This window comes from Bidens hawaiensis, unplaced genomic scaffold (assembly GCF_021521415.1).
Source record: "Bidens hawaiensis isolate Kalapana, Puna unplaced genomic scaffold, B.hawaiensis_p1.1 tig00025180_1, whole genome shotgun sequence".
NCBI classification, from domain to species: Eukaryota; Viridiplantae; Streptophyta; class Magnoliopsida; order Asterales; family Asteraceae; genus Bidens; species Bidens hawaiensis.
Window position 1 is genome coordinate 70,622 of NW_027494005.1, and position 67,552 is coordinate 138,173.

General features: G+C 37.5%; 4 protein-coding genes and 1 pseudogene across 5 annotated transcripts; 2 read left to right on the forward strand and 3 right to left on the reverse strand.

Moving 5' to 3' along the window:
- Nucleotides 1–24,927: 24,927 nt before the first annotated feature.
- Nucleotides 24,928–28,120, reverse strand: LOC143570993 (26S proteasome non-ATPase regulatory subunit 14 homolog). The gene is made up of 6 exons (XM_077056510.1): nt 27,951–28,120; nt 27,672–27,849; nt 26,642–26,723; nt 25,506–25,682; nt 25,248–25,415; nt 24,928–25,157 (listed from the first exon to the last, which is right to left on the reverse strand). The coding sequence occupies exons 1-6, from the start codon at nt 28,090–28,092 to the stop codon at nt 24,966–24,968; spliced, it is 939 nt and encodes a 312-aa protein (XP_076912625.1). The 5' UTR covers nt 28,093–28,120; the 3' UTR covers nt 24,928–24,965.
- A 2,417-nt stretch (nt 28,121–30,537) lies between these two features.
- Nucleotides 30,538–31,747, reverse strand: LOC143570999 (uncharacterized). Its single transcript, XM_077056514.1, has 2 exons — nt 31,580–31,747; nt 30,538–31,005 (listed from the first exon to the last, which is right to left on the reverse strand). Exons 1-2 carry the CDS (start codon nt 31,745–31,747, stop codon nt 30,538–30,540), a joined length of 636 nt encoding a protein of 211 aa, XP_076912629.1.
- Nucleotides 31,748–33,928: 2,181 nt separating this feature from the next.
- On the reverse strand, nt 33,929–39,145 carry LOC143570994 (uncharacterized). Its single transcript, XM_077056511.1, has 14 exons — nt 38,892–39,145; nt 38,565–38,790; nt 38,091–38,333; nt 37,929–38,017; nt 37,760–37,858; nt 37,405–37,492; nt 36,772–37,001; nt 36,516–36,700; nt 35,906–36,438; nt 35,589–35,690; nt 35,205–35,502; nt 34,632–34,780; nt 34,268–34,552; nt 33,929–34,176 (listed from the first exon to the last, which is right to left on the reverse strand). Exons 1-14 carry the CDS (start codon nt 39,143–39,145, stop codon nt 33,967–33,969), a joined length of 2,991 nt encoding a protein of 996 aa, XP_076912626.1. The 3' UTR covers nt 33,929–33,966.
- Nucleotides 39,146–41,436: 2,291 nt separating this feature from the next.
- LOC143571001 (uncharacterized) lies at nt 41,437–43,242 on the forward strand. Its single transcript, XM_077056515.1, has 2 exons — nt 41,437–41,682; nt 41,734–43,242. Exons 1-2 carry the CDS (start codon nt 41,437–41,439, stop codon nt 43,240–43,242), a joined length of 1,755 nt encoding a protein of 584 aa, XP_076912630.1.
- Nucleotides 43,243–50,556: 7,314 nt separating this feature from the next.
- On the forward strand, nt 50,557–55,791 carry LOC143570995 (polyadenylate-binding protein RBP47C'-like; annotated as a pseudogene). The gene is made up of 5 exons (XR_013142033.1): nt 50,557–50,808; nt 54,534–55,026; nt 55,113–55,243; nt 55,344–55,440; nt 55,546–55,791. The product of XR_013142033.1 is annotated as a polyadenylate-binding protein RBP47C'-like (transcript).
- The last annotated feature ends 11,761 nt before the right edge of the window (nt 55,792–67,552 follow it).

Here is a 67,552-nt window from a genome sequence, read left to right on the forward strand (position 1 = left end):
GCGAAGTGGGTGAAGTTCAAATCACAGGACCCGAACTAGTTCAAGAGACAACCGATAAAATCGCCAAGATCCTTGATCATCTGCTGACTGCCAGAAGCCGACAGAAGAGTTACGCAGATCGCAGGCGAAAGCCTCTCGAATTTCTAGCTGGTGATCTTGTTCTCCTCAAAGTATCGCCCTGGAAGGGTGTTGTCCGCTTTGGGAAGAAAGGTAAGCTTGCACCTCGTTATGTTGGTCCGTTCAAGATTCTCGCGCGCGTAGGAAAAGTTGCCTACAAACTTGACCTGCCGCCCGCGCTCAGCAATGTGCATCCAACGTTCCATGTATCCAATCTCAAGAAATGTCTAGCTGACGAGAACCTTCACATACCACTTGATGAAGTTCAAGTTGATGAATCTATGCATTTCGTTGAGAAGCCTGTTGAGATTATGGATCGCGAGGTAAAGCAAACCAAGCGCAGTCGCATCCCCATTGTTAAAGTTCGTTGGCAGTCCAAGCGCGGAGCCGAGTTCACTTGGGAAAGGGAAGATCAGATGAATATCAAGTACCCGCACCTTTTCTCTGCGCAACCTACTTCGAGATAAATTTCGGGACGAAATTTCTTAAAGTAGGGGAGACTGTGACAACTGCCCTATCCGACCCGACCCAGGTACCCGTTTTCGAATCCGATTCTTTTTATGATTTAAAATTTGATTATTAACCTTTGTAATTTAACATTTAATAAATCATATATATTTGTATATTACTTACTAATAATAATTTCCTTCCTGCCTTCTTCTCTCTTTCTTTCCGCCGTTCCGCCTCTTTCTTTCTTGTCGCCGTCCCGCCTCTTTCTCTTTCTTGTCGCCATCTCGCCCTTTCTATCTCTTGTCGCCGTCCCGCCCCTCTGCTTAACCCTTACGCCTTGAACCCCCTTTTTCTCTTAACTCCTTGCTTGTCCTTTGGTTCTTTCCGCCTAAGGATGTCTGCGCAGCTCCACGCGCCAGACTCCTTACAAGGAAGCCTGCGTGAAGACCAGCTGTTTCTAGGCGAACTGTTCCCGCAGCGCGCTAAGGACTGGAGTTCTCCCCGCGGCGCGCTAAGAATTGTAATTCTTCCCGCGGCGCGCTAAGAATTGTAATTCTTCCCGCGGCGCGCTGAGGATTGTAGTTCTTCCCGCGACGCGCTGAGGATTGTAGTTCTTCCCGCGGCGCGCTAGGAATTATTCGGTCTGCCTTCGCCCTCGCGCGTGCGCTCGAGTCTTCTCGCGCTAGACCTCAAGTCTTTTCTTCTGTTTTATCCAGCCTGTTTGCTTTGTGATATCTTATCTTCTGTGCTGTTGACCTAACCTGCCTTATGTCTGAAAAGCCACTTTCGGCGCAGCATGCGCACCAACCCTATTGGTTGGCAGAAAAAGTGACTGACATTATCTTTTGAGATCTGCTTTTCCAGAACCTTTACCTGACACCTCCTTTGCTTTATTCTGTTCCTGTCAGCCTTTTTCCCTTGTCCCCTGTAGCTACCATATCTTTTGATATCTTTTACTTTTCTGATCTTTTGCTTTTTGATATCTTTTGCTTGATTCTGTAGAAGATCTTTTCCCCTTTTCTAGGGATTGTGTTCCCTAGGGTTTTCCTATATATAATGCTACTTTCTTTATACTTAAACACTACACACACAAACACTTAATTTCCTTCTCCTTGCTCTCTGCCGTTGTTCCTCAGCCGCCTCCCCTCTCTTTGCCTCCGTTTTCTCCTCTGTCCTCCCTGCATTTCCGGTAATATATATATATAATAATTTGTTTAAGATACATATTACTAATGGTTACATATATTCAAGACTTAAAACCAATCGATAAACCAATAAACTCTTATTTATAGGTTAACTTGTGCTTGTTTAAAAGTTGGTTCTTGCTTTAGCTTTCAACGCACCGTTTACATGTGAGTAATCTCGTACCTAATCCCTTTTTATTTTTAACGTTTTGGGATGTTCATGTGTTCGTACAAACTTGAGTCTTAAACTTGTTTATGAACTTTCGTCGCGCAGTATCCTATGTGTAGGGACGTTTACTTGGCTGTTTATTTGTATGTGTGAATCATTAACCGCTTTGTTCGGCCTATTCCGAAGTTTTCATGGATCCATTAGATGAACACGGGAGACCTATCGTTTACGGTTTTCTTTTGTTTACACGTGCACAGATGATTTCTTGTTTTTGTGCTCAATTGGGAGCACGGATTGAACTATGAGCTATGATCTATTTAGGTTTGATCACAATCTGATTACACCCTTGTTAAACACCAGATTTACACATGTTGCGCGCAGATTTATTATTATCTATTTATATCTATTAAACTTGATCTCTCACCGACACGCAAGTGTTGACGTTTTATTTTAACACATGTTCAGGTTCGCAGTAGCTGCATACGGAGCTTGAGGACACATAGGATGTTTGCTTTTATTTTGGACCTAGATTAAAATGTAACAAGACAAGTTTATGTTATTTGAATATTTTGAATTATAATATATTGATTTATGTTATCTTGTGATTGCGTTGCGCGTGCGCGATAAATGTGTATTAATAAATATTGACACCAAATAGTGTCACGAGTAATGAAACAATATGTGGCGCCCCGATGTATAATCCGCCATCGGTCGGGGTGTTACAAGCGAAGTCTGTCCTTGTAATTCATACAACACCTTCATCATGGATAACTCCATTAATGGAATTCTTGAAGGAGGGAAAGGTACCGGACGATTGCGCACAGGCGAGGAAGATAAGACACAAGTCGCAGAACTACGAACTGCTTGATGGTACGTTATATCGACGCTCTTATCTTGGACCGCTCATGAAATGCCTGGATGCCGAGGAAGCGAGCTATGTGATCAGAGAGATACACGAAGGAATCTGTGGAATACATGCTGGCCCGCGCATGGTGGTTGCCAAGGCAATGAACGCAGGTTACTATTGGCCAGGCATGTACTTGGACGCGTTAAAAGAGATCCAAAAATGCAAAGCGTGCCAGAGCTATGCGCCAAACACCATGCGGCCAAAGAACAACTTGATTCCGGTGACCTCCGCATGGCCGTTCCATAAATGGGCAATCGATATTGTGGGTCCCTTACCACAAGCGCAAGGGCGAGTAAAATTTTTGGTAGTGGCAGTAGACTATTTCACAAAATGGGTTGAAGCCAAGCCACTAGCAAAAATCACAGCCGAGGCAATGAAGCAATTTATTTGGAGCCACATCATATGCCGTTTTGGCCTGCCAATGGAAATTGTGAGCGACAATGGCAAACAATTCACTGACAGGAAGATATCCAGTTGGTTCAAGGAATTGCGCATCAACCAAGTCTTCACTTCAGTATACCACCCTCAAGGGAATGGCCAAGTGGAGCGCGCGAACCAAAGCTTGCTGAATGGGCTGAAGAAAAGGTTGGAGGGAGAATCCCATTCATGGGTTGAGGAGCTACCTAATGTCCTGTGGGCGCACAGGACATTAAGCAAAACCAGCAATGGCGAATCCCCGTTCAGCCTAACCTATGGAACGGAGGCTATGACTCCAACAGAAATTGGATGCCCATCCCATAGAGTGCTCATGATGAGTAAGATGGATAACGAGTGCGAAAGGAGGTTGGATCTCAACTTACTTGAAGGGCGCAGAGAGGCGGCTATCATCAATGAAGCCAAATACAAGAAGAAACTAAAAAAATAATACAATCAGCGCGTGAAAGAATGCCACTTCAAGAAGAATGATTTTGTCCTTCGGAACAATAAAGCTAGTCGCGCGATACCCCCGGGAAAGATGTCCCCCAACTGGGAGGGACCTTATCAAGTCTCGGTGGAATTGGGAAAAGGCGCATACGCTTTAAAAGATTTGAATGGAAAGAAGATCCCGCGCACATGGAACGCAGCACAGCTTAGAAAATGTTTCATGTAAAAATTGTCAAGATTGTAATCAAGGCTTTTTAAGCCATTATGAATAATGATACGCGCTATTTTCTTTTAATGTGTGTTCTATTACCTTTTGCATACATGTTTCACACTTCCCTTTATTAATTTTGAGCAATATGACAACATTGTATTGACATCAAAACTAAAAATAAAACGAAGTAAAACATACATGCGCGAGCTTCAAGCTCAACTCTAAAACGTCAGGGCCTTAGCCCAATAATATGAGCCTTAGCTCAGGGCCTTAGCCCAATAATACGAGCCTTAGCTCAAATCACTCACAACATCCATCCTACATGCTGCGCAGCTAGACCATAAAAGTACCTAAGCACAACTAAGGCAAAGCACATGCCAAAACATAGTGGTTAAGGTCTCAGGTCGAGGTCGCGCATGGGATTATAATGGATATCAGAGTAACACATACTGACACATAAAGGCTAAAAAACTCATTCATAATTCCCTATAATAAATGCGCGATAACGTCTCGCAAAAGAGGAATAATGAAGTGCCAAGGCACATGTCAGCATATTCAGAATATTGCAAAAATAACTTGAAATATGACAAGGATTAAGTAAAATAATTTCCTTACAACCTTGTTCAAGTTTCAATGTTCAAGCATATCTTATATTCAACAAGCAAACACATGCAATATAAAGAGATGAATTGGGAATGCGCAAGATGCGAATAAGGGAAAAACAAAATTTCATTCAAAAACATAGAAGTTTACAAATTTACAAAATGATGAGATAAAAACTACAAACAAAAAAAAACATGAAGGGCTTTTCAAGTCTCTATATCAACATCGGCCTCTTCATCGTCCTCATCATTAGCTCCTCCCTCAGCATCTGGCGCAGCCCGCTCCTCGTCATCTCCAAACTTACCATAATCAAGCTGTTCGTCTTGAATGGAGTCGTCTTCTATCACGATAGTGTCAGGAGTAGGTCCTTTGGCCACGCCAGAGCCGCTAGCAGAGGCAGCATTGCCCGCGCCATCATCGCTGCCACCAGTCCCTTCACACTCGTCAAGTAATTTCTTTAGCGCGCTGAGATCGGGCTGGTCAGCAAGCGCGGCTATCTGCAAGTCACAAGGAAAAGTATGAGTACAAAAGACTAGGAAAATAAGTCAAGGTAAACTCATTAAGGTTAAAATACCTGCTCAAGGATGGGAATGGGAGTATTCAAATACTTCTCCCCCACCTCGGCCATGTCAGCGCAGACAACGTCGAGCTGATAAGGGTAGTCGGATGGATTCTTCTTCAGCATGCCATATTCATAGCCATCCTTAAACCCTTCAGCTCGACCCACCAAGCGCGACGCAGCATTGCAATCCATCACAAGGGTCTGAAACTCGTCTGAGTATTTCATCGCATAAGCGCAACGAGTCATACCCTGTGAAACTAGCCATTGGCGATCCTGCGCGAGGAAAGAAACAGACGTCTCAAGAGCAGGAATCTAAGAGTTTAACAACTCAACAGTTTCCTTGGTCTGTTTTAGCTCTTCTTTGTCGGACGCTGCTGCCGCCAAGGCCTCATTCCTTTCCGCTCGCGCAGCATCGAGCTCTTCGCTGTTAGACGCTGCTGCCGCCAGGGCTTCATCCTTTTCTGCCCGCGCAGCTTCGAGCTCTTTCTTCAGGCGCGCAACCTCACTCTCTAATAAAGATTTGTCAGTGATAGCCTGCACAAGAGTTTGATCACGCGCCTCTGCCTCTAACTCCAAATCACGCGCTCGCCGCGCGTACCTGGCCACATCCGCCTCTGCCGCCTGCAGCTTCTCCCGCGCAGCCTGCAGCTCATGCCCGCGCTTCACAAAGGCAGCGTTGGCACTTGTTCGGTTCTCGCTAAGTTCTGCTTGGAGTTTCTCAGCTCTCTCTCGAGCGTCAGAAAGATTCCAAGCAGAAACCTTAGCCTCTTGCTTGGCCTCCGCAAGGGCATCACGCACCTTTATATAATCATTACGAAGCTCTTGGGAGGCAGCAAAGAACGCAGACCCAGCAAAAAGGTGGTCGTTGAGCAAGTCCATGCGAGAGCGGTCCTCCTGAAACATCCTTTCAGCCGGAGGCACAGAGTGAGCCCAGAAGTCTTCACACACGCCCATGGATTGAAATGAGCTATCCTCAGTAATATTCCATCTCGGGCGGTATATGTGATCGGCTTCCTACAAACACAAAGCAACGCAAAAGCAACGTTTTAGTCATCTAAACACTAATATGGAAGTCCGCAGAGCGGAGCAAAACAAACTTATACATGCGGAGAGCCAGCAGAAAAGTCAGCGCCAGCCCCACGAGAAGGCTGCGCCACGAAATCTCGTGGCGCTACAGGGCTTGCGCGGCCGCCATCGGAATCTTCAAAATTGACCTCCTCATCATCCTCTGTAACAGGTCTTTTCTCCTGCGACTTGGAAAAATCAAAAACAGTCTCGCGAGGAGGGCTGCGCGCAGGAGGAGGTGAGGGAGGTCTCGACGCCGCTAGATCAGCGCGTAAAATAGTCTCCTGCTCCTTAGTAATCCCAATGAGAGGAGATTCAGTGCTTGTTGGAGCAGGAGCAGAACTAACGGCGCCGGCGCCAGCAGTGCCGCCAGCAGCTTGTGTGCCAGCTATAATTCCAATGAAAAAACCAAAGAGAAATGATTCATGACTTGATCTAAAAAAAAAAAAAGAAGTCAGAAAATCAAAGCGCAATAAATACCTTGGCGCACCGCCGTCCGCGAATTGAGCATCGCCATGAAGTCCATTTTCCCCCTTTTCGAGGGTAAAACAGGGGACTTCAAAGCAACCTTCGGTGCAGCCTCGGTACCTTGCTGCGCCTGAGGTTGAGCCACCAAGGTCGCCGGCTCTACAAACATTTGAGTGAGCAAAGATTCATTAATAACTCTATCGGAATCACGCTCATAAAACCACAAAATATAAACAAAGTATACCTGTTGGAGAAGATGAAACAGCAGGCGCAGCGCCGCTTCCCTTGTCCGCCGCGCGAAGAGATGAGGTGGCGGCACCATACCTCGTGTGGACAGGAGGATTGCCCACACCTCGAGGCAAAGAAGACGAGGAAAACTTGGAGGTAAACCCCTTGGTTTTCTCAAGTCCCTTCGCTTGGGTAGGAGGATCCTGGGCAACAGGGGCATCATTTTTCTTCTGTTTTTTACTGGCCCCTGCGCCAGTTTTGCCTTTAGCTTTGCGCTTGAGTTGTGGCGCCTCAGCTTCTTCCTCCACCTCTTCTTCCGCAAGCTCCAGCTCGTAGTTCTCGAGCGCATCTACAATACGTGCAACAGAAATGTTAACCAAATTTGGTATTCTAAAGGCATAAGCATAAGTACAAAGGCTTACCAGACGCATCGCTGTCAAAGCAAAATCCCAAATCAACAGGGATGAACATATCATCGAAGCGATCGGGGAAAGCAACTTCCCCAGCGCCCAGCGCGACAGAGCCACCCTCCATATGCTCATCATAGGCGGCGTGGACGTATTCCTTGCTTACTGCATAATACAAGACAAATGATATCAGCAAAACGAATTATATTCGCGCAGAAATAATGCAATGAGCTAATAACTCACCTAAGCCATCAACTTGAATGACAGGCTCAGTTGCGCTGTCGGCCCACCTCTTGCTTATACCAACCCCCACCAGCGCCTCCTCGCAAATATTCTTGGCGGGGGATGGTTCAGCAGTCAACTTGTTAACCCATGCACCAGTTGGGTTTTTAAGAACATTTTCATCCGCGGGCGCATAAGTGATCGCGCGCATGGTCATGCGGATGGGAATCACACCAGCCTTAATATAAAAAAATTTCTCAGACCAGTCATGAAGGCTTTTGAAGGAAACAGTGCAGCACTTAACCTTCTGACTGCGAGGTATGAAGGAAAACCAAGAATCTTGGATTTTTGGCTTGTAAAAATATTGAAAGCGCCGAGGGGTGGGCTCCTCGCGCTGAGCTTTGCACATGAACTCAAAATGAGTCATGCGCACTAGTCCACAAGGATGGACTTGGGATATGTGAATCCCATAAAACTGAAGCAGCGCACCCATAAACCTTGTCATCGGGAGACGAAGGTTACAGTGAGTGAAAAAGTGACAGTATAAGGAGATATAGCCGGTGGGCGGATCTGCCGCCGTTTGCCCGGTCGCCGGGAGCAGACAGCCGTACTCAGGGAGAAAACCCTGAGAGGCGATGAGATTGTCGAAATCAGGCTGTTTAAGTTTGCAGGGAATCTCATCCCATCTCTTCACTGTTTTGCTCTTCCCCACCTCCTACGACTAGGCCTCGGCAGCCCGTTTACCCTTGCCGGTCTTCTTCAAAGTAGACATAACTAATGATTTTACACGGCGTTTGCTGGGGGAAATTGTGGTGTCTGGGTTATCAGACATACAATGGTGAATCAAAGAGCAGTTACTTTAAGCACAGAAATCTGGAAGCAAAAGACAGGCTCTTAATCGGAATAAAAATTGAAGGATAGAGCTCTGAAATAACAATGAAGATGAAGAAAACCACTCAAAAGGCTTGCTTTTATAGGCCCAGGAGAGAGAAAGAAACAAGTACTGATCAGAGTTCACGCGCCCCCACTCGCAGGTGCAGGCCAACATGAGCGCGACACGTGTTCCTGACACTGTGTGAGGAGACATGAAAGGCAACTGTAGCACCTCGAGCACACGAAAAGTCTGACACGTAACGTCTCCATCTCTGACGCATGTCAGCACCAACCAACCACGTACATGGACGATTCATTTCAACCAAAAGGATAGAATTTCGCGCAACGCACATATGAGAAATGAAAAAGAAAAGACAAACCCTATTAAAAGAGCAAACTATTAAGTCTAATATCTATCTTACCTCGCTCGCGCGACACAAGACACACATTAGACTGGGGGGCTTGAAGAGGTATGCACCCGCCTTAACATCGAGCGGGGCGGGTCAACCCACAAGATATAGACAAGAGGCTTGAAATCAAGATGTCATGAAGGCACAAAGCCAAAACATATGCGCATGGCGCATATCACATATGCTCACGCGTATCACATATGCTCACGCGTATCACATATGCTCACGCGCCATATATGCTCACGCATATCACATCTGCGCGTGGCGCATATCACATATGCTCACGCATCATATATGCTCACGCATATCACCTCTGCGCGTGGCGCATATCACATATGCTCACGCATATTACATATGCTTGCGCATATCACATCTGCGCATGAAACATCTGCGCGTGAGAATAAAGAGAAGACTTCGCGCATCCCCAGGATAGGCGCATATCACACATGCACATAATCAACCTCGTCCTTATCTAAATCAGGATAAGGACAACCCTGATTGTGCTCACCAGACAACCTTCCAGAAGGTATCCTTTAAGGAATAAAGAATATGCTGATGTTGACAGCTGCCAATGAAAGGTGGACAACTCAGCAAAACCCATGTGCTACCACGTGATGGCACATGGGTCAGGTGAAATACCTTGGTCAGAGAATAATCAATGAAAAAGCACCGGGTGTCCTAAGGACACGTGGCGCGAAGCAATAGGAGGAGGCCAGAAAGGCCCTAATGGGATCTGAGCCCAATCATTGGAAACCCTAACACTATAAATACCACACCACCTCCACAAGAGGAGGTAAGCAAGAAAATACACTCTAAATCCTTACTCACTTTCAGATTATTATTATCTTCTCCTACAATATCTTATTCTCACACCGGAGGGTTACCCCAAAGAGGACCCCTCTGTCCCTTTCTGAGGGGTAAGTTCACGGTGCTGCTCGTTTTGTAGGTGGAAGAATTCATACTCCGGAAAACCATCGGTGATATAGCATACTCATACCCGAGGAAAGTTGATCGTTTACTAGTAAGTCGATCCACGTTTCTTCACTAATGAAAAAAAAAGCCCTTTGAAAATCAAGCATCAAAACAATATCATGAAAATTAACAGAGTTTTTATTTAAAAAAAAAAGAAAAAAACCTAAAAGAAACATGAAAATGAAGCTTAAAATGATCCATTCTAGAGATCCGAACTAGAAATAGCCTGAATTAACTCGCAATGCGGATGATCCACAAGCAAACTAACGAATTCGCCGATCAAATTGAAATCCAAAAGCTAAAGAAAAAGACAGTAAAGTGGTGATGAAAGAGAAAGAGCATACTTATACTTACAGAGGAGATTCGTTAAAAACAAGGGCAAAAGGCTACTATCGAATTCGTTAAATCAAGCAAGCAAAATTGATTTGGTAGAGAAGAGAAGGTTCAGTTATATTATTTGTATTTGTATAGCCCTGCTGCCTGCCTGCCTGCCTGCATAATATCATTCCATAATATCATGTGCGAGCGTACAAAACGCGCACCGCTTTCTTTCTGCTTCTAAAAGCCGACTTCAGTGTCTATGAGCTGTAACTTGTCTAAACATGTTCTTATTCTATTTTTATTTTTTCTTTTCTTTTCTTTTCCTTTCTCGATAGTTAATTTTATTTTATGCCAATGCCACCATTATTATTATTATTATTATTATTATTATTATTATTCACTAATTCATCATCATAGGTTCATAGCTTATATAATGTTTCAAATAAAAAAAAAGTTGCATAACAGATTTTCAAGATCAAGAATCATCATTTTTCTGTGCAACAAAAAGATACAAAAACAATTACTTTTTAGTAATAAATAATCATTTAAGAATAAAGTATATGTGTGAAGTCATGAAATGTATAAGCTTAAGTCGTGCATCTACATTACGTCCATATTCATGTATTAGCTTTATATATATATATATATATGGTAAGGATCCTAAGAGAACCATTGATAAATTGAAACTTTGAGAATCATTTTAGACCACTAAAAAAACCCTCTAAAAAAATATTAAAAAAATTATAAAACAAACAAAACCGAAAATTTTAAAAAAGTAAAAAAACCAAAATTCTTATATTTCATTCCGGTTTCATTAAAAAAAACAGAATTTTTTTTTCTTTTTAATTCGTATTATACTTATACACATATGTATACTTTCATTTAATCTCTAGTTACGTAATATACACATATGTACATTATCATTTACCTTAAATTATACATATATGTATAGGAAAAAACATGTGTGTACATATTATACATATATGTATAATAAAAAAACCGATTTTTTTTCCTTTTTAATTCGTATTATACCTATACACGTATGTATACTTTCATTTAATCTCTAGTTATGTAATGTACACATATGTACATTATCATTTACCTTAAATTATACATGTGTATAGGAAAAAATATGTGTGTACATATATGTACATATTGTACATATATGTATATGTATAATTTAGCTAAACCGAGATTATTTTTTTTTTTTTTTAGAAACTGGGATGATAAAAGAACTTTGGTTTTTTTACTTTTTTTATTTTTGTGTTTTTTTTTGTTTTATGATTTTTTTTATTTTTGGGTTTTTTTGTGGTCTAAAATGGTTCTCATAGTTCTCAATTCCCAAAAAGTTCTCACATGATATATATATAGGGGAGATTTCAATTAAGAACTCCTTTGAGTTTTAAGAACTCGAAAGAACTCAGTGTAACGATTTTATTTTCGAATTTTTTTTACACATACGTAATATATGTAAGTTACATAAATGTAAAAAAATTACATAATTTTTTACGCACCGAGTCGACTTTTTACACATGTGTAACGGACGTAAAAGTTAGTGTAACCACTTACATATTTATTCTCTCTCCTACTTTGACTTTTTTGTCAGATTTAATCTCAACCACATATTCCAATTCATTTAATTAAATGTGTGGCCTAGAATTGAGTTCTTAAGTTCTTAAAACTCAACATGGTTATCAAAATATCGCTTCCCTATATATATATATATATATATATATATATTTGTATATTTCTTTCATGTGTAGAACTTATGTTGAATGATTTAAAGAACTAGTTTGTTTTGTTATTGAAATTAATGTTTTTAAATAGGAAAAAAGGGTTAGGTTATAATAGGAAGTATAGTTTTTGTAGGAAGGATAAGAAGTAATCTTATCCATTTATTTTGAATATGTAGGGTTGAGATTAGTTTATGGGGAAATCAAGTGTGAACACAAGGTAAAGGGCATAAAAGGAATAACACATTTGCTGACTTTCTCTCTCCACATGCAAGGCATATGCCAAATTCCCCCATCATTTTAAAACGTCCATAACTTTTTTTTACGATGTTTTTATTGAAAAACAAATTCACCATAATAACGAGTGTCTTTTTATCTTTTACATGAGTACCATATTGTAATATAAAAATTAAAAAAAAATTAGTGGGTTTTTTACAAATTGTGTTTTACCAAATTGTGTTTTACAAAATTGTGTTATACAATAATATTTTTCATTGTGTTTTTCCATTATATTTTTTACATTGTGTCATACAATTGTGTTTTTTATTGTGTTTTTTTTTTTCATAGTGTTTTTTTCCATTGTGTTTTTTACATTGTGTTTTTCATAGTGTTTTCCATTGTGTTTTTTCGGACTTTTCCGGCGAGGTGGTGGCGGTGGGTGACGGTTGTGGTGGCGGTGGGCGGTGGGGTGGTGGTGGTTATAGGATATAAGTGAAGATGTAAGTGGGTTTTGAGATTAATGTAAGTGGGTTTTGAGATTAAAGTAAATGGTTTTTGATATTTAAGTGTTGACTAAAATACCCTCCTTCCTAACCTTCTTAGGAAAATCAAACTTCTTATTTGAACCTAACCCTAGGAAAAGATATGCCTGATTACTTATGTGATCATAACACGGGAATAAAAAGTCGATACACAAAATATGCTTTGTGTATCTAATGTTGTGAGGCTTTCTACACAAAATATGCTTTGTGTATCTAATGTTGTGAGGCTTTCGACATGATTTTGTGTCACACGACTGTAGTAGTTAAAACTTAAATCGTTTTCACATTTTTATTTTCTTCAACTACGTAAATTTCTACAACTACGTACTCTTAACATACAATATATATTCAACTAGACATGTCTATGCATCTTGGATTACCTAGAAGTTTGATCTTGAAATATTCAATATCTATCTTCGAATTCTTTATTTATTTATGTATTCATGAGTTGTTGTTTCTTTAGTTATAGTGACATAAAGCAAGAAAGAACTCATATAAAGTAATGAAGAGGTATGTACCCGCCTCAACACCAAGCAAGGCGGGTCAACCCACAAGATAAAGACATTATGAAGGCACAAAGCCAAAACCCAGGCGCATCGCGCATACAAAACATGCTCAGGCATCATATGCTCGCGCATCACATATGCGCGCGGCGCATATCGCATGCTCTTGCACATCACATATGCGCGTGGCGCACCAGCGCGCGGCGCATATCACACGCTCGTGCATATCACACCTGCGCATGAAATATCTGCGCGTGAGAATAAAAAGAAGACTTCGCGCATCCTCAGGATGGGCGCATATCACACGTGCACATAATCAACCTCGTCCTTATCCAAATCAGGATCAGGGCAACCTTGATTGTGCACGTCAGACACTCTTCTAGAAGACATCTTTTTAAGGAGTAAGAATATCTTGATGTTGACAGCTGCCAAATGAAAGGTCGACAACTCAGCATGACACATGTGCTACCACATGATTTCAACCAACGAGAAAGCGCCAGGTGTCCCAGAGGACACGTGGCGCAGTGCGATTGGAGGAGGCCAACGAGGCTGAGCCCAGCCAGTGGAAACCCTAGCACTATAAATACAGCATCAACTCCACTTTGATGACACATTCATTCATACTCAATCATTGACAGTTACAAGCAGTGATATCACATTCAATCATATTGAATTATATTCACTCACAGTCAGTTACAGAAAAACACACAGTCACACAATCAAGAGTATTCAGCGATTCAGCAATACTCTTGAGATTTCACTGACTCACACTTTATTATCTTCTCCACAAAGATACTGATTCTCACGCCATCCAGCAAGTTTTGCGACGCCCCGCGCTCTCCGGAAGGCTGACAAAGTGGGCGCTGGAATTAGGTGAACACACGATCACTTATAAGCCCCGTCCAGCGATAAAGGGTCAAGTTTTGGCGGATTTCATCACGGAAATCCCAGACGGAAAGATTGAAGAAGCTCAGCGCGAGGTAGATCCTCCGCGAGCAAATGATGAAGAAGATGTTTGGAGGCTATTCACTGATGGAGCCTCCAACAGCGAAGGGTCCGGCGCAGGCCTCAAACTGATGGACCCTGATAATCGTGAATATACTTATGCTATCAAGTTGGACTTCAAGAGTACCAACAATGAGGCTGAGTATGAAGCCCTGCTGGCTGGTCTGCGCATCGCGCGCAAGTTTGGGGTTAAAAGACTAGAGGCGCATGTTGATTCTTACTTGGTAGCTGCTCAGGTCAACGGCCTATATGACGCCAAGGAGAACACAATGCCTCTGTATCTAGAGCAGGCAAAAAAGCTCGTTGAGCAGTTTGACTTCTTCAGAATAATACACATCTCGCGCAGCGAAAACAAGTCCGCTGACGCGTTGAGTAAAATGGCATCAACTAATTTTGATCACTTTGGCAAAGATGTCAGGGTGGAGGTAATGAGCAGCCCGTCAGTGCAAACGCAATCGGTCCTTGTAATTCATACAACCCCTTCATCCTGGATAACTCCAATAACAGAATTCCTGATGAAGGGGAAGTTACCAGACGATCGCGCACAGGCGAGAAAGATAAGACACAAGGCACAGAACTATGAATTACTTGATGGTACATTATATCGGCGCTCTTATCTTGGACCGCTCATGAAGTGCCTGGATGCTGAAGAAGCAACCTATGTGATTAGGGAGATTCATGAAGGAATCTGTGGAATTCACGCTGGCCCGCGCATGGTGGTTGCCAAGGCGATGAGCTCAGGCTACTATTGGCCAGGCATGTACTTGGATGCGCTAAAAGAAATCCAAAAATGCAAGGCATGTCAGAGCTACGCGCCAAACACCATGCGTCCAAAGAACAACTTGATTCCAGTCACCTCCGCATGGCCTTTCCACAAATGGGCCATTGATATTGTAGGGCCCCTGCCGCAAGCGCAAGGGCGAGTGAAATTTTTGGTAGTGGCGATAGACTATTTCACAAAATGGGTTGAGGCCAAGCCACTAGCAAAAATCACAGCTGAGGCGATGAAGCAATTTATCTGGAGCCACATCATTTGCCGTTTTGGCCTTCCCATGGAAATTGTGAGCGACAATGGCAAACAATTCACTGACAAGAAGATATCAAGCTGGCTCAGAGAATTGCACATCAACCAAATCTTCACATCCGTCTACCACCCTCAGGGGAATGGTCAAGTGGAGCGCGCGAATCAAAGTTTGCTAAATGGGCTGAAGAAAAGGTTGGAGGGAGAATCCCATTCTTGGGTCGAAGAGTTACCTAATGTCCTGTGGGCGCACAGGACATTAAGCAAAACTAGCAATGGCGAATCCCCGTTCAGCCTAACCTATGGGACAGAGGCTATGATCCCAGCAGAAATTGGATGCCCATCCCATAGGGTACTCATGATGAGCAAAACTGATAACGAGCGCGAAAGAAGATTGGACCTTAACTTGCTTGAAGGGCGCAGAGAAGCGGCTATCATTAATGAAGCCAGATACAAGAAAAAGCTGGAAAAATATTATAATCAGCGCGTTAAAGAATGCCACTTCAAGAAAAATGATTTTGTCCTTCGAAACAATGAAGCTAGTCGCGCAATACCCCCAGGAAAAATGTCCCCCAATTAGGAGGGACCTTATCAAATTTCAGAAGATTTGGGGAAAGGCGCGTACGCTTTAAAAGATTTGAATGGAAAAAAGATACCGCGCTCGTGGAACGCGGCACAACTTAGAAAATGCTTCATGTAAAAGTTCAAATTTGTAATGAAGGCTTTTAAGCCATCATGAATGATGATTCGCGCTATCTTTCAATATTTGTTCTATTACCTTTGCATACATGTTTCACACTTCCTTTATTAAATTGGAACAATATGACAACACTATATTGACTTCAAAACAAAATAAAGTGAAGTAAAACATACATGCGCGAGCCTTAGCTCAAACGCGTTAACGAGTCTTAACTCTAAAACGTCAGGGCCTTAGCCCAAACTTACGAGCCTTAGCTCAAACACGTTAATGAGTCTTAACTCTAAAAACGTCAGGGCCTTAGCCCAAAACAAAGAGCCTTAGCTCAAAACACTCACAAACATCCATCTTACATCCCGCGCAGCCTGATCATAAAAATCCTTAAACATAACTAAGGCAAAGTACATGCCATATCATGTTAAGGTCTCAGGTCGAGGCCGCGCGCGGAATCATAGTGGATATCTGAGTAACACAAGCTGACATGTAATGGCTAAACTCATACTTCCAGCCCGCGCGACAACGACGCGCGAAAAGGAAAATAACGACAAGTTAGCGCGCATGTCAGCATGAGCAAGATACTGCGAGAACCACAAACAAAATAGAACAGAGGTTAAGTGAATAATTTCCATACAACCTTGTTCTTATTTTAACGTGCAAGCATATCTTATATCTATAAAACCAAACATGAAGAGATGAATGGAAATGCGCAAGATATGAGAACGAGAGAACAAGTTTCATTCCATTGGATCGAAATTTACAAGTATGATGAGTTACAAATTACAAGTATAAAAAATAAATATACAAAATTTGATGAAGGGCTTCTCAAGTCTCCACGTCGACGTCAGCCGCTTCATCACCCTCATCATCTCCCGCAGCATCTGGCGCGGTCTGCTCCTCATCCCCGAACTGACCATAGTCAAGTTCTTCCTCCTCATTGGAGTCTTCGATCACAACGGTGTCACGAGCAGATTCTTTCGCCCCACCAGAGCCGCTGGCAGGGGCAACATCCCCCGCGCCACCATCATCGCCACCAGCCCTCTCGCAATCATCAAGCAACTTCTTTAGCGCGCCGAGGTCGGGCTGGTCAGCAAGCGCAGCTATCTGTAAATCATTAGAAAAGTAATGAGTACAAAACACTTAGAAAAGTTAGTCAAGAAAAACTCATTATGATCAAGGTACCTGCATAAGGATGGGGATGGGAGTATTCATATACTTTTCCCCCACCGCGGCCATGTCCGCGCAGGCCGCATCGCTCTTGTAAGGGTACTCGGATGGGTTCTTCCTCAACATGCCATATTCATAACCATCCGTAAACCCTTCAGCTCGGCCCACCAAACGCGCGGCGGCATTGCAGTCCATCACAAGGGCTTGAAACTCGGCGGAATATTTCATCGCCAAAGCGCAGCGAGCCATGCCCTGTGACACCAGCCATTGGCGATCCTGCGCGAGGCCAGCAACAGACGTCTCGAGGGCAGGAACCTGAGAGTTTAATAACTCAACAGTTTCCTTAGTCTTTTTTAGTTCCTCCTTATCAGACGCTGTTGCCGCCAAAATTTTTTCTTTCTCCGCCTGCGCAGCACCAAGTGCTTCCTGGCTAGACGCCGCCGTCGCTAAGGCCTCATCTCTATCGGCCTGCGCGGCCGCCAAATCCCTTTTCAGGCGCGCAACCTCGCTCTCCAGTGATGATTTCTCAGTGATACTCTGGACGATAGCTTGGTCACGCGCCTCGGCCTGCTGTTCCAAGACACGCACTCTGCGCGCGTACTTGGCAACTTCGGCCTCCGCCAACTGCTGCTTCTCCCGCGCAGCTTGGAGCTCATGCCCGCGCTTGATGTATGCGGTGTTGGCACTTGCTCTGTTTTCACTGAGCTCCGCCTGGAGTTTCTCAGCTCGCGCGCGAGCATCAGACAGGTTCCAGGCGGCCACCTTAGCCTCTCGCTGGGCTTCCACAAGAGCGTCGCGTACTTTAACATAATCACGACGAAGCTCTTGGGAAGCAGCGAAGAAAGCCGACCCAGCGAAAACATGGTCGTTCAGCAAGTCCGCGCGGGTGCGCTCCTCCTGATACCTCCTTTCAGTAGGAGGCACGGCATGAGCCCAGAAGTCCTCGCATACGCCCATGGATTGAAAGGAACTCTCTTCATTAATATTCCATCTCGGGCGGTAAACGGGGACACCTTCCTGCAAAACACAAGAAAAGTTCTAAGTCATAAAACATACTTATATGGAGATACGCGCAGCGGACCAACAAATCAATACATACCTGCGGGGATGAAGCAGGAAAGTCAGCGCCAGCCCCACCAGAGGTCTGCGCTGCGAACACTTGCGGCATCGCAGGGCTGGCGCGGTCTCCCAAGGAGTCTTCAACTTGAACCCCCTCGTCCTCCTCGTCTTCTTCAACAGGCCTCTTCTCCTGCGACCTGGAAGGCTCCAAACCAGCCTCGCGGGGAGGGCTGCGTGCAGGAGGAGGCGAGGGAGGTCTCGACGCCGCCAGTTCGGCGCGCAATACGGTTTCCTGCTCCTTGGTAATCCCAATAAGGGGAGATTCAGCACTAGCAGGAGCAGGACCAGAACCAGCGGCGCCGGAAGTGCCGCCGGGAGTATCACCAGCAACTGTTGCGCCAGCTACAACTCCTATGAACAAATAAACAAGGAAAAATTGTTTATGACTGACTCCAAAGGGAAAAATTTAGAAGACATATGTGCAAAACTTACCTTGGCGCAATTCTGTTCGCGCATCGAACATCGCCATAAAATCCATTCTACCCTTTTCAGAGGGTAGAACAGGGGACTTCGATGGAGTCCCCGGCGCAGCCGTGGCACCTTGTGGCGCCTGCGGCTGATCTGTTACCGTCGCTGCCTCTGCAAACATTTAAAGGAGCAAAGGTTTAATAACAATTCAGCCAGATGAAGATAAATAAAGTATACCTGTTGCAGGCGCGGCACTGTTTCTCTCTTCAGCCGCGCGAAAGGAGGAGGCGACGCCACCATACCTCAAGTGGACAGGAGGTCTGCCCACTCTCACAGGCAGAGAAGCTAAAGAAACCTTTGTGGTAAACACCTGGGTTTCCTTAGGTCCCTTCGTTTGAGCATGGGGATGAGCGACAGGGGTGTCCTCTTTCTTCTGTTTCTTACTGGCCCCTGCGCCAGATTTCCCCTTAGCTTTGCGCTTTAGTAAAGGCGCCTCCTCTTCCTCCTCCTCCTCTTCCGCGAGCTCTAGCTCGTAGTTTTCAAGCGCATCTACAAAAACAAGCGACAGAAATGTTAATAAACTTGGGTATTCTAAAGGAATGAGCAGCAGTGCGAAGACTTACCAGGCGCGTCACCGTCAAAGTCAAAATCCAGATCTACTGGGATGAACAGGTCATCGAAGCGATCCGGGAAACCAACCTCCCCAGCGCCAAGTTCGACGGAGCCGCCCTCCACATGTTCATCATAAGCGGCAAGGATGTAATCCTTGGTGACTGCGCAAAGCCAAGTTAAATGATATCAGCAAAAGAACGATGCTCGCGCAAATATAAAAACAAAAAAAAAAAAAAAAAAAAAAAAAACTTACACAACCCGTCGACTTGGATAACGGGCTCAAGCGCGCTGTCGGCCCAGAGCCTGCTCATGCCGACCCCAACCAGCGCCTCCTCGCAAATTTTCTTCGCGGGGGATGGTTCGGCGGTCAGTTTCTTAACCCATGCGCCAGTTGGGTTCTTGAGGACACCCTCATCCGCAGGCGCAGAAGTAATAGAGCGCATGGTCATACGGATGGGGATCACACCGGCCTTAATGTAAAAAAACCTCTCAGACCAGTCATGAAGGCTCTTGAATGAAACAGTGGAGCACTTCACTTTCTGACTGCGAGGAATAAAAGAGATCCAATTGTCTTGGATCTTGGCCTTATAAAAATATTGAAAGCGCCGAGGAGTGGGTTCCTCGCGCTGGGATTTGCACATGAACTCAAAGTGAGTCACGCGCACGAGTCCAAACGGATGGACTTGGGATATGTGAATCCCATAGAACTTCAACAGTGCACCCACAAACCTTGTCATCGGGAGACGAAGGTTGCAGTGGGAGAAAAAGTGGCTATATAGGGATATATAGCCGGCAGGCGGGTCCGCCGCCGTTTGCCCGGACCTAGGCAACATGCAGCCAAACAGGGTGGGAAAGCCCTGAGAGGTGATCAGGTTGTCGAGATCTGCCTGCTTCAATTTGCAGGGGATTTCATTCCACTTTTTGGTGGCCTTGGTCCTCCCTACTTCCTCCGATGTGGTCTCAACAACCTTCTTCCCCTTCCCCTTTTGCTTCAATGTCGACATCACCACAGATTTCACACGGCGTCTTCGAGAGGCAACGGAGGTGATTGAAGGGCTAGACGAGTATGAACTATCAGACATACAACTGTAATAGCCGATAATCGAGGATTCGAATCGATGTAAACACTCAAATCAGAATGTGAAAGCAGAAATTTGAATTTTAGCAACAATGAAGATGAAGATAAAAATTTCCTAAGGGCCTGCTTTTATAGGCCCAGGAGAGAGAAATGTGGCAGCTGATCGGGTTTCACGCGCCCCCACTCGCAGGGGCAACCCAACGACGGCGCGACACGTGTCCCTAACAGCTGTGTGAGGGGACAAAAAGATGTAACCGACCTGCCACGGAACAGAGACGCGCCCCCACTCGCAGGTACTAACCAATGCGAGTGCGACACGTGTTCAAGACAGCTGTGTGAGGGGACGTGAAAGGCAACTGTAGCACCTCGAGCACACGAAACGTCTGACACGTTTACGGCACACGTCATCACCAACCAACCACGTGTTTGGACCTTTCGTTTTCAACCAAATGGATAGAACTTCGCGCGACGATGGAAACAACAAAGAAAACGACAAAACCCCCTATAAAAGGACAATTCAGTGAGTCTAATATCTATCTTACCACGCTCGCGCAAGATAAGACACACATTAGACTGGGGGGGCTTGAAGAGGTATGTACCCGCCTCAACACCAAGCAAGGCGGGTCAACCCACAAGATAAAGACATTATGAAGGCACAAAGCCAAAACCCAGGCGCATCGCGCATACAAAACATGCTCAGGCATCATATGCTCGCGCATCACATATGCGCGCGGCGCATATCGCATGCTCTTGCACATCACATATGCGCGTGGCGCACCAGCGCGCGGCGCATATCACACGCTCGTGCATATCACACCTGCGCATGAAATATCTGCGCGTGAGAATAAAAAGAAGACTTCGCGCATCCTCAGGATGGGCGCATATCACACGTGCACATAATCAACCTCGTCCTTATCCAAATCAGGATCAGGGCAACCTTGATTGTGCACGTCAGACACTCTTCTAGAAGGCATCTTTTTAAGGAGTAAGAATATGCTGATGTTGACAGCTGCCAAATGAAAGGTCGACAACTCAGCATGACACATGTGCTACCACATGATTTCAACCAACGAGAAAGCGTCAGGTGTCCCAGAGGACACGTGGCGCAGTGCGATTGGAGGATGCCAACGAGGCTGAGCCCAGCCAGTGGAAACCCTAGCACTATAAATACAGCATCAACTCCACTTTGATGACACATTCATTCATACTCAATCATTGACAGTTACAAGCAGTGATATCACATTCAATCATATTGAATTATATTCACTCACAGTCAGTTACAGAAAAACACACAGTCACACAATCAAGAGTATTCAGCGATTCAGCAATACTCTTGAGATTTCACTGACTCACACTTTATTATCTTCTCCACAAAGATACTGATTCTCACGCCGGAGGGTTACCCCAAAGAGGACCCCTCTGTCCCTTTCTGAGGGGTAAGTAACGGCGCTGTTCATTTTGTAGGTGGAAGAACACGGATTCAAAGGAACCATCGGTGAAATAGTTTAATCATACCCGAGGAAAGTAGATCTGCTACCAGTGAGTAGATCCACGTTTCTTCAAGTAAACTAATCATTATATTTATTATGACCTAAATACTCGTGGTTCTACCTTTATTAACTAGCAGTTAATATTATTACAAAATGACCTCATATCATAGTATTTTATGAAATTGTTTTGGCATGTGAAGTTTTCAAATAGTATTTAAGGTATGACTCATGCATGAAGCTCCTTCTTATGAAATCACTTTTAACTTAAAAGTAGTCCATTTGAACAATTTATATTATCTTTTATATATTAGGTATATGTGACGGTCGAAAATCCTACCCATGTCTCTTTTTTTACTACTAACACGCGTACTCTTAAGTGTTTCCACACTGCAAGATCAAACCCCTCGCCTCTAGATTAACGAATACACCATTTACCACTGTGACGCGGAACAAATATAGTTGTCTTGTAAGAATATGAAAGATACTGTTCAAATCAAGATAGATTTATAAGAATTTATATCTGGTTATATAAATAATTGTTAGACCAAGACAAATGCTGGTGCATGTGGTAATTAAGTAGGGATTGTGTGGGGTCAATCGAGTGATTATCTTAAATTGAAGATGAAGCCGACTTGAGTCGGGCCCATCAAGTTTTAAAGGTTTGGAAGGTTGCAGCTTAACTTTTCATAGAATTAATTAATAATTAATTAGGCAGCCAACTCATTAACACGCTTTCCGGAGAGACATATGTTGGTTTCTTTATACTAATTCCCAATCTCTAATTATAAGATTTAGAGCATGATTATGGATGGACCTACATAACATCAGATAAGGAAAAATTCTAAGTATTATCGAGTATCTTAGGTCATTCACATTTCATCAATCATTTTTTACCCTATAATTTAACTAAAATTTAATACTTATCTCTAACAATCTCTCACAACCCATCCATCATTTTTACCTTTATCTTACTCACAAATATTTTATTATATTACTCGTTTTTATACGCTCACAATAATTTAAAAAATGATGAATAGTAACTTTTTTGTATATAAAAAGTTAGTATAGCGTTTTTTTTTATAATTTATGGTTGGGGTACACATATAGTGGATGGAATAGAGTTAGTTTTTAATAGATTTTTTTAAAATTTAAAAATAAAGGAGAAGATGATTGATAGGATGAGTCTTATTCTTGTTTCATAGTTATGTATTTGGCATATGAATGACACTGATTTACTGACATACGTCAAAAATAGTATATTTTTAAAAATATTGATCCTTTGCTGATTTGAATTATTCATCAAACTTGAAGATAAATAGTGAAAACTAGAATATGAAAGTGTGGGCAATTATAATATTTGCGTTTTCACTAACCTTTCACATGAATAGTTTATATGTAATGTGATTAGTGTACTTATTATGGGTTCACGTTTTATAATATGAGAGTTATGTCATACACATGAGTAACTTTGCAAAAGAATATTTTACATTTTGAAGTACAAATTATTTTATAAAGAGACGAAATTTATACAATAAACAAATATTTGATCCTTTCAACCATTTCTAACTTAATCGTTAAATATTTAGAAAAAGAATGTATTATTAAGAGAGATTATAAATTAAATTGTTTTTATATAATTCTTAGATTTAATTATGCTCTATTTAAAACAATTAAAAAGAAATAGTTTCGCTATTAAAATGTAAAGAAAGAAAAGCTAGAAAGTGAAAGGTATAAATAAAAAAAAAAACTAGTTCACCCAATGATCATGAACGATGAAGCGAGAACCTTGCATAGTTGTATATCGAAGCTTACTTTTTTTATGTGGTGCCTAGTTAAAGCCATGAAAACAACTTATATATTCCTAACTTTTATTGCTTTTGTTTATGTCGTGTTAGAAGACACATTCAAAAACTAAGGCTGAGTTAAACTAAAGCATATTTGAAGACAGCAAGTTCAGACTGAGACTAATATGGAGTATCAAAATGTTTGATCATCGCATTTGCTTGCTTTTCGTTTGAACGTGCGATTTTATTGGCTAGTCTTGACTTTTATTAGAGACAACCTTAGTTATTTGTAAAGTGTACGGCCAACTGGTGGTCGAGAGCTGATGGTCTCTCTCCTGAAGTATCTATGGCGAGATAAAACCAATGATCCCTGTCAATTTGTCATAAGTGAGACAGAATGGCTGGCCCTTTGACGCCACACGGAGCCTCAAAAGACAACCAAGTGACAGTTGTATCAGAGCGGTTTGATACTCGAACAATTTAAAACATTTACTTGTCCCAGAATGTTTTCAAATATTGATGATGATATTCTAATTTCAAGTTGTTATGAAGAATATTTCTAATACTTTATGGGCCATTTAGTTCGTAAAGTTATTTTAGAAGGAATTGGAATCTTGAAAAGAATATTGAAATTTGATGGAATTGAATTTAATTCAAATAGAAAATAGAATTGTGTTTGGTTCGTAAATTTATAAATGAAATTAGATAAATTAGAGGATGAAGATGTTGATATAGGATATTTTTAGTACTTGGCTAGCATTCCATTGAAAAGTTGAAATTCGACTAGGGCAATGAACGATTCTTACATTCCAATGAATGGTGGAATATATTTAAATTACAATTCTATTATGTGCCAACCAAATATTAAATTTCAAGGGACCAAACCAAATGAAGTCAAAGATTAGATTGAAGGATAACGTGGGCATGTTAACTATTAACTGTTCTTTTGAACAATTTATGTCAAGTGTTTTGGAGTGTAAGCATCTTCTAGTTGTCAAACTGAGTAACGATTGATGATGGTAGAGGTTGCATACTGTCGTTTACAGTTTTGTATTGTGTAAGTTTAGCGATCCAATAGTTGATATGCTAAAAGACTGTCGATCAGTGTACATCGAGTGAAAAGTCTTACGTAAATGTCGATCATGTGTTTGTTGGTTAAGAGTTAAGACCGTCTTTGTTGAGTTTGTACTTGGCTTATATAAGCATTGATAATCTAATCTAACCTACCACTTTCAAGTTGATATGAATAATCCTTCCAACACTTACATCAAGTCAAAATTTTGATATGAAGAATATTTCTAATTTCTAACACTTTATCAAGTAAAAAATGAGATTGAAGATTGTCACCCCACTGATATAGAGCAACTGAGATTACAATTCATCGTTGGAGTGTAAAAAAATTGAAATTTTACAAAAACGATTCACAGATACTAAACCATTTGTCACGTTGAAAGAAGACATTAATGTTGAACAAGATCATGACACGAGTCTTATAAAAAGTTAAATCGCATCCAAAGTATGGCCACCCAATGTACCAAAACACAAACGATCCAAACTCTAGAAAGAAACTGTGTCGAGCATTGTACCTAGTGTCTGAATGATATTGGATGACATGAGATTGGAAACATGCTCTTCTAGATGCTTCTTGGCATCCTGCCTTCCGACATTTGCAATCGCTAGCTTCTCTGGAGACAATTTGTCTTCTTCCTGAACCGCTTTGTTATACTTGATTGCTAGACTCAGCATCTCCTGCAAACATTAACAACTATTTTTTCACCAACACAATATTTATCTAAGAAACTATCATGGCCACTTGAATTATGTAGAAAGAACGCTTACCTGGACAGTCTGCTCATTGGTTTTTGAATGTGTATCGAATCGTTCTAGTTTTAATCCATCAGTCCACTTCTTCTTGTGGAGGTTCAATAGCATCTTCTCTTCAAGTTCATTCTTCCTGTAATTAATGGCTATTGAATAGTAGTGCCTGTTCAGCCCGTGAATCAGCGCCTACAAAAACAAGATTAAAGAAAAGATCAATAAACAAGCGTCCTAATAATAATAATTATCCCAAAGATTTGAGATATGTCAATGACTCACTTGAATTGATGGTTTATTAAGATGGCCAAGATTTGATGTTGTTTGGCGTGGCTCTTGACCCAGCATCATGGTTTGCGGGTTAATAAGGCGGAACGCATCAATCACAACCTTCCCTTTAACACTCTGAATAGGATCAACCACCACTGCAACAGCCCTTTGATTCAGAGCTTCAAAACTCTGAAATTTGGTTCAACAATAAAGTCACTTTTTTTAACCTCCAACAAGAGTTTAATAAAGGGATATTGGATTTTAATAATCCAAACTTTGGCCTATTGGCCAATATTAACCCCAACTTAAGAAATTCCCTAGGTTAATCCAAACTTTCTTCCTAAAGGAGACTAACCCGGTTAGTTTTAGGGCATAAAATGGTCATTTCTCCAATTTGGGAGGGACAAATGAAAAAGGTAAATAAACTTCAAACCCCACCACCACCGTCAACGCCGCCTCCGCCACCACCGTCCCCGTCGCCACCACCGCCGCCATCGCTACCGTCACCTCTGTCGCCACCGCCGCCATCGCTACCGTCACCTCTGTCGCCACCGCCACCATCGCCGGATCCCGCCGCTGCCACCGCCACCGCCACCTCCGCCGCCACCACCGTCGCCGCCGTGATGATTATAGGCTTATGGGAGAGTTTGAAAATTTATATTATTGTTCATTAATATATATAGTAATGGAAAAATAATAAATAATACATGTTATATAATATTATTTATATATATATATATATATATTAATTATAAATATATAAAAATTCATTAATAAATGGTAAACGAGCTGAACTCGAGCCTGAAAAACCACTCATGAGCCGAGCTCGAGCTTTAGAAATAAAGATAGAAGCGAGTCGAGCTCAAGCTCGTCTGGCTCGTTTGTAACCCTAGTTGGAGAGAAAAATAAATTTGGTTTATAACAAACAAAAGTTTTTTACCCCCATCAACTCGAAGAAATGACATATTTTGCCAAAAACTAACTGGGTTAGTCTCCGTTAGGAAAAGGCTCGGTGGAGACCGATATGGTGAAAGTTGGATTAACATAGGGAAGTTCTTAAGTTGGGATTAATGATGGCCAAAAGGCCAAAGTTTTGATTATTAAAATCTAATATTCCTTTAATAAATGACAGGAAGTTTATGCCGTACCTGTTGTGTGTTGATGTCGACTCCGGATAGCCAACAACCAAATCCAGGATGTGAATGGTACCAGCCAACCACCATCTCTGGTCTGTGGCGACAAACAAAGGTAACAGTCAGCCAGTGGAAATAATTAACACTGTGGAATAAAGCAGAAACTAGTAGAAACAAAACTACAATATGCAACTAATGCTTTCTAGTAGAGTGTTTACAGCTTGTGCAGGCTGACAAAATGTTTACAATGGGAAGGTTTAACCATATGTTAAAACTGTCTGCTAAGAAACATTCATAAAGTGCAGACACGTGGTTAGTACATAGATGCCTACACGTTGATGATTATAAAAGTTACGAACATGCAGGGCGAGTGCTACAAAAATTAATCATGCCAACATGTAATAACTCTTACCCTTTCTCCGCTTTTGTTGAAATAAACTATGCACACTCATATGCACTCAAGAAAGTTTCAGAATGATGGTATATGAAATGTGTCAATATAACAAAATGATCACTCTAAAGCTAATTAATATAATCACACATCTGTTGCAAATCCATCCGAATCTTTCATAAAACAACTCAAAATTCATAAATGCAAACACCCTATTCAAAAGACATAGGGGCACCGACAAAGATCCATATTCCTCCACAGTTGCAAAATTTCAAATCTTCGTAAAAGACTAAAAATAACTCTTAGCAATAAACCAAAATGTCAAAGAAACAAGACAACACCCGATATGTAGAAAACATAGGCATCTTTATAGTTCATAGCATTTACACAAGTTTCCTTTTACTTTAAGACATAATCAAGAGCAGTCTATGTAAGGATCCTCCCATCATATATCTGGAAAAAAAAAACTTTTTTGTAGATGTGCATAAAGTCACATTAACACCTTCATTAAACCAGTAGCTATATCTTGCATTATCCCTAAAACTGTTCCAACTTTCAAATATAAAACAAAATCAATAATTTAATCTAGTGATTTTATTCGATTAAAAGCCTACTAGACAAACAATCAGATGCACAAAGAGTTAATAAAACTACCTCCCAGTCTGTTTAAGCATATCAAGCATATTAGTCTGGAAAACATGATCAACAGCCTCAACACTAACACCAGTCCCACTCTGCGGCATAGCGAAAACATCTACCACGCGGACCGTATACTCATCCACAAACTCCCCAAGCATCAATCCCATAACTTCCATAGGCACTCCCGCTCTCCCTACACAATAATCAATCAATCAATTATCAAGCCCTAACTAATTCGTTTCAATAACATCACAAACAATTAGGTAAATAAAGAAACAATTAAGTAATTATTACCGTGTTTAAGCATCTTGAGAAGGGCTAGAGAAGAGATGTAGACTTGTTCGGATGTGTCGAGTGTGGGTGAGTCCACCGGCGGGTGACCTAACGCGCCACCGGCTCCGCCGAACATCCGCTGTAGCCGTTCCATCCCTGACATTAGCTTCCGATCAATCAACAATTGAATTTCTTTTCTTTAGTAACAAGAAAGAAACAAGATCTCCCCCAAACTGAACAAGGGGGTGTTTAATATAAAATGTTAAGGGTGTGAACACGATTTTCGGCTAGTTAAAAGCTTGAACTAAACTACTGAGTTTAACTAGAGTCTTAAAATAAATAAAGTTATTTAATAAGCTAGATCGAGCTTTATTTATCAAGCTCAAGCTACCTCACGTGCCTAAACGAGCTTATTATTTATATACATGTAATTTAACTCATGAAGTATATTTATAAAATTATATTTATTAGATATAAAATTATGACAAAAATACTAAATAATATATACATTATAAATATATAAGCCGAGCTCAAGCTTTAAAATATGACTCATGAAGTTAGAAGCTGAGCTTGAGTGCTCATGAGTCAAAACAAGCTGTGCTCGGGTTTAGTCAAGCTTGGGCTCAACTCAATTCATTTGTACCCCTAATAATACATACCGAAACTATAACCAATAGCACTTCAAACTTTCATATTTATTGCCAAGGATATATTCGCATAATTGTTAGATTTATACTTGATTTTTACTCGACTTTTTTGGTGATTTTAATGTATCAATATCAATTTTAGTATTGAGATTTGCTTAAGACCAAATGAGAAGCTTACATATGTGGTGGCTTAAGTTAGAAGGCATGGAGTGCACACTTAACAAAGACTATTCTAACTTTAGTATTATAGAACATCTAACTTTGTTAGGAGCAAAGCCTCTAACCAAACAAGGGTTGAGAGGGGTGGGGGAGCACCTCTAGTTGTGTGGGGTTTAATGAGCAAAGCCAATGACTGGGTTAAGCTCTCAAGTTAGCTTGAAAAATGGTTTAATGTTGATTTAATTTGATCTTCATTATTAACTATGTTTTAAGAACCAAAAGTGGTATTCGGAACTGGATTTGGTCTTTCGAAAAAAAAAGAAGTCAAGATTGAAGTAATTATCCAGGAAATCAAAGCGTTTGGATTTCTTAGATATTATCATAGATCTAAAAGGCTATCTATTGATTGGCCAAATTTGTGAAATTTTTCTTTCATGTAATCGGGAGGCGTTGGTGGGTTGGTGGCGCCCCTCCAGGTTGTGGAGGGTGTCGTGTTTTTGGTGCTTTGTCATTGTATGTTTATTAAAGTCTACAATTTAAAAAAAAAAACTTATATAGTTTGGTCATGTTTTTGTTGGCTTTTTTTTTTTCCCATTTATAAATTTACTTTTCATGTCCTTTGTCAAAAAAAAAAAAAAAAAAAAAAAAAAAAACCTTTCCATGTGAAAAACTTGAAGTAACTTCTGGTTAAGTAATATTAGCCGTAGTTTAAATTTAAGAAAAGACCCAGCACGATTAGGTTATCTTCTCTGTGTTTCTTTCACAAATGACATTCTAGAGTGGAGCTGCTTCAACAATTTAAAGGAAGGAAAACTATCTTAGTTTTAGTCAACTTTTTCATCTTATGTGCTTTCTATCTTTTTATCTCTATAACAATTGCCTCGTCGGACGCTCGTGTGGGTGTGCTTGCCCATGCCTTGAATAAAAACATGAATTAATGTTATTGTTTAATCTATTACTTCAGGTTTAACATAGACTAACTTGTAATAGATAAAAAGAATCTATAAACACTAAAAAGTATTAAGTTTATAGGCATTCTAAATGTTCTATTTGTATGCTTAGTTTTACCCAAAAATTACATAAAACTAGGATGATACTCAATTTTAGTTTTTTTTTAAGTAAAGACTAAAAATACTTAATTATTTTAATAAATAATATGTTGAAATATGTGTTTACTTTCAATTCAATGTCAAACATTTGTTTGCATAAATACTTAATAACAATTATTCTGGTATTGTATGTTTAATATGTTGTCGAGACACTATGGATTTTTGAAGTGCTATTGGACTGATTGGTTGGATGGCTACTTATGGGCTTGGATGCTAGCTTGGACCTAAAGATGGAAATGAGAAGGTCCAGCCCATATGGGTTTATTAAAATAAAGAATATTTCCTATTTCCTGTTGGTTGTGTTTTTCATCTTCTTGATTCCAATTAGGGTTTCTATTGTTGAGTGTAGGTTATGTAATTTGTTCGGTGTTTAGAACATGAAAATGATGGTCTAAGTTCTTTTATTTTCTTATCTATCTTCCGTTCATCTTTTGGTTGATTTATTCCAGAGTTTCTCATCAATTGATAAAGAAGTATGATTTATGACATAATATTATACTTTTAAAACTATTATTACTTTAATTCTTTCTTTATGTATAACATTCAGTGATGTGGTTGCATTAAAGTACAAAAATCTCTTAAATTTTAAACCGCATATAACATGCAACTTTATGATCTATGCTACCATTCAATAACATTTCACCGCCGTTGCATTTATTCTCAATTCAAAAACAAACCCGAAACATTACACAATCAATAAATCTTAACAAGTCTAGTGGATTTACGCCACTTCCAAGATTCAGATGGTGATTTGGGAAGAGGTGGAACAAGAAGAGCCTTCCTGCACAAACCAAAAGGCCACCCCTCACAATGACAAAACTCGAGGAACACAGACCGCCGTCTTCTCCTAAACATTGGGAACTCGAAACTAATGATCATCATATCGCTTGAACACCGAGAAAGATTTGTTTTTACAGACATGAATGCCTCTGCAGTTGTTGCACTTGAGCTCCGAGAAAGGTGAGTGCAAGGAGAGTAGAATATTGCATCCTTGTGATCTTCAACATCAGTTGCATATGGATGCTGTATTTCCTTTCTAGGTGAATTGGTTGGAGAGAAACCGAAGAACTCGAACTCCCATATGAAGCTATCAACCGTAAGTCCAACTTTCCTTTTCGACTTTGACTCCTTGTATTTGCTTAGCACTGCTGAAACATAAATCTGAAGAAAAGAAGCATAACCATAGAAACATAATTATACCTTATAGTTGCGGATGTTCATAAATCGTTGTAACAAAACCAAACTGTCTAAAACGAAGAAGGTTTTGTCAGAGACTGATCGATTGTTGACCTCTAATATTACTTATGAACCATCTTTTATCATTTTAAAACTTATACCAGCAACTACGATTTAATATTTTATAACCATTCAAACCGAAACATTTTGACCACTCCAACCAACCCAACCCGTCTGGTTTGTGGTTTTTGGAAATTGTAGTTACTGATTCGATAAGAAATTTCATCAAAACCAGCTAAGCCAGACCTTGAACACCCACTATAGGTGCGAAACAAGTGTCTTGAATATGTCTTTTGCAAACAATTTTTGTTCATTTTAAACACAATATATATACATTGTTAATATGCAAATTATGATTGCCAAATAATATAATACTAATAATAGTCTATATCAGTGATTTAATTATATCAAAACTGTGACCTCCCATAATAAAACATATAAACTTAGCAAAGAGGAACTGAAATAGAAAACATCATTCAAAAATGGAGAGGTAGGCTACTTCTTGTTCATCATCGTAATCGCTAACATCGTCATCATCGTGGCCTTGTTTCTCTAAGCTTTGAGAAGAAATCTTTCTGCAAAAAGTATGGCAGGTTGCAAGAGCATCCTTAAGGAACTTGCATCTCTTGGAGGGATTTGATGGTTCTTGATTATGAAACAAACTCATGATCATGACCGAAAGAAAGAGAGAAATTAAAACACGGGGTTGAACTGAGGTATGATTTACATAACATGTATTTATACTGCATTTAGTATACAAATTTGAAGAGTTTGTTTCTTCATCCTTTGGGTTGAAGACAAAGTAAAGAGATTTTATTAAAAGTTAAAAAAGATTATCCCATAATTCATGATCATATGATGTATCCTTTGAAAACAATACGATGCCAAATTGATAGCAACATGTTGTGTCTGAAATGTGATTTATGGCTTCTACTATGCCTAGTGCTTTGTAGTAGTTTTAGTTTTATCTTCACCCTTAAGTGATGGTAAAGGAGACCACATACCAAACGCTGATCACTACTAACAGTAATAACATAAACAAATAAATAAATAACAAAAGCATTTTGTTTTATACGTTTTGGTTTAATTATTTAACCTTGACTTTATATGCTCTTTGTGTGTGCCCGCGCAGGCGAGGGGTAAAATCTTTTAATTTTTAAACATGTTATTGTACTTGTTATAAAACGTTTACAAGCATAGGTAGTCGAAAGAGCGAGATGATATATAAAAATAACAGTTTTTCTTCATGTCTTGTTATAATTTATAAAACAAAATAATTATATGATACTATGATAGATTTATAAAAGGTATAATGTTAAATAAGATAAGGGATGTCCTTTTAATATCTTTAGTGGAATGGGAATAAGCTGAAAAGCTAAAGTGAAAGATGATATCATCTATCCCACATAGCTTGCACACCAAACATTTCCATTTTTCTTTTCCTTTAATAAAACAAGATTCTTTTAACCTCTTTACGGGTGAAGTTTGCTATCTCGGCCTTCTTTTATTTAGTATGTTATGCATATCTAATATTTATATCAAACATCGAGTTAACAAATGACAAGCCAGCTTAATTGAACGAAAACCGTTTTTGATCACCTGAACAAATGCTAATCATATGCATGTGGTTTTTTTATTTGTTCTTGTGTGATCGATTCATGTGTCGATTCTACACATGGTTTATACTTTATAGTACACCACACAGTTCATGATCATGCCCAGTATACCCTAGTTAGTCAAGGATCGAACATCTTAGGCAGCGGTCTGGATTAACCTTGTCCCTTCATGATAAGAGAGACTATACATTACAAAATAAGCTAAATTTGGCTTTTGCTGGAAATGAGCTCCATGCTTGTTGATAACATTATGATCAAGTACAAAAGTATTAGTTAACAGAATCTAGTAATACTGTAATAGATATACACATTTAATTTTTTTTCCCATTGTCTAGGGATTCAATAAAAAAAATGCGTAAATATTAAGATTAATTAGTGAATCTTTTTATGATATTATTTCTTATCTACATAATGTCCTCAGTTTCCATGAGGTAATACCATATGTTCAATCTCTTTCTTTAGATTTAACTTTTTTATGGCCTGTGTACATGCAAATGTTGACTTTTAACTTTGACTCTTGTGGGACTTTTCTATGTGACTATCTGCATTTGCAGCAATTGAATTTTGACATTTATTTCATATATTATGACATTAGGAATCTTATCTTGAGTTTCCTAAGTCCTTAACATGTGATCTAATCTTGTTTATATCTAATTCTTCACTTCCAAAACAATCATTCTGGAACATAGTTTATTACATGTAAAATGACTAAATTGCCCCTTCCTCATATGCACCAAACTATATGACTACTTTTTTTGTCTGTGAATGTTAGAATCCCATAACTGTTACATTCATCGACACGGTGATAGAACCCCGAATAGAATGATTAAAATCAACAAGAACAAGGATAGTTGACCCGATTCGAGATAGGTTAGTCTCCGGTTAGCCGATTCGAGATGACAATTCTCCAAATACAAGGTTAATGAACCCAAATATTTTTAATATATAAACATGGATATTCTATAAGCTAGAACAGTACAACATATAAATAGACCTAATTGTGATAGTTAATGCTGCTATTATTTCTAAAACCTTAGCTCTTCTTTTTCCCACTACCCTTTTTCCTCATTAACTGCCTTGACCCATCCATAATTGATTTGGGTATGTATCACACGGTCTATACGGGTATTGATTATATTCAAAGGTTGGGAAGAATGTAACACTTTTGTATATATGAATGAATGACATACACAAATATTTACTCTTTTAATATGAACAATGAACAAGTTCTACAAACTTTTTTGAACTAGATTGATAAGCATATACAAATCTAGTGATGAATCTCTTCTATATCTTCATTTTCTACTGCTTCATCCCTTTGAATAACAAAACAATCAACAACTCGAACTGTATTAATCGGGTCCTGATAAGAAGAACTAGCACTCCATTTACTTGGATATTGTCTCTGGTGACTCAACTGGTGCTCCTGTTGTTCTGACTCTTTCTTCCAATTAGAATCTAGCTCCCACTCCTTCGGAACCTACATATCGATTATTGAATTCCCGAAACATTATTCCAAAAACCAAAAAAAAAAAAAAGAAAAAAAAAAATTGTACTAAAAAAATCCTCACTTTATCAACTGCAAGAGTGAAAACTTCAAGATTTCCATCCTCCGTGATGTGGAATCGTGTGAATGATTTGTAATTAGCGATTCTTAGCGACGAAAAAGCTTCATCAAAATGCAAATGAAGCCAGTTTATGCAAATATACAAGTAGCTTCCAAAAACTAGTGACACCACAGGAGTTGACAACACCCAAAAGTAAAGAAAAACTGAGGCATAATATATAACTGCAAGCCCTCTAGAAAGTGAAACCATTCCATTTTTGCATATATTAGTCCTTGTTACTGCCATCACCTGATAAATCAAAATAGTTAAAAAAAATGTAACACGATTTTGAATAAATAAGGTATGGAAATTTTAAAATAGTTCACACCTCTGGAACGTCGAAAGCTGACATAAGATACTTAATACATGCGGGATAAAGACCGAAAGTCCATTGCTCTATACGCGCCTTAAGCCCATTGGGGTCTGGGAACTGTTCGCTTTCCACTGATCTATACCACTCGTATAATGAGTGATAACCTGAAACAAAATGTACATGAACGAAATTATTATTATCTTTTGCAGCCGTGAGAACTAAGAACCCGTTAGGGTAAACTCAGAATTGTTCATTTCTAACATGATACGTAGACACAACTCAAACATAATACGGAATTCGCAGGTTTGATTTATTATAAATGAGTTCGTGTCAGTTTTAGGTAGAACGCGCAAGCACTGTAGTTCAGGTCGTGTTTGGGTCACGGGCTTGCAAGTTGGCCTGTTTACCTTTGAAATGCTTTATGTACTCCTTTAACTAATTGGGCATTTTATATCAAAATTTAAAGGATAAAAAAATGATTTTATAGTTTAATCACAGTCACTTTATATACCTTTAAAATTCAGGTATCATGTATATTTGTAAAACATTAAATTATAAACTAACAATTAAAATTAAAGAAAAACTTGCCTGATGTTGCCAAAAGATTATGCCTGATGCAAATTTCAACAACAAGTTCCATTAACAACATGAGAACTAAAGCTAAAACTAGGTGGGCTGAAACATGCACAACTCCAATTATTACTTTCTTTTTCTTGGAAACTTTGGAAGGCACAAATAATATTGCAGCCACCAAGAGTATCAAAGCACCAACAAAAGATACATATGATTGATCAACCAAGTATAAAAAAGCATCCCAAACCGCGCTAAACGAGTTCTTTATCTGACCAGAAAACGTATCGTCTTGTAGGATATGATCTAGTTTGCACTGTGAGAAAAAAAAATAATTATCAGAATATTCTTTTGAAAGAAAATAGGAAAATTAAGAAGGTAACATAGTAAGTAGTAACATACCCGCGGAAACATTGAAAAGGTTAAGATGAAGTATATGATCCCGCCAATGAAATCGAACTGCCAATTTTTCTTTCGAAACTTCAATATATTACCCAAAGCAATCTGCATGTCAGAATTTAAAACGATATTTGTAAGGGGTCAATGAGTAAATTTAAAATATTAATAAAAAGAAGCAGGTTGAAAGTCATAAATCCTCCTAAATCATCATATTCATTATATAGATCAAATAGATTTGAACTTATGGGTCACCCAATCTGACCCGACCTGTTTTGGCCCAGACAAAAATGCACCCGTTTTGCATGCTACGTACATAGTACCTTCCTTGAATCTTGAACGGATGGATAAACGGATATGGTCTCATAAGTTGAACCGTATGCTTCAATGAGGTTACCAAAAACATGTGTCGGATGCAAAAACGCCCCACCACACCAGTTAACAAGTAAATGTTGCACCATTGCAGGCTTTTCTGACTGAACATATGAATGTCGCATATAATGATGTAAATCTCCAGCTATTCTAAGTTTGCATCTTCCTTTTAAATGATCACATATAAGGTGTGACACATTCTTTCCAGTGTCAATATTCCAATAGTAATCAAGAATCCAATTCGGTGCATGTGTCATAACGATCACGGAATCATTTCCTTTAACCTTATCATGTATGAGCTCTGAGAAAAACTTGAATTGATAACTATCGATATCGCTATGAAGAGCTAAATCAAGACCAAACACCCACCATCCTTTTGGTAGTTGCAAAGCAAAGTAGCTTTTCTTTTGAGGCATTAACCATCCACCTAACCAACTCTTGTGACAAATGTACCTCATAAAAGTTTGAAGTCCATCAAACCAATCTGCAAAAAAAAAAAAAAAAAAAAAAAAATTACTAAATTTGAATTTAAGAGGAATAAATTTTAGACAAAGTACTCACCATGATTTCCAGGGATAACAAAACATTGTGGCCCGTCATATTGTTTGATATGAGAAACGCCATCGGGTAATTCGGGCTTGTTTACAGCCACATGCTCTTTCTTATACCATGAAGGTGGCCTAAGAGCCTCCTCAAAAGGATAAAAGAAACGGTTTTCGTAAGTGTATGCTGATGGATTAGGGTACCTGAATATGATAAACCATTGCTTACATTAATGAAAAAGTGACTAAAAGAACCTTACAAAGGTGAAGCTTACGCGAGATCGCCTCCAATAAGAAGAAGGTCCCCGCGAGGCAATGTGTTCAACAAGCCTTTATTCCAAACATGAAGTGAAGGTTGAGCAAGAAGGCGCGCAACAGAGTAAGAAGAGTTACCACCATCGCCCGTATCAGCCATAAAGTCAAACCAAAAGTCATCCTTTTCGGTAAAATGATCATACAGAAAATCTTCTGGTTTAGCCCCTTCATTACTACCACTCATTGCAGCCTACAAAATGAACCATTATTAATAATAGAGATGTTGAGCGCGTTGTGTTCATCGGTTGGCTGGTCGAATTTCATACAGACCTGTAAATCGTGTCAGACACGTGAACACAACACAAATATTTGTGGGTTGGCACGAACACAACCACGATTTTTTAAAATTTTTACTTTTTTACATATTATATAAGATAATACAATTACACTAAAAAAATACAGTCCGCTGACTAAACTTGTCAGCGGAGTTTGACCCAAAAGTGACCCGAATGCGTTTAGACTAAATTGTAATACAAACATGTTAGTTCATGTCAAGTCATAAACACACACCCCTGATTAATAACATCTAAAAAAAGAAAAAAGAAGTTATACTTAAAAAACAAAAAATTAAAAAGGATAGAAATATTTAAAACCTGCATCATGCGCATATCAAATCGCCCCATAAAAACAGTAACAGATACAAGGAGGTCGAAAACTGTCTTGACTAGATCAGCTGATGTCCTGCAACATAATTTTTATGCATCCATTTAGAAGTATAAATACCACATACACACATATGCATGCAGGGTGCCTCAACTTTCTTGAAGGTCTAAAGCGAAACAAGAATTCGGGACCTTTTTTTCAAATTTCAATGTTACAAAACAGAACAAGTAACCGCGGGTATGTTTGTTCAGTCAAATAATTTAAGGGTCATATTCATCATTTAGTATGTTTTCGGTCTAAGCCCGTTGGGTCGCCCCTAAATGTGTGTAAAGAGAGTGGATATACCCTGAGTACCAAGGAACCATTTCCAAGAAAGTAGGCTTTGTTTGCCCATCCTTCAACTTCTTGATTTCTTCGGCTGACATAGGGTGGGTAAGAGCCCATCTGATGATAATAAAAACTAACATTATATGACTGTTTAACAGCACAGCATATAAGCCTGCTAACTGCTTACCCTGTTGATCTTTCTACAACAAAATTAGCAATATATAGACCGATAAACGTTGCCCATAACGAAAATATTGGCGAAATTTCATCTGCAGACTAAAACAAAAACAGAAACCAAATAACCTGAATCATAACCAGATCATGGAAATCAAGTAGAGCAAAAAAGAACTTGTACCTCGGAATATATAAGCCACTTGGAATGAATTGGATAATCACGGGCCGGCACTGGAGCAAACCAACCGCATTCTTCACCTTTCAATTCAAACATTTTGAGAAATTTAGCCAGCAACTCACTTCGTTCTCCTGTTTGCCAAAGTGCAAACAAGCCCATATCGTTTTGTCCAAATTGGCTTTCGTTCGGGGCATGATTTCCACAGTGGCTATAGAACACACAACATGCTACACTTAACACCTGCAAGGATAGCAAACCTATAAAAACAATAACAATTGCAGAGTCTTTCCTTTTTTTTTTTTAAGTTTGAAAAGTGAAGTCGCCCGTCTGAGACAGCGACTTCAGTTTTTCAAAATTCACATAACTGAATACCTGAAGTTGCCATCTCAAACAGCAACGACTTCACTTTTCAAACTTATCCAGATAGGCAACTCCATAAAATATTCTAAAAGACGAGTTAGTTAAACTTACAGTACAATTTTGAAGAACCGTCAAGATCTCGGGCCTCCTTCCAGCGGCATGAGAAACAAGCCGAATATACCAAAGGCCAAGGAACAGCAAATGGAATACAGTGAGAACAAAAATGGAAGAAATGAATATTGTCAAAAATAATGATAAATTCATCCTCAAATCAACTCCCATTGACTGAAAACTTGGAAGATGGATTAAAGCTGCCACTAATAACCATAATATATTCCTACACATAACACACCAAAAAAAAAAAAACTTCATTAACTACCTTAAAATAAAATTTTAAAATTGTATACTGAACTAGTAATTTTAACATATTAAACTTACCATTTACTGAAATTTGAGTAACTTGGTCTAATTTTTCTACCCAAAAAAGGGGATGAAAAAAAATAAAAAAATCCAAATAAACATATGTAGATTGACCACCACTTAATGTTCTTGTCTAGCTTCTGGATGAGTGTATGCATGTTGTCCCATGAGATAAAAAACAAGGAACTCTTGGCAACTGCAATACATGCATGGCGGGAATGCTCATGCGGGTACGCGTATCTACCGGTCAGATTATTCGGTACTGTCTCCATGTTGATCCTAAATCAAAGCAGACAAAATTTAGGTGTAACATTACAGCATTGACACGCGACAAGTAACATATTAAGGAACATATTAATAACAAAATATGAGAATTAAGTTGAGTTGAGTACCTTGTGTTGGGTTAAAGGTGATCAAATTATAAACTGAAAAGGGGATTTAATTTAAAAGAATTAATATTGTGAGAATGAATTTGTTAATTATGGTTTTCTTAACATGGTTAATTAACTGTGTGCCTTGCTCTGCAAGATTTGATTCTTAGTGAAGGAAAGTCAAAGTTTGACTAAAAGGATGGCTTGTGGCGATGGACTAACGAGTAACGACCAAATGTTTGGCGGTTGGAGACCATTCACATTCCAGTTTTTGTTCAACAGTTTACTTTAGTTGGAACTTGGAAGTTATGATTTTATTTTTTTTTTCTGACCATTTTCTTTTAACCAAAACAAGCAATTGTTTTTTGTTTTTTATTTTATTTTTAAAAGGTATGAAACTAGTCAAATATGTTATTATAATTATAATTATAACTATAAAGTAAAATTAAATTTTGGTGTCGCAGAGGCCCCCATTGGGTCAAGTGACGGACAATCACCGGTACGCGTCAAGGTTTTTTTCTGTTCTTTTTATTGTTTTACTTACAGTATCGTAACGAACGTAACTAAATCGACTGAGTTTGCGTTGACTCACCTCCACAACGCTCGGGTTTTACGAACGCCCGAATTACCAATAACACTCGGGTTTTACCAACGCCTGGGTTTTACCGACCTTTTTGTTTTAGATTTGGTATCGTAACGAACGCAATCGAACTGACGGTATTTGCTTCGACTCGCCACCTCAAAGCCTGAGACCGGCACTGCTCTAGTTTTACCAGCGTCTGGGTTTACCGACTCGTCGCCTCCTCGCCATGTTAGCTCATAACTCGTCATCTCACCGTCATGTTAGCTCAAAACTCGTTACCTCTCCGTCATGTTAGCTCAAAACTTGTTGCCTCCCTGCCATGCATGTTGGCTTAAAAATTAAATTTAATAAATCTTGTTATTTAAACAACTTTATCTAAACATAAAAATGATTGTGATGGTATGCGTGAGTTTTCTTAATTGTATTATTATCCAAAATCCAATATACAATAATTTAAAAACCAAATATTTTTTAAATCAATTTAGGATCCATGTTTGTAGTAAAGATAAAGTAGAATTTTTTTTAGCTAACATGGTGGGTAGTCGACGAGTTTTGAGCTAGCATGGCGGGGAGACAACAAGTTTTGAGCTAACATGACAGTGAGACGACGAGTTTTGAGCTAACATGGTGGGAGGCGACGAGCTAAGAAATATGTAGTCTCGAACTCGTAACGTAGAGGCGACGGCATGTTAGTAAAGAGACAAATATTGAATTTAAATTTTTAAAAGACATATTTAAAATCTATCTCTAAAAAAGGGACATTTTGAGAATTTTCCCTTTTATTTTTTTATACATTAAATTTTTTATTAATTTGGCGAATTTATTTTTTTGGGGTTTTAACGCTCGGGCTTTACCAACGTTGTTTATAATGTAACGAACATAATCGATATTAACCGAATTTGCATCGACACGTCGTCGTAACGTCCGGGTTTCAACACTTAGGTTTTACCAACCGTCTGGGTTTTGCTGACTAAATAACGTCATTTTAAATATTTTAATTTCTTTATATATTAATCTTTTTATATGTTAATTCGATAAATTTAATTTTTGGGTTTAATTATGGTATCGGTACGAACTTAACCTATACCGATCAAATGCGCGTCAAATCGCCACTACAACGCTCGGCAAGGACGGACGATGTATAGGGCAGGAAGGTATTTAGAACTAGGTATTTAGCCCATGGAATTGTAAATTATATCTAGGTATATAGCCCATTTGCTGCAGCCCAAATCAATAACAATAATACGTAACAGTAGGCAGCCAGCCAGGAGACACTTGATTAATCGATTTCTCAGATTTTGAAACTGGAAATTCGATTTGACGATTAGAATAGCTATTAGCCGACGATTGGCAAAATAGAGAATAATCAATTCATCATCACTGGTCGCTTATCTTTTCTCTACTAAAAGGTTTGTACCAAACCATTCATCTATCATTAGTTTATGTTAGATGTTGTGAAATTTTTAGTTTAGATCATCAGATGATTTATCATTTATATAATTATATATTTTTATGTTTGATTACTGAACTAATTGACAAATTAAATTATGGTTTATTGATTTGAATGTTTAATTTTGTATTCTTGTAGGTATAAAAAAACAAAGGAAAGATGAAAACAATTCATTCTTTTTTCAAAAGAAAGGTTGAAAACGATATTGATAATGCTAATGAAGAGAGCAAACGTCACAAAGCTTCAACGAGTAAGCCTGAAAAGAATGAAAATCAGCAAGAAAGTGATAAGTTTGAAGCTCCACAACCACAAGCAAATATCAATGAAGTGGATCTTAACCTACTAGAAAGAGATCCCGCTAAACGAATAACAATGTGGAATTATCCGGTTAATTTAAGGGAGCAAGTAAGATGAGCTTATTTGTCTTTAGGACCTTTCCAAATACATCTCAAAGAGCATCGTGCCAATGGTTCAAAGAAGTATCCTCGTAGATTCCAATATTCTTGGTTCGCTGTTTTCCCTAATTGGTTAGAGTATTCTCCAAGAGCACATTTTGCTTATTGCTTTCTTTGTTATATATTTAATGATACACCAAATGTGGGCAACGGTCATGATGCATTTACTATTAAAGGATTTGACAATTGGAAAAAAGTTAATGATGGGAAAAATTGTGCATTCTTGAAGCATATTGATTGTTCACAACATAGAAGGGCTGTGGAATTCAGTGAAAACTTGTTGAACCAAGTAACACACATCGGTAATATCATAGAAAAACAAAGTGAAGAGGAATTATTGAAGAACCGTATACGATTAAAAGCTTCAGTTGATACAGTTCGTTGGTTGACATTCCAAGCTTGTGGTTTTCGAGGACATGATGAAACTCTTAATTCCAAAAATAAAGGTAATTTTCTTGAACTCTTAAAACTTCTAGCCTCTTATAATGATGAAGTTGCAAAAGTTATTTTAGAGAATGCTCCTTACAATTCAAAGTATACGTCTGGAAAAATTCAAAAAGAAATACTTAGTATTATTGCTAATAAAGTTCGGAAGCACATTCGTAGTGAAGTTGGGGATTCATACTTTTGTGTTATGGTTGATGAGTCACGGGATGAGTCTAAAGAAGAGCAAATGGCCGTAGTTTTGAGATTTGTTGATGTAGAAGGGATTATACGAGAAAGGTTCTTGGATTTGGTTCATGTTACGGATACTTTTTCATTAACTCTGAGAAGTAATTTGTGGAGACAACTTTTGCGATATGAGTTTGATGTTAGCAAAATTCGTGGCCAAGGATATGATGGTGCTAGCAATATGAGAGGGGAATGGAATGGATTAAAGGCACTTGTTATTAAGGATTGTCCTTATGCATATTATGTTCATTGCTTTGCTTACAGATTACAACTTGCCTTGGTTGCTGCTTCAAGGGAAATTATTCCTATAAATCAGTTTTTTAATAATTTAATGTCTATAATCAATGTAGTTTGTTCTTCTAGTAAGCGTCATGATGAGTTACAAAAGGCAAAGGGAGTGGAGATTAAAGAACTATTGGAACTTGGTGAAATCAAATCGGGTAAAGGGGAAAATCAAGCAACCACATCAAGAAGAGCCGGTGATACACGTTGGGGTTCCCATTATCGTTCCGTTTGCAGTTTGCTTAACATGTTTCATAGTACCCGTGTTGTTCTCAAGGGAATAATTAACGACACGTCTACTAGTTCTTCTCATCGCAACGATGTTGATGCAGTTTATTCTCACACTAAATCATTTGAGTTCGTGTTTATTCTTCACTTGGTAAAGGAAGTAATGGGTAAAACTGATATTCTTTCTCAAGCTCTACAAAAGAAATCCCAAGATATTCTTAATGCCATGGAGTTAGTTTCAGCAACTAAAGGGAATCTAAATGATTATAGAAACAATGGATGGGATTCTTTAATTACACAAGTAAAGTGCTTTTGTGAAAAAACATAAAATTGATATGCCGAAGATGGATGCTTTGTTTACTTCTCGGTATCTGCCTCGTAAAAAAGATAATCAGGTAACTTTTGAACATTTTTGCCGAGTAGATCTGTTTACATCCACCCTGGGCAAACAATTACATGAGTTGAATAGTAGATTCAATGATCAAGTTGTTGAGTTGTTAAGTCTTAGTTCTACTTTAGTTTCAAAAAAACAACCTAAAGCGATTAATATTGATGACATTTGTCTTCTTGTTGAGAATTATTATCCCGTTGATTTTTACGGAGCAAGAGAGAATTCAACTACGGTATCAATTGGAGCTTTTTAATATTGTAATGATAAAGAATCCCTAACTAAGTGACGTGTCAACTCCTGCTGATCTATGCCAAAGTCTTGTGAAAACTCATAAACGTGAGACATATTATTTGCTTGATTGAGTGGTTCGACTAATCTCTTGACTCTTCCGGCTTCTACCGCAACAACAGAGAGAGGATTTTCAGCAATGAAAATAGTCAAGAATCGTCTTCGTAATAGGATGTCTGTTGAATTTCTTGAGAATAACTTGGTGGTTTACATAGAAAGAGAAATTGCTGTAAAGTTTGATTCGAAATTAGTAATCGATGAATTTAAAGACCTTAAAGGCCGTCGGGCTCAATTGTAATTTTTTTGTTGTCGTTTATGTGTAAGAAAATGTTATTTTTTGGATTTATGGTCTTTTTTTGTTGAAAAAAATTTTGGTTGGATTATATATATGAACTTATGGTTAATCTAAAATTTTTGACCCCCCCCCCCCCCCCAATGTAACTATTCAAGTTCCGCCACTAACACTTGGGTTTTATCGACCGGATGCATTGTTTTTAATATGGTTTTTTTTTAAATACGTTATACATGTGCTGCAACTTTTTTGGGGTTTTTTAGTTTAAGTATTTTATTTTGTGAACTTATTTTTTAGGTTTAATTTGGATATTGTAAAGAAAACTTAGCTAATACTACCTGAATTCACAGTGACTCGTCATTCAACGCCCAAGTTTTTCCAACCGAATTCACCACACAACGTGTGCGGGAAAATCAGGGTTGTATCCGTTATGACCTTCTTAATATGTTAATTTTTTTTATTTCAGGTTATACGAGCGGCGCTACTGTTTCCTGCGTTGACAAGTTAATATTCTAAATTTAGTGTCGGTATCCTAACGAACTTAACTCATACCAACCAAATCCCCATTAGTGCACCGTTGCAATGTGACAAATACATAAATCACAGCTGTCCTAATGCAACATGCCAGGTAAAACAGTAGTTCATATTGTTTTCACAACTACGGACTATGGTTATGATCTTCTAAATTTAGTGTCGGTATCCTAACGAACTTAACTGATACCAACCAAATCCCCATTAGTGCACCGCTGCAATGTGACGAATACATAAATCACAGCTGTCCTAATGCAACATGCCAGGTAAAACAGTAGTTCATATTGTTTTCACAACTACGGACCATGGTTATGATCACTTGTGGACATACGTACACTCAAAAGAGCTCACGGAAATAAATGGAAATTTGAACTTTTAATAAAGTGTATTCAAAATAAAACTTGAGTGAAATCATATATAGGAATGTTTGGCAAAACTAGCTGTTATCTGTAGATGAAAGCTGGTGGCTGGTAGCTGTAACTTTTTAGATATATTAAGATGTTTGGCAGTGTAGCTAGAGTTTTTAATAAAATCCTCAAAATGACTAAAATGGACATGACTAAAAAATATAATACTAAATGTATCTATTTTGAAAGATAATTTAGGAAATTTAAAATGCTAAAAGCTTGTAGTTTTTTCTAAACGCTACTAGTAAGAGCTTTAAGCTTTAAGTTTTTTCTCATGACAAAAAAGCTTCAAGCTCCTTCAACCAAACAAGACTTTTAATTAAGTATGAGTTTTTTCTTAAAAGTTTTAAGCTAGAAGCTCCTAAAAACTCCTAAAAGGTCTCTGCTAAACATGCCCATAAACTCGATGTGACACCATATACTATAATGAATAATGATGTAGTGATAATTCCCCATTTCATCTTCGAAACAGAATTATTTTAGGCATTCTTTGATTGTCGATTGCTTGTTTGTGATTTGTTTACGGATTATTAGTCTAGAAATTAGAATGATTAGTTACTTATTTGTTGATTTGTTGAACCAACCGGTTAACAAACATAAAATGGCTAGGTACTGTGCACGGAGTGACTCAATTGCTAAAGTAAAGGCCACCATCAACTGGCCCAACCCAGCCGTACGGAGCCCTTAAGCGTCTCCAAGTTATCTCTAGTTCCGGGGAAAACCCGTCCGCCCCAAGGCCCACTTGTAGTAAAACCCGGATGCCCTCATGATCAAACTGGAGCTTACAAAGATCCCAATATTCCTTCGGTTTGAACCACCATGTCCCTTCAAAATGTTAGTAGGTGAAAATTAAATTTAGGTATTCATTGAAAAACCCAAACTTCATGTCCCTACATCACATTAGAAAGGACAACTTTTTCGTTTAGTTATGCATCAATTTGATTACAAAAGATGCAGCTTTAATTGATTTCTATTATTCAAAGTTTATTGAAAAAAAAAGAGCTAAAATAATACAATTAAGCTAATATTAGACCAAATCAAACCTCACACCGGATCTATACATCAGTTTTGTCAATTAAGGATTGCTTGTTTCTCATTTTCGTAGTTGATTGTGTTCTCGCGTGTCTTAGTTTATTTTATAGCATATTAATTTATTTATTTTTATTATTATTCTTTTGTTGTTTTTTTTTTGGTTTAAATCATTGAGCAACCAATTATGAACTTACTTATATAATCAGCAACACGTTTCCTATTAAGAGCATGGTGAGTGAGTGGGATGACAATGGGTCGGGTTTAGATATTTCCAAACCCATACCCGGTTATAAAAGTTCGTCTCAAACCCGTCGGGTTTTAATCAGGTAATTACCCGTCGGGTTTCGGGTTTTCCCATCGGATTTTGGATTTCCTATCGGGTTTTGATAAAATACCCGTCGGGTATACCCGGCTCACCGGGTTTTGACGAAATATAACTAATCAATTACAAAGATAGTTACCATAAAGGTAAAATATCTCAAATAATTGACATAAACAAGTTTCGACAAATAATAATATATTTGGAATATAGTGTGTGTGTGGGTGTGTGTATAATATAATAAGCTATATCGGTCATCGGGTAAATGGGTCTATGCTATCGGGTAATCGGGTATATTAGAAATCCCAGACCCGTCCCAAACCCACGAAAATTTTCAAAACTAAACCCAAACCCGTCCCAAACCCCAATGGGTCGGGTATTATCTGTCCCATTTATGACAGGTTTCGGGTTTTCCCGTCGGGTTCGGGTTTTCCCATCGGGTTCGGGTTTCATTGCCATCCTACTCTTTCTTGATATGATACCCCGCTCGCCTTAATTATCTAGGTTAATCAGGTTTGCCTTGAAGGCGGTCATGAATATGATTTTACCAACAAAAAAAATGGCAAAGGGGTAATTACCTAGCTCTTACCAAATGCACACACTAATTGCATAACAATTACTTGCGGATTCAAAAATTTTGCGAATTTGATCGGTTTCCGTCAAGTTCGTTGTGATACAAGAACTAAAACAAAATAAAGCCCGGGCGTTGCGACACTCGGTTGACACGAATTCAGTCGGTTTCGGTTACATTCGTTACGGTACCAAATCTAAAACAAAAAGGTCAGTAAAACCCAGTCGTTGGTAAAACTTGAGTGTTGTTGATGCCGGACATTACGACGACTAGTAGAAGTGAATAACCGTTTAAAAATAATATTTAAAACAAAAAAGAAACAAAAAAATAAATAAATAAATTAGTTGGCCCAATAAAACTCCACCAAATGAACCAATGACCAATGTGACACCAAACTTTTCAATTACTATATATAATAATAATAGTCGGGCATAAGTATACGTATTTGTTTACATAAATACATATATACATAAACTCTATTAGTCTATTGTGTTATTACATAAACACTTAATTAATCAAGCATAAAGTGTGTCTTTTCATTATGAGGAAATTGCTACAATACCCAAAGAATGTAAACCAGAGTTGCAAGTTCATGCTAAGAAAAGCAACTTTTTTGTATAGAAATGATTTAAAAAAAGAAGGAAAAGAAAGAAAGAAAGAAGATTTGTTGTAATTTTAAATTAAATATAGTTACATCTACTTGGGCCAAATTAGTGCGGGGCTTCCCACTTATACCAGTTACAGATCCGTCTCTAATGTCAAGTCGTATGGGATGACAAAACAAACTAGTTCACTGCCGGTTTTTTGCTTCATATGGTAAATATTCACGATTTTGTTAGAAAATTTTTATGTGTATTGAGCACGGTCACCTCCGCGGTATTGGGTCCGTGATTTCGGTGACCGTTGTCACTAAGCCTAAGCTTTGTCACTGAAAACAAGTTGTCGGGCCACGTTTTGTATTTTATTAGTCTTTTGTATTGTATATGTTTTGTTGAACTTGTCTTTATACATTATCATGTATTAGGTCTGAGGCCTATGTAAGCAAGAGCTCATTGGGCCATTTCTAATATAATAGTGGCATACCATGTTTTCCTATAAATAAAAAGCATGTGCATAAGACACACAAGCTTTTGAAGAACCCTCATCCATCTAACTCTCATTTTCTTTCTCAAAAGCCGAAATAACCAAACACACAAACAAGATCCGAGATCTAGGTTCCTTAGTGTGATTTTCCGCTAAGCACTAAGTAGATTGATCCAAAAATAGTTGTTAGATCCGCTTCTCGGGACCTACACTAATGTCAAACACTGTTGGAACTAGGCGCCCAAGACACAACGTATATTATGGGTGCTTTCTCTTGTTTACTTTAGGGTATTCCCATGTTGATGAAAGATCAAATAAGCTTTTGCTTTATCTTACATAGTTACATGATGTGACAAATACTGGTTTTAGGATACATAACAATAACAAGTAAAGGAAGAAAGGGAATGAGACTTTTTTGCTTTCTTTCTTTGACTTTATGGTGTTTTTGTTTGCATGTAGTCTCGTCATACACTAGATCCTTGTGCATAGAATACAAAAGTCATTATAAAAGGCACTAGGGGTTTCTGTTTTGGGTTCTCCAAAACTATGAGCAAGGTTATAGGGTTGTTCAGAAAACTCGTGGCTCGAAGTTTGGCTCGTGACTCGTTCGATATAAGCTCGAATAAAACTAACTAAAAAAAAAACTTGATTTGAAACAACCTGAGTTGAGCTGGCTCATTATTGTAACCAAGCCAAACCTGTCCAAAGCTCGGCTCGAGTCATGGCTCGGCTCGTTGGCTTGATCTTAGGCTCGTTTAACTTCAAAACCGAGCTAGAGCCTAGCTGAGCTGCATGCCTCATTTAATTTCGAGCTCGAGCTCGAATCCACCTTGGCTCGACTCATGCTCAACTCGTGAACAACCCTTGAGAAGAAAGGGAAAAGAAACACTGTGCTTTTCTTTGCTTGACCTCTTATGTTTCTATACATGTCCAAGCCATTGTGTTGTCTTATCACTAGGGAATCCTCTTGCATAAAGCAAAAAAACTTGGCTATATAAAAGGATTAATTATAATCGGTTTTGTGCAAGGAAGAATAAGAGAATTCGGTTTTGATGTGTAACATAAAACGTAACTAGAGAGAGAGAAAGGGTGAGGTGAAGAACATAGAAGAACACTTTCTAAATCACTAAGTTTTGGTGTTTTGATCTTGTTCTTCATGATGTTCTAATCCTAAAATTAATAATACATACATACACACACAAAAGGAAGTGTTAGGGAGTGAGTTTGAGACTAGCATCTTGGATCTAGCTTGCTTGATGAGCAACATTGTTGGGGAAACTTCAAGATAGAAGTTTTGTTCATCCTTATTTATCCTTGCTTGTTAAGGTTAGATCTAAACTTATCTATGGTTGTATTTAATTTCAATATTTCATACATATGGATCCTTAGCTCTTGGATTTTATACATGTAAAATAGCATGCAAATTGCTTCCGTTGCTTAAAATTATTGTTTAGGCACGTCGATAACCCAAGAAAACACATGTACAACGGATCTGAGAATTCAAAAGTACCTTATAAAATAATAATTCACCCTAGAAACTCTTCAAGCTTGGTAAAACCGACACATCTCCTAAAGTAAAATGGTCAATTGTATCAAAGAACACAAGGACGCTCACACATTCACATTACTAACTTGATGTCACATCACCAATGCGACAATGCCCCCAGTTCTACCAGTAGTAAAATCCAAATGTGGTTTAAAACAAGTGTTGCCATTGACAAACCCCAAACTCTATTAAAGATGATCGAATCCTTGACCTTGACAATAAATTCTTTCAATCCCTAGCCGAAAAGCCACACCTTATAGCATTAAAGAACTGCTACACTTTTTTCTTTTCAAACACAACATATTTTATGAAAAAGAATTAACAAGATGCTGCAACCTAGACATCATACAACACAAAGAAAACACACTAGAAGCTTTTCTTTTTTCTCATTATTTTTCCATCCCAACCTTTTTTTTTTTTAACCAAAAAGACTAACAAACATAGAATGCTTAGCTCTCCGTAAGGGTGACTTAATGGTAAAAGGCCACCGCCATTTGACCCAATCCAGTCATACAGAGCTTTTAAGCGCATTCAAGTTATCTTCAGTTTCGGGAAAATCCTATCAGCCCGAAGACCCACTGACGATAAAACCCAGACGCTTTCAGGTGATTTGAAAATCACAAAAAATCTTCCCTTATCAAACCACTCATATCAACCCAAAGTATTAACTTAGGCCTCCATTAAACTCATGCTTCTTATCTCTATCCCATTGAAAAGTACTCTATAGTCTATCCCCCCCTTTTGATTTAATTAACTCATTCAATTAATTTATATTAAATCTTTCTTTAAATGGTGGTCGGCATGTTAAAAGCCGGTCACTGAAACCCACGTGTTGCCTGATTTTGCAGCTTTCCCAACTCCTGTTCGGATTCCCCAAACCTTAAAATGGTAATTAATAATAATAATAATAATAAACAAAATAGAATCCAATTTAATTTTTTTAACAATAAACAAACACAACTTGTTTCAGAAATATCTGTGTAGACCGGTTCATAGAACGCAAGTACACAACCCATGTAAATTCAACGGTCAAGATCACACGACCACCATTTAATCCAACGACCCCAACTTCACTAGCTCAATCCCATGTATCCCCTATCTCTGTATCCAACTATCTATACGTACAAACCGTAGTATATACATTTGCATAAAAGTCTGCGTCTTGTTTCTGTGGAGAAGATGCAACCGATTAACGGCGGCGCGTGCGACTCCGACCAGCAGCAACAAAAGCAGCCGCCGCCGCAGCAATGGGTGGCGATGCAGTACCCAATGATGGCGCCGCCACACTACATGCCGTATAACTTTAACCGGCAGCCGCATCCGGTGGGTCAACCCGGGCCCGGTGGAGGAGAGAATAAAGCGATATGGGTCGGTGACTTTCATAATTGGATGGACGAAGATTACCTTCGTAATTGTTTTGCTTCTACGGGCGAGGTTATTATTATTTTTTTTATTTTTACTTGGATTATTACAAACTAATAGTAACCCTTGTATGCAATTATTAATTTTTGATATTAATTACTATGGCTGATTATTGAACAGGCTTTTAATTTGGGTTCATGCTGAAGGGTTATGCAATTTTTTATTTTTTTTAAGCACTGTGGCTTTTTTGTATTTAGGCTACCGCATTCTCTAATTTTGGAGAGCCTTGATGCCTCACTATTGCCAGTATGTCTTAACCGGCCGACGCTAGCTTTAGAGTTTGGCTTGAGTGTTTCCTCGGGAAACCATAACTGCCATTTGACGGTCGTTGTGCCAATACAAGAGCATAACTCTCTAGCGTAACACACGGTGGGACGAAAACCCAGGTGGGCTCAGGGTTCAAACTAACAACCTTTAGGAATGGCAACGGGGCGGGTTTGGGGCGGGTTTTGCTTAACCCGAACCCGAAACCAAAAACCATCCCCGTACCCGCCCCATTACCCGTCGGGTTTAATTCGGGGATTCCCCGTTTGGTTTTTTGTACCCCCCCGACCCGCCCCGTCCCCGAACCCGAAAACCCGAAACCGATCCGACCCGCCCCGTCCCCGAACCCGAAAACCCGAAACCGATCCGACCCGAAATTGGTTCATCACATAACTGAACATTTATCGAAATAAACTTCTGCATCACACACATGAAAGCTGAAACAATGTGTTACAAAGGAAATAAAACCAAGTCTACATGGCCGAAAAATCATGCCAAATACACAAACTACAAACTTGCGACCAAATCTAAATACCAAATCAAACCAAATCATCCAAAGTCGTCGTGCCACTTTCTTTAGTACCTACCTACATTAAGAATATTTATCAATAAATCAACCAAGTTAAAAGAATAAAAGCTATGTTACAAAAATAGTAAATTTTATAAATATTATTACCTCTTCCACATCCATTTCATATTCAATGGTGCGGCAATATGCCTCGGTCTCTTCCGAACAAGTTTCTATATTTAATAGTAATAACATAAACATATATTCATGATTATGAAGATAAATAACATGAGTAATAATGTAATATTCAATATAGCGTTACCTCGAATCTCATTCAACAACCAACTTTGAGCACACATTAAAGCCTCCAAAGTTTTTGGGTGAAGTCGACTTCGGTGAGGACTTATTAATCTTCCACTTGTGCTGAACGCAGATTCAGAGGCAACGGTGGAAACTGGAATTGCCAATACATCTTTTGCCATCCTTTGAAGTGTCGGATACTTACCTCCATTTGTCTTCCACCAAAGCAACAAATCCAGTTCTACTTCATCAGGCAAAAGATTTTCTTTCAAGTAGTTATCTAACTCTGCCATATCATTCAAGTCATCATTCACCTTAGCTTTGGATTTAATGTCAGATAGGAATTTTTGGAATCCACCAGAAGAACACTCTGACAACCCCGAACTGAATAAAGATGAACTAGAACCACCACCTATAAATTAATGGGCTGGAACTTTTGTTAGGTTAGTGTTTTTTTTTTTCTTATTTTGTATTTTTTGGTTTTTATTAATAGTTTTATTTCGTATAGCGAACTTAATGATACAGTTGTGGAGGCTCAACTGAGAACAAAGCAGATTCCACCTCAGCTTCAAACCGAACATGCTGTTGACCGCTATCGGTGTTCCAAGAATCGCCTGATCATATTGGTATGCTGACTAATTACCTAGAATGACATTTTTGTGATTATTTGATATTACATAATATAAAATGTTATGCCAAATTCCGATTATTACCTAAACTGACATTTCTGTGAAAAAAAGGCAGTGAGTTTAAATAAGGGGTAAATGGGTAATATTGTTTTACAGGGGTTCAATGCAACATTGACTAAACCAATGAATGCTGATGGAAGAGGTGACCAGTTCAAAGAAATGGAACTTAATCTGCATCCTGAGCTAGAAGAGGCTTTAAAGAAGCTTTGTGATGATCCAAGATCAACGGTTGTAATTGTAAGCGGGAGCCCTCGAAACGTACTCGATAAGGTAGCAAACTGTTTTTTGCAAATGCATTTAATTTTTCCAAGGATGCTGTGGTGGTTTGGGGTCAGGACTGCATGCATTGGTGCCTGCCTGGTGTCCCTGACACTTGGGTTAACATTTTGTGGCAACTTAACTTGTGCGTTATAGGATCAAGACTTGAAAAGTATGTTCTTTGACTTTGACCTTTTATAGTGAAAATTAGTGATGGGGTCAGTTGTAATTATAAATTTATAATACTGGATTCATTGTATTGTTTGTCAAGTATATTTGAACACAAAACCGAACAAAGAAGATCGACACCTTAACTGACTTTTTCGGTTATGTTTTGGTTACTCACAAAACAGATTTAACCAAATTCTATAGCTGCTTATGAATTTGCAGTGTTCACAAGTGATTATATTTTCTATGTGTTGGGTTTAGTTTGACCCGAAGCACTTTTATTATAATAATAATAATAATAAGAGAATTAGGGATCTTACAGGTGGTAGGATGAGAACGAGGAGGAGGAGGGTGGTCCGGTGGTGCAGACGGCGATTGAGTGGATGGTGATGGTGGTGCAGACGGCGATTGAGTGAATCGGGGGCGGACTGGCGGTGGCGGGGTCTGGATGTAGGTAACCTAATCAGTCACTTTCCTTCCTTGTTAGGCTTTCCTTGTTAGGTGATGGTGGTGCAGTCTGCAGACGGCGATTGTGTGGCTGCGGTGGACGGTGGTAGTCTGGAACTCTGGATGAAAGACGCGATTAAGCAGATTGAGATTTGAGATTGTAAACCTACAGTAGGTTTAGGTTTTTAATATATATATATATATATATATTATTTATATTTATATTTATATATTATATCGGGGCGGGTCGGGGCGGGGGTACCTGAACCCGAACCTGAACCCGAACCCGAAACAATCCCCGAAACAATCTCCGAAACCCGACCCGAAACCGAAAAAAACAAAACCCGACCCGACCCGAAATAAGCCGGTTTTCGGGTTTCCCCGTCGGATTCGGGGATTTTTGCCATCCCTAACAACCTTGCATAAGGCTTTGAGTCTCAAGTACTCAAATCCTTTATTGTCAATATCCATCCAAAAATGACATAAATAGAAAATTAAATGGTTATGCATCTAGATCAGTATATTGATACACATTACTTAAAATAAAATAAAAGTTTGAAATTTGACGTATTTTAAGTAGGTTTATAACATTTATAGTGATTAGGTTATCTTTTTGGAAATTATCAAACTAGGTGTCTGGCCCATCTTTTATTGCTTGAAAAATATACATATTTAAAACCAACCAGTTAGGCAACGTCAAAGACTCAAATAAGCACTGCTGACCTAAGGAGACTAGTTTTAGCTGGCACAATAAACCTTGTAAAGTATCACGGGACCAAGAAAACAGCCAATCAATCAACACATGTGTAAAAGCTAGCTATATTTTAGCTGATGGCTAAAATTTTTGCGCATGTATTAATTTGATTGATTGTTTTATTGGACCTGTAGTACTTACAAGGTTTTTTGTGCCGCATGAAAACTAGTCTCCTTAATTAGTTGGCTGTGTTCATTTGACGTTACGTGATTAATTGGTTTTGAATATGTTTATTTTTGAGTTGGCTAAAAGTCAATGTCTATTTTCAAAAAAGAAAAAAAAGGTCAAAATATCTATATTCGTGATTTTCCCTTATCTAAAGCCTGTATTTTGTCCTTGTATATCACAGGTTGCCTCAATTAAGGTTATTCGAAACAAACATACCGGTTTCCCAGAGGGATATGGTTTTGTTGAATTTAACTCACACTCCGCGGCAGAAAAGGTGTTGCAAACCTATGGCTCAGTTATTATGCCAAATACAGACCAACTATTTCGTTTGAACTGGGCTACATTTAGCACGGGAGACAAACGGTCAAACAACAATGCGTACGATCTTTCCATATTTGTTGGAGATTTAGCCGCAGATGTAACCGACACTTTATTGCATGAAACTTTTGCTGACAAGTATCCATCTGTTAAAGCTGCTAAAGTTGTCATAGATATTAGCACGGGCCGGTCTAAAGGCTATGGTTTTGTAAGGTTTGGAGATGATAACGAAAGAACTCAAGCCATGAGTGAAATGAATGGAGCTTATTGTTCAAGTAGACCCATGCGTATCGGTCCCGCAACCCCTAAAAAACCTTAAAACTTACCAGTCTGATGGGGATTCAAATAATACAACAGTCAGTGCACAAGCTATTTCATTTGTTGTTTCGGTTTATAGATAAATAACTTATAATGTTGTTTTTCTACCTGTTATTGGTTTTAGATTTTTGTTGGTGGGCTTGATTCTAGTGTTAGTGATGAAGATCTTAAGCAGCCATTTATCCAATATGGTGAAATTCTTTCGGTAAAAATACCCGTCGGTAAAGGGTGCGGATTTGTACAATTTGCTAATAGGTTAGATTTCTTTTTGTTACGATTTTCAATATTTTTTTCTTATAAAAAAAATAAATAATAAGTGCGTTTATATTATGTCTTGTGTAACATGTGTCGATAGAGCTAACGCTGAAGAGGCATTGCAAAAGCTGCTCGGGACAACAATAGGGAAACAAAGCGTGCGACTTTCATGGGGTCGAAACCTAGCAAATAAGCAGGTATTTAGTAAATGAGCGCACATTTAATTTTAGTTTCATTTAGAGGTTCGTTATATTTTAAAGTTGATACAAGTATGTATTTAATCCGGTATATGAAATTTGTAGTTGAGACATGATATTGGGAACCAATGGCCAGCTCCATACTATGGAGGTCAATTCTATGGTGGATATGGGTATGCTATGGCAGCTATGCAACCACCAAACATGTATGGTGCAAGTGCAGCATATGGAGGCTATGGAGCACCCCAGCAACAAGTGAATTGAATGGGTGGTATGAGTTAAGATTTGTTTTTATGGATAAGGATGAGCATGAATATGGATAGTATAAATGGATTATAATTTGTGTAATGTATGATCCCTTTTCGTGGGGTTTAAATTTTAGGTCTCAGTCTCTCGGATTCCATTAGTTGGTTGATATAGAGATTTTGGTGAAAAAACAACTTTTTTTAATTAGTTATAATAATCATCTTTCAAAATATATTGTATTATTTAAATCTAGAAATGCTGTTAAATCATGAGAGGGTGTGAAATGTAAGCGAGACAAGACGCTCATGAGTCATGAGCTACTTGAGAGTAGCTCGCTAAAATCTCGAAATGAGGTCAGACACCAGCCTAAGTCAAAGTTCATATAATCAATGAGCTTGAGTCCGAGCTTCATATACTGAGTTTGACTAGGCTCATCCAAACATACATTTTATTACATAAATATAATGGTTTTATTTTGTATAATAAATATGTTTTTACAAAATAATTATTTTATGATAAAGTAATTAAATATTTAATAATGAAGTGACAAATTGAATCCAAGTTAAGCTTAAGCTTGAAAAATTGTCAACAAAATGAGCTCGAGCTTAATTTATATAAAACTAGAAACTAACCAACCTCCCTAAACATGTTTTCACAATCAATTTTTTTCTTTCTCATGAGGTCTTAGGAACAAATATGTGCCCTGCATTAAAATGAAAAGTAACAACGTTGTTAGGAAAAATGGATATAAAGCAGACGCTTTCATCCCACACCGGGATGTGTATGAACCGTTTTGGGGTGTAACTAAACCAAAATCAAAGTTTTTGTTTTTCGTTTTGAAAACTTGGTTGATTTAAGTTTGTTGATTGTTGTATGGTTTGGACAAACTATGGCTAGTTTTCGCTTTTATATTTGATTTTGAAAAATTGAGCTAAACTAATGGATTTGAACCTAAAACTCTTAAAATTTTTGTTACCCCCCTATTAACGAATTTAGTTGTGAAATGTTTGCTCAAAACAATAAATTTGGGATATAAATTCAATATAAGCATCAAAACAAGTTTGGTGCTGTCTAGTTTTATAGTTTGGTTCAATGCAGTTTGGTTTTGGAGTGAGGCATAAAAGAAACCAACCAGTGATTTTCGTGTTACAAAGAAAATAAAATAGTATCGTCAATTATTGGCTTGTGTCAGTTAACTCGGTTTGGTTTTATCGTTTTATCGGTTTTGCTTTGCTTAATCTGCTTGTTTTATCACTCCTATCCCATATTGTCATTGTTAAGGTAAGGATATCATTTGGATAGGAGACTACAAGGTCTAAAGTTCGAATCCGATTCCAACCGGATTTTACAACAGTAAGGTAGTGTTTGGTATGCAGGAATGAAGGGCGGAATGGAATGACTCATTATAAGGGAATGGAAAAAAGTGTGTTTGGTTGATCAAAGGAATGGAATGACCCATTACCTAGTTCATTCCATTCCCTCTAAAATACCCCAATTTCATTCCATCCATATCCCATGTGTTTTTTTCATTCCATTCCCTCTTTCATCCTACATAACCTCCACTACCCTCCCACCACCCACCACCTCCACCACCAACCACCACCATTGTCGTCCACCGTCGTTGTTACCGCTACCACCCACTGCCATCAATGCTAGCCGCCCACCACCGCCACCCGCCTGCCGCCACCATTAACCATTGCTCCTGCCCCTCATCACCACCCATCGCCCATCGTTACCATTGCCCACCACCGCCACTGTCACCACCGCCTGCCACCTTACTGTTACCGCCACCACCCACCCCCAACACCACCACCACCCACCTCCAACCACCATTATCTCCTGTTGCCCACCACCACCCGCCACCACCAACAACCATCACTACCATTTTAGTTTTATTTTTTCCTACCTACCAAACAACGCGAAGTAATCATTCATTGCATCCCCATGTATTAACCAAACATCTCATTGGAATGGTAATAACCCATTCCATTCCTTTATCCATTCCATTATGTAACACCCCGGCTAAAGCGGAACGCCTGAGTGTGACGTATAGATTGCTCAAACACACGTGACACTATTAGGTAACCATAATAACATTATTTCATTTGAATCATCATGTAACACAAATTTATCAAATAATACAAATTTAAACAATCAATAAATAAATGATAAGTTGTTCTTTGAATATCCTGTAGGCATGCTATGTGTCTTCTAACTTTCATCCTCGTATCTTTATACCTGTAACATATGTAAAAAATAAAGTCAGCTATGAACATAGCTGGTGAGTTCCCACAGTTTTATATACATACATAAAAATCATACAATTCATGGACAAGTGATAAACGAGCAAGTAAAGCCCTTTCCAGTTGGTATCAACCAACGTACTTGGGTATTCGCGCAAGTAAGGTCCTTTCCAATTGGTAACCACCAACGTACTTGGATAATGAGACCCTTTTCCACTCGGTACAAATGGACTGGAGTGCAAAGAGAAGCGTATGATCATACTTAATGAGGCTTCCCAACGTGCAAGTAAATTCGAGCAAGTAATCAAGTAGCACACAAGTCCATATAGTGAATTGTAGTTTGTAAGCGAAATAGTAATACTTTGAATTTGTAATAAGATACATGTTACCCTAAAATATGAAAACGTGAAAAAGGGGTTGTGAGAAGCTCACCTCGAAAGTGAAGATAAACATTGCAATTAAACCAAAAGCATGATAACAAACCGAAGCAACCAGAAGTGCGTTAAAGAACTCGAAACTTTTGAACTTCTTGAACTATAAATAAAATAAATATTTAAGGATTAACTGACAGGATTATACGGGTTACTTATTTAGCTTTAAAGATGTCGCGTTATATATTTTATTATCTTAATGCGTGGATTATTTTAATATTATACTTTTAACACTAACGTGAGAGTTACGATATTGCGTTGTACGGATTTTAAATGAGAATTTATATCGAACAATTATAACTAAGTTATTTAATTAAAGTTAATGAATTAAAAAAATAACGAATTTTTAAGTTAACGAAATAAAGTTTAACGAAATATAAACTAACAAACCGATTATGGTTAACGAAAAGGAATTATACTATAATATTATTTAAATGCTATATTAACTATAAATTTATTAATGAGAATTTATAATAACGGTTAAAGATTTATTAATATCTTAATATTATTTAAATTGCAAGGTTAATACTAAATTTTAATATTATAACGCTTACGGGATTTTGGTGTTAACGGTATATTTATCTTGAAAACGAAAGTGTTAACGGATTTTAAAGTTTTACGAACGAAATACATGTTTAACGAATTTAAACGAGACTCGACGGGTTTTTTAAAGATTGTTTTTTTTCCGATGAAAATGATAAATATAATTCTATATTTGATTTTATATGATTTAAAATAATTTTTAATAATTTATTTGGTTTATTTAATAATAAAGGTGACTTAAAAGAATTCGGTTCATTTCCGGTCGGACCCGAACGCAACTTTAGGTTGGGTTCGTTTCCGACATGGTAAAAAGTATTATATTTTAGAGAGTGAGATGAAAAGAATTAGTTTTAGATGTTGGATAAATAAAATAACTAAACCGAACCGAATAAATACATAAACGAGTCAATATCGTTTTTGATGAGCTAACGCTAATGTTAAATAAATAATATAACATTAAGTTCTAAACGACCCGAACAAGCAGAAACTAAAAACATACCCGGAACAAGAACTTAAATAATAAAAGAAGAAGTCTTGAACTTCACAGTTTGACTTCATAAATCAAAGTAGGTGAAAATCACCAAAATGAGAAAATAACAAGAATCTTTTGTAAATTGAGTTGTGAGGAAATGGAAAGGAATGAAGCTCTATTTATAAGTGAAGTGAGCTAGAGTTGTTTCAATTGTATTAAATTTGTCAAAATACTTAATGGGTCATTAATGTCATTGAAAGCTTATAATTGGTCATAAAAATTAAATTGTAACATACAATTTATATTCAAACACATTTATTATCATCATAAGAATTCTGACCAAGATTTAAATGTAGTAGGAATGTATTTTTCTTCATCTTTTAAAACTAAGTAAAAAAATATGACATAATTAAATAATAAAAAAATATACTTTGGTTATGCATAAGTAATGTTATCTATGCGACATTTGAATAAAGAAAATAATGAGTGTTATAAATTTTGTTTATATATATATATATATATATATATATATATATATATATATATATATAGTAATGGTTAATATATTTAAATAAGTTTAGGAAAAGCTATTACATACGAAATATGTAACATATGATTGTATTTAAAACTAAATGGATCACCTAGACTAATAAAATGGATCAGTTTTCAAAATATATTTACTCTTTAGTCCTTGAGCTTTGAGGTGCGATTTATATGAAATAGAATTTATATAACTTGGATATTTTTATATTAAAATTGTTTTAACTTTAAAACGTTAACTTTCATTAATTGCGCAAAATGAATTGAAAGCGACAAATGATAACCGTAAATCCTCGGAATTCAATACGAATAGAAAATGAACGTATGATAAACGACGAACAAGAGTACATTAAAATGACAAACCGGGTCGGTTTAACGAATACAATACAAACTCAAAAATGACGAATGCCACATGAAGTGAAACTTGAGAATATTAACAATATATATATTTATATATATTTATAAACAAAAACCACAAATTTGAAATGGGTCAGGTTTTCGGGTTTGAAAAGTATCGAATGTTACACATTACCACGTCCATTTCATTCCATTACCTCATACCAAACGGATCCTAAGCCTTTGGGCGACAGGTTTAACCGTAACAGGAGATGGTGGGCTTGGGCGTCTACTATCGTGGGCGTATGGGGTGGCTTTTATTAACGTTTTGGATATATTATGAAACCACTAATTGTTCAATTACAATGAGAGAGATAAATACAATAAAATGACTAATATTTAGGGATACTATTAAATACAAATTATATGCAAGCCACTTGTATAGAGACAATCATTCCAACATATTGACCAAGCATGATTTCCTCTTTAATAATCAACTAGGTTATTGACCCGTGGACGTCACGGGTGGAAAAATATAAATCATCCAATAAATACACAATTTCAAACAACAACATATTTTTGAATTTGTTATTTTGGGCCGCAATATGACACTTAATTGTACTTCATATTCTTACGGAAAAAAATACATTACGTTACAAAAAAAAGATACAAAGAACAATGCTTAGAAACATAATTTAAAACTTGAAATTACAACATTCAAAACTACTAAATATTTCCTTGTAAACCATGCTTGTTGTCTTGCTTGTAGCATTACCTTGATTATCAAAAATAAACATTTTAACACCGTCTCTACTATTCACTCTTGATAAAGCCACATATAAATTATAATTAACCATGTATAAAAACGGGTCTCTCAAATATATTCCGACTCTTGCCAGAGACTATTCTTGACTTCTGTTAATGGTCATTGCAAAATAAATTGGAAATGAAACTGTTTTCTCTTTAACTTAAACAGAAGTTTCTTATCTGAAGGCGTTAGACTACGAAACACATGTGATATAAAAGAATGTTTTCAGTAGGTTTGTGTGTTAAAAAAAGTTTTCAATACATTTGTGTGGTAAAAATAAGTTGTGAAACATCAAGTTAGTGGCATATAAGTTTATAATATAAAAAAGTATATGATAAACTTAGAATGCCATAAAACAATAAAGGTTGTTTGTTATAATTAAAAAAAACCAATAAAATCATAATTCATACGATATATCAATATCCAACAACACAATCAAACCAATACATGAAAGATGAATAAAATGTCTAACAAAATACAACACACTCGAATGGAAACTTAAAATAGAAGTCTTCAAACATATTGTTAATTGAATAGAATAACAGCTATTTGTATGACATTAAGAGATATCAGAAAATAAGAAACATCTTACGAATTATTAAGAATGAAAAAAAAAATGGCCCTAAACTAACCAAATTTATGAAAACAAAACTAAGATGTTTTAAGATCCGGTTCACGGATTGTTATCCCACAAAACATAATAAACAATAGCTTAATATTCATAACAATAAGTATTATAATGAAAAGAAATAACAAATCTTAAGATACAACTTTTTAATGTATCATTCTTAAGAAACCATTTATGTATATAAATTTAAAATTATTTTCAATTTTATAAAAAACTGAATATGATGATAATTAATTAAGGAAACAAAGCACATTCAATTTTAAAATTGAGTACTTTAAGGATACGTTGTTACAAGATTTTAGTGGGATAATTTATTAAGCAAAATCATTAATTAAAATTACATAAAATTATATATTTAGGCAATTATATGTAACGTTTGATTTAAAAATGCAATGTAAATGCATACAAAAAGAAAACAGCTATAAAAACATAACATTTATAAATATGTAATTGTTATTAAAACTAATACTATTTCAATATGTAATGTTTGTTTGAAGATATTTACAATCATGTCCTTGACTTTACTCATGTATTTAAATTTTAAATTTATTTTCCTTTTAACTTATATTTTATATGCTTAAATGCATCAAATAGAGATGTATGGCCATAAAATACTGTGAACAGCAAAGTTTCCCTAATTTTTCCTAAATGAACGTAAGTTTTCATTTTTTTTAATAGTCAAATATTGTTAAATTTTTTCTTTTATAAGTTTTATCATGTTTTCAAAATTTATTAATATGTAAATGTTGTAATTTTTAAAACTAATACAATTTAAATATATAATAAAAAAGTATTATGTTGTGATACATTTCTTTACTTTAATCATATATATTCAAAATTTGAATTTGGTTTAACTTATTTTTGATATGCATAAATTATGGATGTAATAATATAAAAATATGATGAATACCAAAGTTTCTGTAATTTTTACTTATTGGATGTAACTTTTCATATTTTTAAATTTAATTGATAAGTCAAATGTTATACTTTTTTTGTAACTTTTCCTTTTAATTTACTTTGTTTACATACTAATATGAATTGTAATTATATCATATAATCCTCCCACTAAAACTATAAGCAAAACTTTCTCATCTTAAATTATATATGTCTTTATTTGACAATTTTTATATTTCTACCAGTGTTGTACACGAGTCAATAACCTAGTTTTGTAATAAATATGACTTAACTTATAATGTAGAAATAAACTATTTAACATATTAAATTATATTGTAAAGAAGAAGAAAAAAACTTATCACGTCGGTAGTCATTACAAAGCATCATAACGTTATTTATGCGGGAAAGTAAATAGGCGTTTTATAAAATTATAATAAGAACTGGATTTAGGGCTAATGTGCTATATATTTGGGCCGAATAATGTTATCAACTGTAAGAAAATTCTCATATAAACAGGGCAAATGGAAGAGCAACAACGGGTCATTTAAAATAAGTTTCAAACAATTTGTTTTGTTTTGTTTTGTTTTGCTCCAAGTGACACCTTCTTAACAACTAATGCTTTGTTCTCACCAAGATAAACATCATTCTTTGAAATACAAGTCTCATGACATAATCTTGGATTCGGTTACCCTGTTATAAATGAATGTAACAAAAAAAAAATGTATAAATAAAATGTGAAAAATAATTATTTCAATGTCTAAGTAGTATATGATTTTGAATGTAAAATTAAATTATATATCTTTGTAAATATGAAATTACCATATCGTCTTGCAAAATCGTTTCTATGGACTAATCTTCACCGGGTTTGTTAACACCCTTTAAACGCCATAACTTCAATATACGAACCTTGAGAATACAATCATTCTTAAAAGCATCCAACTAATTAAACATTGTTATGTATTTGCTCCATTGTGTTGCTTATAAAACAAGGTTTATTGGATTTTAATAATCCCTATTGACAGGTATTGGCCGATAATAATCCCTATTTATTTATCACCGCTGGCGGTCCCAAATTTAAAAAAGTTGGCCCCCAATGGTCCCCCGTTAAAAATGACTTAATGGCGTTATACTTTTTTCCGAATTTCAAACTAATGTTTTAGGGTTTTTGATCCGAAGGAGGATACGAGTCGATTGATGTAACTCTTCGTTCGAAACGGTGCTCCAAATGACGAAACAATGCTTCAATTCGGTTGTTGGAACTTACAATTAACAAAAATCAAGTCGTTTGAATCATCGTTTCGAGCTAAATTTTTCATCAATCTACTCGTATCCTCCTTCCGATCAAAAGCTCTAAAACATTAGTTTGAAATTCGGAAAAAAGTATAATGCCGTTAAGTCATTTTTAACCGGGGGGGGGGGGGGTAATGAGGGCCAACTTTTTTAAATTTGGGACCGCCAGCGGTGATAAAATGAATAGGGATTATTATCGGCCAATACCAGTCAATATAGATTATTAAAATCCAATAAACCATAAAATAATAAGAATACAAACAAACAATTAAACTTACATTAATTAATGTGTACGAACATTATCAATAATACGTATGAAAGAAAAAAGTTGAATAATACCATATTGGACAACAATCAACGGTTTGACTTGGTGGGGTAGGGTAATGGTTGTACATTATAGCATGGGTCAGGTTTGGTTTTGCCGCAAACCTTCATCACATGCTTTTATTTTCTTATATATTTCATGGGAAATTTTTAATTAAAAAAAGAAAAATAAAAAAAGCAATCCTACCAACTTAATTCATGATTCATAACTTTGTAAGAACTTCGTTATTTCATGATTCATAGCTTTGTAAGAACTTTATGATTGCTTTTCTTATCTTACAAAGTAAATTAATAAAATAGACTTAATTTGGAATATATTCAATTTAAACTAATTAAAAGTTAAACTATAAAAAACGGTTAAAAATGTTTCCTAACTATGTTCATAGTGAAATAGGTAAATATGATACTTTAATTTTGATTACCATTTTCAGAATTGTCAAAGTTTGCATTTTGGTCGAAACTGTCACAAATCCATCACAAATAAAGTGTCATGTTTTTGTGGAACTGCACCTTACCAATTGTCTTAATTTAAGAAATAGAATTTTGGCATGAATATAAACTACAAAACACATATTGAGTGGCTACAATACCTGGTTGGTTCAAATATGGTTCACAAATGATTTGGTTTATGAAGTTTAAAAAGTCAAACAGTCAATTTAAAAAGTCTAGGCAAATAAACAAACATTAACCACTTTTTTAAACACCAATATTACCCCTAAAAGACACTTCATTATCTATCGACGGACTAATCCTACATAATCAGAACTGATCAGTGATCATTATACCTCTATACCAATATACCTCTATTAAAATCAAAACTCAAAACCACAAAGTAAACCTACACCAAAATACTCCTATACCAATATACCTCTGTGCGTTTTACCAATATCCTCTGTGCCGATAACAAGCTACGCCAAACAATTATTCACAATTACGGCCCCAATCAACCCTGATCAGCCCAAAATGTTCAAAATAGCTAAATAATCTCCACCGCCTTCATCACCTCCGCTCCCACCCGAACCATCCTCATCTTCAACCGAACCATCATTATCTTCACCTTTTTCCACGCCTTCACCTTTACCTTCTTCACCGCCCGGAGCTTCCTTCTCACCACCAACTTTGCCATCTCCAAGAACAGGAACATCACCCAGCACAAACTCTTTACCCTTAGTTTGTAATACCTCCGTTTCATCCATAACTACCGCCTTAACCTGGCCGCCGCCATCAATAGCACCGACATCTCCGGCTCCACCAAAACCTTTGACAATCCGGCTAATTCGACAAGCATCCGTCACCATTCCTAACGTGGCCCTGGCTTTATGCAGGCCCAGTCCAGAAAATGTCTCCTTAACCTTCTCTCTAATTCCAGAAAAGCCTTCAGCACCGCCGGCAAGACTTTGCCACCGCCGTTGGCGGGACCTTCACCACCGGGGGAACCTTCACCACCATTCAAAATCTCTTTAGACTTTAGAACCTCTTCAGACTTCTTATTATCATCCTTCGTTTCGTCTTCAGTAGGCCTGTAAATGAATTGAACATTCGTTGAACTGTTCGTGAACCGTTCGGCGGGAAATTCGTTTATTTAATAAACGAACGAACACGAACAAAAAATTTGTGTTCGTTTATGTTCGTTTACGTTCGATTATGTCTGTTTATTTATGCTCGTTTATGTATTAATAGACACGTATTAATTATTAACTAGATTAGTCATCTAATTAAAGGTTTTATATTTTTTAATTTGTGCTCATTTAAGTGTTTTCATTGATGTTCGTTTGTGTTTATTTGCATTTGTTCATCTATGTTCGTTTATCTTTGTTCAGTTATGTTGGTTTAGATTATAAACAGACAAACAAACACAGATGTTCATTTTTTTAAATAAATGAAAATGAACATAAATATTTGTTCGGTTAAGTGTTTGTATTCGTTTATAGTTAAATAAGTGAACACAAACATGCCCTTGTTTCTCTATGTTCGATTCGTTTTAGTATTTCATTATTCACGTTAATGAACATGTCGTCTCAATCTCTAGGCTCTGTTGATTTTATTTGTGTTCATGAACCGTTCGTGAACACATTCATTTCCTTAATAAACGAACACGAACATAAAATTTGGTTCGGTAAGTGTTAGTGAAATGTTGTAAACATGTTTTTTCCTTAACGAGCGAACATGAACAAGGCATTGCTCGTGTTCGTTCGGTTCGTTTACAGCCCTAGTCTTCAGACTTAACAACAACATCCAGCACAATACTATTTACCTGAGGCACATCCCGGCCGCCACGGCGTCTGCCACCACGACGGCCATGGCCACTGGCCTACGTCAGGCACAACCACAACCTGCTCATTGCCACCGCGGCCACGGCGACCTCCACCACGACCGCCTAGTACGTTTTCATATTCAACCGGCAACATACGGCCACGGTGACCGCGACCACCACGGCCGCCGGACTTGATTTTAGAATAAATCAATTCCTCATTTCAATTGGCTGAGTTTTGACTGAACGGGGTTAGGAGATTGGTGTTTGGCTGTGATGAGGAGTTGTTAGTTACATAATATAGTGAGTTATAACTGATCTAACGGTGCAAAGTAACCGATAAAGAAACACAATAGTTATAATTATAATCTAACGGTGGAAATTAATCAACAAAGAAAAGCAATGGTAATTCACTCGGATCGATGACGTGGAAATGAATTTATATATTATTTAATTTTAAACTGCAAACATTGAATTAACCAAAATAGTAGGAAAAGTCAAGTTGACTACGACTTCTCTATTAATCGTTGTGGAAGCTTGAATTTGGAAGGAAGTTTACAAGTTTTATGAATAACTAGGTTATTTACTCGTGTACGACACGGGCGGAAATATAGAAATCGTTAAGTAAACACATATATAATTTCAAATAACAAGATATTTTTTAATATGTTCTTTGAAACGGTAACATGATATATAATTGCGATTCATATTCATACACATCATATAAATACAATCACAGATATACCACATATATATACACATCATACAAATATATTTAGAAACACAAACAGACATACATACAGTCACACATAAATTCAAGTCCCCAATCCCAGTTCAAGATGATCAGTTGGCCATCTAGTGAAAAGAAACAAAGATAACTTACAAGTTACAAATAATGACACAAAAAGAAGCAAGCATTACTTTATGAACACAAAACAATACAACTGAAACGCATCCATGTCCTCTTGATGGGAAAAAACAACATTAAGAACATTAAGACAAATGGTTATATTTTATATCTTCGTATGGCTTACTATCCTCATATTATTCTCTAAATAATAGGTAAAAAAGATAATAAAAACAAACAGGTCGGGTCACTCACCGGA

Coding starts and splice junctions, on each gene's coding strand:
- LOC143570993 (XM_077056510.1), bottom strand. CDS start 28,092: ATGTCAGGGATGGAACGGCTACAGCGGATGTTCGGCGGAGCCGGTGGC. Junction 27,850..27,950: donor TCTCAAGATGCTTAAACACG/GTAATAATTACT, acceptor ATTATTGTGTAG/GGAGAGCGGGAGTGCCTATG. Junction 25,683..26,641: donor TCGACATCAACACACAACAG/GTACGGCATAAA, acceptor ACCAAATTTCAG/AGTTTTGAAGCTCTGAATCA.
- LOC143570999 (XM_077056514.1), bottom strand. CDS start 31,747: ATGAGTTTGTTTCATAATCAAGAACCATCAAATCCCTCCAAGAGATGC. Junction 31,006..31,579: donor ATTACGATGATGAACAAGAA/GTAGCCTACCTC, acceptor TCTTTTCTTCAG/ATTTATGTTTCAGCAGTGCT.
- LOC143570994 (XM_077056511.1), bottom strand. CDS start 39,145: ATGGAGACAGTACCGAATAATCTGACCGGTAGATACGCGTACCCGCAT. Junction 36,439..36,515: donor TGTTATCCCTGGAAATCATG/GTGAGTACTTTG, acceptor TTTTTTTTGCAG/ATTGGTTTGATGGACTTCAA. Junction 34,781..35,204: donor TAATCTTTTGGCAACATCAG/GCAAGTTTTTCT, acceptor ATTTTGTTTCAG/GTTATCACTCATTATACGAG.
- LOC143571001 (XM_077056515.1), top strand. CDS start 41,437: ATGAAAACAATTCATTCTTTTTTCAAAAGAAAGGTTGAAAACGATATT. Junction 41,683..41,733: donor CGGTTAATTTAAGGGAGCAA/GTAAGATGAGCT, acceptor CATCTCAAAGAG/CATCGTGCCAATGGTTCAAA.